Consider the following 72,089-nt stretch of genomic DNA (forward strand, 5'->3'; position numbering starts at 1 on the left):
GAATAGGGAAATTAGCCAGACATCTGGCTGCACTTACGCTTTTCAGGCATTTTCCAGTTTGAAAGTTGTGGATGAAAAGTTAAGAACATGAGCAGAAAACAATGGCTGAGAGCCTGAGAAGCTGAGCAGAACTTTCAGAAGTTTCATGGAACTTAGAGGAGGAAAATGGAGTTCAAGGCCCATGAAGGACAAAGAGCCCTGCTAAAGATCACAGAATTTCAGCTGGGGCATCCCCACAACCCCCTAAGGGCTATACCATAAAATACAAGGAAACAGGAAATCAGTCACCTCTCATAAAGACTGAAGTCCAGGTTCAATCTCTACTCAGATTAAGGTGATCTGTCTCTACTTTGGAGCCCCGGTGGCACAGTGGTTAAGAGTTCAGATGCTGACCAAAAGGTAGGCAGTTGGAATTCATCAGCAGCTCCTTGGAAACCCTATGGGGCAGTTCTATCCTGTCCCATAGGGTCACTATGAGTCAGAATCAACTTGACAGCGATGGGTTTGGTTTTGGGGGTTTTTTATCCCTACTTTCAGTACCTGACAGAATAAAAATTAAATCCTCTCTGCAGAAGACAGCATCACCCAGCACCTTAACTTATCTTTTCAATTTTTATATAGTGCCCAACATTCAATCAATAATGAGCCATGCAAAAAGACACCCATTAACTGAAAATCAAGAGAAAAATAGACAATAGCTACAAATCAACAGAAGATTCAGATAATGAAGTTCTCAGAGATAGATTTTAAAATAATCATAATTAATATATTCATGAAATTAAATGACATAAAGGAGAATTTCAGCAATGGAATATTGGCTACATACAGGAGGACTGATCAGATAAGTAAATATTTTAAGGAAATCTGGAGCCAGGTTTCTCACTGTTAGTCCACTGACGGGGCCTGAAGTAGTAAAATCCTAGTAACAATAAGGATACCTAGTGCCCAAATTTTGGTTTCTAAACACCATTCACTACTAAAAGGAACTAGAGCTCCTTAGAGAAAAGGCTAATACCAGGGCTGGGGCAGGGAAACTACCTGGAACTACTTTTTGTGCCTAAAAGTAAAGAAGTGCTCAAAGAATGATGGGAAAATGTCAGAAAGACACAAAAGTCAGGTTAAAGGGGCTCCCACTTACTAAATTTGAGTATCACAATAAATAGTGATAGTAACAGATTAAAACCCACTGAATAAAATAAGAAGCCATGAGTCCATACTGATATAAATAAATGAATGAATAAAGCAGAAGTTTGATGAGGAACTGGATGCATGTATATATAGTTTGAAAGTATCTTCCCACAAAATACTTAGGTATTAATTGCAAAGGGAAAAAGAGTAACTTTTACAGAGAAGAAGCCTGGTAGACACTATCTTAATCAAATGTTCGAAGAGAACATCTTCAGTAGTACAACACATTGAAATCACGTGCCCCCAGAGAGAATGCAATGAAAGAAAAAAAGCATCACTTCTGTGGTATTCCTGCCAAAAATTCATAACCTGAACATAATCATGAGAAAACATTAAATAAACCCAAAGTAATTGGACAGTAATCTTCAAGTGTCAAGGTCATGGAAGTCAAGGAAAGACAGAGGAACTGCTGCAGATTGAAGAAGACTAAATAGACACCATAATCAAATGCAATGCAATGGTTCAGAATTGGATTCGTTGGCTATAAAGGACATTATTGGGAAAACTGGCAAAATTTGAACAGGATCTGAGGATTGGGTAGGAATGATGCATCAATAAGGAGCCCTAGTGGTGCAGTGGTTAAGTGCTCAGCTGCTAACTGAAACGTTGGCAGTTGGAACCTACCCAGCAGCTCCACTGGAGAAAAGGCCTGGTGATCTGTTTTCATAAAGATTAAAAAGAGTACAGCCTAGAAAACCCTATGGGTAGTTCTACTCTTTCATGTTGGGTTGCTGTGAGTCAAAAATCAACTTGATGGCACTTCATAACAACAACAATGCATAAATGTTCATTTTCTGATGTTGGTGGTTATACTGTAGTTTTGTAAGGGAATGTTCTTGTTTTTTAGGAAATGCACATGGAAGAATTTGGAAATGATAGGGCACCATGTCAGCAACTTACTCATAAACGGTTCAGAGGGAAAAAGTACTTTGTAGTTACAGCTTTTTTGAAGGTTTGAGATTGTTTTGAGATAAAATGTCTTGTGGAGTTTAACATACATAATGAATTCATGACAACGACAGTTCAATTTACAGGGGAATAAACTGAGTTAAACTGTTGAAAGGTCTTTACACTCAGCAGTGTTAAAAGTACTAATTTAAGGTAGGCTTCAACGAGCCCTGGTGACACAAACGGTTAAGTGCTTGGCTGCTCACTGACAGGTTGATGTTTCAAACCCACCCAGCGGCTCTGCAGGAGAAAGACCTGGTGATCTGCTTCCATAAAAATTACACCCAAGAAAGCCCTGTGGGGTGGTTCTGCTCCATCACATGGGATTGGAATGAGTCTAAATCAACTAAATGACGCCTAATAACAAGAAGGTAAGTTTTAGTCAGTCAAGAATGCATGTCGTAATTTTTAGATTAACAACTAAAAGAATAAAACATATTGCTAATAAATTAAAAGAAGGAAAATAAGATAATAAAAAAACACTTAGCTAGTGACTCACAAAGGGAAAAATAGTAACTTTACAGTGAGGAAACCTGGAAGACACCACCTTAATCAAGGTTAATATGACTAGTGATAAATCATGTGAATAGCACGTACCCAATGATTCCTGTGTATTCCATCCAGCGAGGTCCATGTGTATAGTCGCTGTTTAGGTTGTTGAAAAAAGGTATTTGCAATGAAGAAGTCCTTGGTCTTGTAATATTCTACTGTGTGATCTCCAGCATCATTTATATCACCAAGGCCATATTTTCCACCTACCGATCCTTCTTCTTTGTTTCCAACTTTTGCATTCCAATTATCAGTAATTATCAATGCATCCTGATTGCATGTTTCATCAATTTCAGCCTGCAGAAGTTAGTAAAAATATTCAATTTCTTCATCTTTGGTCTTTGTGGTCAGTCAGTGCATAAATTTGAATAATAGTGATATTAACCGATCTTCCCTGTAGGTGTATGGATATTATTCTATCACTGACAATGTTGTACTTCTGGATAGATCCTGAAATGTTCTTTTTGATGAAGAATGCAATGCCACTTGTCTTGGTCATCTAGTGCTGCTATAACAGAAATATCACAAGTGGATGGCTTTAACAATACCAAAAAAAGCCAAACCCAGTGCCGTTGAGTCGATTCCGACTCGTAGTGACCCTATAGGACAGAGTAGAACTGCCCCATAGAGTTTCCAATGAGCGCCTGGCAGATTTGAACTGCCAACCCTTTGGTTAGCAGCTATAGCACTTAACCACTATGCCACCGGGGTTTCCAGCTTTAACAAAGAGAAGTTTATTCTCTCACAGTCCAGTAGGCTAGAAATCCGAATTCAGGGGGCCAACTCCAAGGGCAGGCTTTCTCTCTCTGTTGGCTCTAGAGGCAGTTCTTTGTCATCAGTCTTCCCTTGGTCTGGGAGCATCTCAGCACAGGAACCTCAGATCCAAAGGATGCGCTCTGCTCCTTGACACTGCTTTCTTGGTGGTATGAGGTTCCCACATCTCTCTACACGCTCCTCTCTTTTACGTCTCAAAAGAGATTGGCTTAAGAGACTACCTAATCTTGTAGACCTCATCAATATACCAGCCACTAATCCATCTTATTACATCCTAGTGATAGGATTTACAACATACAAGGAAATCACATCAGAAAATAAAATGGTAGACAATCATGCAAGGGAATCATGACCTAGCCAAGTTGAGAGATATTTTGGGGGGACACAATTCAATCCATGACACCATTCCTCGTCAATTTGTCATTCCTGGCCTAGTAGACCATACAATTGTCCGATTCAAAAATGGCCAATAACAGTCCATTTGTTGTTGCTGTTGTTGTTGTTAGGTGCCGTTGAGTTGGTTCCGACTCATAGCAACTCTATGCACAACAGAACGAAACACTGCCTGGTCCTGAGCCATCCTTACAATTGTTACGCTTGAGCTCATTGTTGCAGCCACTGTCAATCCACCTCGCTGAGGGTCTTCCTCTTTTCCGCTGACCCTGCACCCTGCCAAGCATGATGTCCTTCTCCAAGGACTGATCCCTCCTGAAAACATGTCCAATGTATGTAAGACGCAGTCTCGCCATCCTTGCTTCTAAGGAGCGTTCTGCTTGTACTTCTTCCAAGACAGATTTGTTCGTCCTTTTGGCAGTCCATGGGATATCCAATATTCTTGCCCAACACCACAATTCAAAGGCGTCAATTCTTCTTCGGTCTTCCTTATTCATTGTCCAGCTTTCACATGCGTATGATGCAATTGAAAATACCATAGCTCGGGTCAGGCACACCTTAGTCTTCAAGGCGACATCTTTGCTCTTCAACACTTTAAAGAGGTCCTTTGCAGCAGCAGATTTACCCAATGCAATGCATCTTTTGATTTCTTGATTGCTGCTTCCATGGCTGTTGATTGTAGATCCAAGTAAAATGAAATCCTTGACAACTTCAATCTTTCCTCCCTTTATCATGATGTTGCTCATTGGTCCAGTTCTGAGGATTTTTGTTTTCTTTGAGTTGAGGTGCAATCCGTACTGAAGGCTGTGGTCTTTGATCTTCATTAGTAAGTGCTTCAAGTCCTCTTCACTTTCAGCAAGCAAGGTTGTGTCATCTGCATAACAAAGCTTGTTAATGAGTCTTCCTCCAATCCTGATGCCCCATTCTTCTTCATATAGTCCAGTGTACAGACTGAATAGGTATGCTGAAAGAATACAACCCTGACGCACACCTTTCTTGACTTTAAACCACTCAGCATCCCCTTGTTCTGTCCAAACAACTGCCTCTTGATCTACGTAAAGGTTCCTCATGAGCACAATTAAGTGTTCTGGAATTCCCATCCTTCGCAATGTTATCCATAATTTATTATGATCCACACAGTTGAATGCCTTCGCATAGTCGATAAAACACAGGTAAGCATCCTTCTGGTATTCTCTGTTTTCAGCCAGGATCCATCTGACAGCAATGATATCCCTGGTTCCAAGTCTTCTTCTGAAACCGGCCTGAATTTCTGGCAGTTTCCTGTCAATATACTGCTGCAGCCGTTTTTGAATGATCTTCAGCAAAATTTTGCTTGAGTGTGATATTAAGGATATTGTTCTATAATTTCCACATTCGGTTGGATCACCTTTCTTGGGAATAGGCATAAACATAGATCTCTTCCAGTCAGTTGGCCAGGAAGCTGTCTTCCATATTTCTTGGCATAGATGAGTGAGCACCTCCAGTGCTGCATCTGTTTGTTGAAACATCTCAATTGATAGTCCATCAATTCCTGGAGACTTGTTTTTCGCCAATGCCTTCAGGGCAGCTTGGGCTTCTTCCTTCAGTACCATCAGTTCCTGATCATATGCCACCTCTTGAAATGGTTGAACATCGACTAATTCTTTTTGGTATAATGACTCTGTGTACTCTTTCCGTCTTCTTTTGACGCTTCCTGCGTCGTTTAATATTTTCCCCATAGAATCCTTCACTCTTGCAACTCGAGGCTTGAATTTTTTCTTCAGTTCTTTCAGCTTGAGAAACGCCGAGTGTGCTCTTCCCTTTTGGTTTTCCATCTCCAGCTCTTTGCACATGTCATTATAATACTTTACTTTGTCTTCTCGAGATGCCCTTTGAAATCTTCTGTTCAGTTCTTTTACTTCATCAATTCTTTCTTTTGCTTTAGCTGCTCGACGCTCAAGACCAAGTTTCAGAGTCTCCTCTGATATCCATCTTGGTCTTTTCTTTCCTGTCTTTTCAATGACCTCTTGCTTTCTTCATGTATGATGTCCTTGATGTCATTCCACAACTCATCTGGTCTTCGGTCACTAGTGTTCAATGCATCAAATCTATTCTTCAGATGGTCTCTAAATTCAGGTGGGATGTACTCAAGGTCATATTTTGGCTCTCGTGGACTTGCTCTGATTTTCTTCAGTTTCAGCTTGAACTTGCATATGAGCAATTGATGGTCTGTTCCACAGTCAGCCCCAGCCTTGTTCTGACTGATGATATCGAGCTTTTCCATTGTCTCTTTCCACAGATGTAGTCAATTTGATTTCTGTGTGCTCCATCTGGCGAGGTCCATGTATATAGTCACGGTTTATGTTGGTGAAAGAAGGTATTTGCAATGAAGAAGTCATTGGTCTTGCAAAATTGTATCATTCGATCTCCGGTATTGTTTCTATCACCAAGGCCATATTTTCCAACTACTGATCCTTCTTCTTTGTTTCCATCTTTCACATTCCAATCACCAGTAATTATCAATGCATCTTGATTGCATGTTCGATCAATTTTATACTGCAGCAGCTGATAAAAATCTTCTATTTCTTCATCTTTGGCCCTAATGGTTGGTGTGTAAATTTGAATAATAGTCGTATTAACTGGTCTTCCTTGTAGGCATATGGATATTATCCTATCGCTGACAGCGTTGTACTTCAGGATAGATCTTGAAACATTCTTTTTGATGATGAAAGCAACACCATTCCTCTTCAAGCTGTCATTCCCAGCATAGTAGACTATATGATTGTCCGATTCGAAATGGCCAATACCAGTCCATTTCGGCTCACTAATTTCTAGGATGTCGATGTTTATGCATATGACATAGCAACAGAACACTGTCTGATATAGTGCTGGAAGGACAGCCCCCCAGGTTGGAAGGCACTCAAAAGATGACTGGGGAAGAGCTGCCTCCTCAAAGTAGAGTTGACCTTAATGACATGAATGGAATAAAGCTTTCAGGACCTTCATTCGCTGATGTGGCATGACTCAAAACGAGAAGAAACAGCTGAAAACACCCATTAATAACCAGAACCTGGAATGTACAAAGTATGAATCTAGGAGAATTGGAAATCATCAAAAATGAAATGGAACAGTCCATTACAGCTCACTAATGCCTAGGATATTGATCTTTACACAACTTCCAATTTTCTCAGTGTTCCGCCACGATTCATAACGTTCTCACTCACTAATTGGTTTTAGAAGAAGACTGCTGGGTCCTTCTTCCTAGTCTGGAAGCTCAGCTGAAACTTGTCCACCATGGGTGACCCTGCTGGTATTTGAATACTGGTGGCATAGCTTCCAGCATCACAGCAAAACACAAGCCCCTACAGTATGACAAACTGACAGATGTGTGGGGGAAATCTATCCAATCTGTCTTGGAAGAAGTACAACCAGAATGTTTCTTGGAAGCAAGGATGGCGAGACTGCATCTCACATACTTTGGACATGTTGTCAGGAGGGATCAGCGCCTGCAGAAGGACATCATGCTTGGTTAAGTAGAGGATCAGCAAAAAACAGGAAGACCCTCAATGAGATGGACTGCCACAGCGGCTGCAACAATGGGCTCAAGCATAGCAACAATTGTGAGGATGGCAGCGTTTCACTCTGTTGTGCATGGGGTTGCTATGAGTTGGAACCAACTTGATGGCACCTAACAACAACAATTTTCCTAGACTCATACTGCATACGTTCCACTTTCCAATTATTAATGGATGTTTGTAGCTGTTTCTTCTCATTTTGAGTCATACCATGCCAGCAAATGAAGGTCCTCAAAGCTTGACTCCATCCACATCATTCAGGTTGACTCTGAGGAGGCAGCTCTGCCCCAGATGCATTTTGAGTGCCTTCCAACCTAAAGGGTTCATCTTCTGGCACTATATCAGACAATGTTCTGCTGCTATTCATAAGGTATTCACCGGCTAATTTTTTTCAGAAGTAGACCGTCAGGTCCTTCTTCCTAATCTTAGCCTGGAAGTTCATCTGACTACATCTATGGCAAGAGATGATGAAAAAGCTCAATGTCATTAGTCAGAACAAGGCCAGGGGCTGAGTGCAGAACAGACCATCAATTGCTCATTACGAGTTCAAGTTGAAGCTGAAGAAATTAGAACAAATCCACAAGAGCAAAAGTAGTACCTTGAGTATACCCCACCTGAATTTAGAGACCATCTTAAGAACAGACTTGACACATTGAACACTAATGACAGAAGATCAGACAAGTTGTGGAATGACATCAAGGACATTCTACTTGAAGAAAGAAAACTGTCATTAAAAAACAGGAAAGAGGAGGTGGGGCCAAGAATGCAGAGTAGTCAGACACTTCCTGTGTTCTCTCTTACAACAAACAAATGAAAAAACAAGTGAATTGATTATATATGACAATCTAGGAACCCTGAACATAAAAGACAAAGTTCAGGAGTCAGACTGAGTGGCAGGGGGAGGGACAGACGGGTCAGAAGCAGTGAGGCGCTACAAGACCTGACCTGACCAGCACCAGCACCCTGCAGGCTGGATCGGCTGGCATGCACGGTGAGGCAAGCAGTGGCACTCAGGACACCTTTTCCACATCAGAAGAGACCATGCGGCGGAAAGTCTGGTCAAGCCTCCAGAACCAGCAAGAAATGGCACTCAATCAGTAAAATGTAAGTACAAGTGTCTAACTTACCACACGGATCCAAAAAAAAAACCTTTTGGGAAGTGTCTCTGTCCCATTTACTTGCCCCCTCTCCCTCTGCTCTGAGTCCCGGTCTGGCTTCAGTGATTGCTGCGCTCCCTGGGCCGGAAGTAGGACCCGTCACATGCCCTGAGCCATTCTCCCTGCTTTGAAGAGGGAACAAATTAACAAACAAAAGTAATCTGCCAGTTACCCTGAGCTGGGAACTCAGGACAGGCACAATCCCTTTCCCTAAGCACAGGCATAAGGGGTCCATGGACTTTGAATGCCTTTCACCTCTGCATAGAGCTGTGTGGGCCCATTTCAACAGCATAGGCCCTCATTAGCACAGTATAACAGAGTACATACCTGAAGTCTATTTTCATCTGTATCCGCTATAAGGGGGAGTGGCAAATTCGTGTCATTTGATACCACCCTGCTCATTAAGCAGGGTCCTCACCTACCCACATCGGGGGCCTGAGTACTGGTGGCTCCACCCAGTCCACTGAGCCACCTGCGACAGGGGTCCAAGAATAAGTGGTGACTCTTAGTCCTTCCAGCCAACAGTACTGGGTGCCCATAGTCTGGCTGCAAAACCCACCTACATATGTGCTCTAGGAAATAGGGACATGCCTTCCGTCCAGACACTCAGGGGCAGCAGTCAGCCCACTGCCTTCATCAGCACATGACCCTCTACTGCAGCCAGATACCTGTGCCTACTCTAATGATCCCTGCTTGTCTAGGGCTGTAGGGGAGAGCCTGCACCATACACTCAGTGACTGATAACCTGAACACCTGAGCAGAAATCACACAAGGAAAGTAAATAAACTCCTGGGCTCACATACCTAGCAACAGCTCTAGCTACCTGGAGACAGGACGTGAGACATTCAAAGATGCCAACAATCAAACTAGCTGGCACAACTAGCCTATTTGGTCATATCAAAACAAAACAAAACAAGAAGCTATGACACAGTAAGAAAACACAAAATAAACAAATATAATAACTTATTGATGGCTCGGAGACAACAGTCGATATCAAATTACGTAAAGAGGCAGACCATGATGGCTTCAGCGAGCCACCAAAACAAAGAATCAAGAAGCATCCCGGAGGAAGATAACTTCTTGGAATTACCAAAGGTAGACTTCAAAAGACTAATATACAGAACTCTTCAAGAGATCAGGAAGGATATCAGGCAAAATCCAGAACAAGCCAAGGAATACACAGACGAAGCAAGAGAAGAATTTAAGATGTTTATACAAGAGCATAAGGACAAATTCAACAGGCTACAAGAATCCATAGAGAGACAGCAAACAGAAATCCAAAAGATTAACAGTAAAATTTCAGAATTAGACAACTCAATAGAAAGTCATAGGAGCAGAATTGAGGTAATGAAAGTCAGAATTAGTGAGACTAAAGACAAAGCACTTGACACCAATTTATTTGAGGAAAAATCAGGTAAAAGAATTTACAAAAATGAAGAAACCTTAAGAATTATGTGGGACTCTAACAAGAGGAATAACCTAGGAGTGGTTGGAGTACCAGAACAGGGGGGTTAACAGAGAATACCGAGAGAATTGTTAAAGATTTGTTTGCAGAAAACATCCCTGATATCATGAAAGATGAGAAGATATCTATCCAAGAAGCTCATCAAACTCCACACAAGGTAGATCCCAAAAGAAAGTCCCCAAGACATATTATAATCAAACTTGCCAAAACCAAAGATAAGGAGAGAATTTTAAGAGCAGCTAGGGATAAAAGAAAAATCACCTACAAAGAAGAGTCTATAACACTAATCTCTGACTACTCAGCAGAAACCCTGCAGGCAAGAAGGCAATGGGATGACATATATAAGGCCTTGAAGGAAAAAAACTGCCAGTCAAAAATTATATATTCAGCAAAACTGCATCTCAAATATGATGGTGGAATTAGGGTATTTCAGATAAACAGAAGTTTAGCAAATTTGTAAAAACCAAACCACAATTACAATAAATACTAAAGGGAGTCCTCTGGTTAGAAAGTCTATAATATCAGGTAATAACCCGAGACCAGAACACAGGACAGAGCAACAAGATATCAACCCAGATAGGGAAGTCACAAAAATAAATCAAAGCTAAAACACTGAAAATAGGGAAACAGAGATGTAATACACAAAGGACGACAACATTAAAACAAAAAAGAGGGACTAAAAAATGTAGCCATAGATCTTTCATACGGAGAGGAAGTTAAGACGATATAAGGAAATAAAAGATTGGTTTAAACTTAGAAAAACAGGGGTAAAGATTAAGGTAACCACAAAGGAAACTAACAATCCTACACATCAAAATAAAGACACAAGAAAAACATAAAGACTCAGCAAATACAAAATCAACAACAATGAAAAAGATGAAAAGAAAATACCTAAAGAAAAATGATTCAGCACAGAAAATTAAGTGGAACAAAGAAACTGTCAACAAGACACACAAAAAAATGACAGCATTAAACTCACACCTATCAATAATTACACTGAATATAAATGGAATAAATGCACCGATAAAGAGACAGAGAGTGGCAGAATGGATTAAAAAAAAACATGATCCGTCTATATGCTGCATACAAGAGACACACCTTAGACTTAGAGACACAAATGAACTAAAACTCAAAGGATGGAAAATAATATATCAAGCAAGCAACATCAAAAAGAGCAGGAGTGGCAATATTAATCTCTGACAAAATAGACTTTAAAGCAAAATCCACCACAAAGGATAATGAAGAACACTACATAATGATTAAAGGGTCAATACACCAGGAGGACATAACTATAATAAATATTTGCACAACCAACAACTGAGCTCCCAAATACATAAAACAAACTCAAATAGCATTGAAAAGAGAAATAGCTCCACAATAATAGTAGGAGACTTCAATACACCACTTTTTGTGAAGGACAGAACATCCAGAAAGAAGCTCAGTAAAGACACAGAAGACCTAAATGCCACAATCAGTCAACTTGATCTCACAGACATATACAGAATACTCCATCCACCAGCAGCCAAGTATACTTTCTTTTCCGACACACAGAATAGACCACATATCAGACCACAAAACAAGTCTTAACAGAATCCAAAACACCGAAATATTACAAAGCATCTTTTCTGACCATAAGGCCATAAAAGTAGAAATCAGTAACAGAAAAACCAGGGAAAAGAAATCAAACACTTGGAAACTGAGCAATGCTCTGTTCAAAAACAACTGGGTTATAGAAGAAATTAAGGAGAGAATAAAGAAATTCACAGAATCAAACGTGAATGAAAACACATCCTACCAGAACCTCTGGGACACAGCAAAAGCAGTGGTCAGAGGTCAATTTATAACAATAAATACACACATTCAAAAAGAAGAAAGGACCAAAATCAAAGTATTATCCCTACAACTCGAACAAGTAGAAAGAGAGCAACAAAAGAAACCCTCAGGCCCCAGAAGAAAGCAAATAATAAAAATTAGAGCAGAATTAATGAAATAGAAAACAGAAAAACAATTGAAAGAGTTAACAAGACCAAATGCTGGTTCTCTGAAAAGATCAACAAAATTGAAAACCACTGGCCAAAATGACTAAAGAAAAACTCCAGAGGAAGCAAATAACCCATATAAGACATGAGATGGTCAATATCAGAACAGACCCAACTGAAATTAAAAGAATCATAACAGAATACTATGAAAAATTGTACTCCAGAAAATTTGAAAACCTAGAGGAAATGGACAAATTTCTAGAAACACACTACCTACCTAAACTAACACAAACATAGGTAGAACAACTAAATAAAACCATAACAATAGAAGAGATTGAAAAGATAATTTAAAAACTCCCAACAACAACAAAAAAGCCCTGACGGCTTCACTGGAGAATTTTACCAAAAAACTTTCAGAGAAGAGTTAACACCACTACTACTAAAGGTATTTCAGAGCATAGAAAAGGATGGAATACTCCCAAACTCATTCTATGAAGCCAACATAACCCTGATTCCAAAACCAGGTAAAGGCATCACAAAAAAAAAAAAAATACAGACCAATATCCCTCATGAACATAGATGCAAAAATCCTCAACAAAATTAATTCACCGCGACCAAGTGGGATTCATAACAGGTATGCAGGGATTAGCAAAATAATCAACGTAATCCATCACATACATAAAACAAAATACAAGAACCACATGAGCTTATCAATTGATGCAGGAAAGGCATTTAACAAAGTCCAACACCCATTCGTGATAAAAACTCTTAGCAAAATAGGAATAGAAGGAAAATTCCTCAACAAAATAAAGGGCATTTACAAAAAGCCAATGGCCAACATTATCCTAAATGGAGAGAGTCTGAAGCCAACACATAGACCAATGGAACAGAATTGAGAATCCAGACATAAATCCACCCACATATGAGCAGCTGATATTTGACAAAGGCCCAAAGTCAGATAAATGTGGAAAAGATAGTAAGTTTAACAAATGTTGCTGGCATAACTGGATATCCATCTGCAAAAAAATGAAACAAGACCCATACCTCACACCATACACAAAAACTAACTCAAAATGGATCAAAGACCTAAATATAAAATCTAAAATGGTAAAGATCATGGAAGAAAAAATAGGGGCAACGCTAGGAGCCCTAATACATGGCATAAACAGAGTACAAAACATAATAACAATGCACAAACACCAGAAGAGAAACTAGGTAACTGGGAGCTCCTAAAAATCAAACACTATGCTCATCAAAAGACTTCACGAAAAGAGTAAAAAGACAACCTACAGACTGGCAAAAAAATTTTAGCTACAACATATCCAATCAGGGTCTAATCTCTAACATCTACATGATACTCCAAAATGTCAACAACAAAAAGACAAATAACCCAATTAAAAAAGGGCAAAGGATATGAACAGGCACTTCACCAAAGAAGACATTCAGGTGGCTAATACATGAGGAAATGCTCACAATCGTTAGCCATTAGAGAAATTCAAATCAAACCTACAATGAGATACCATCTCACCCCAGCAAGGTTAGCATTAAACGAAAACACACAAAATAATAAATGTTAGAGAGGTTGTGGAGAGACCGTAACACTTACACACTGCTGGTGGGAATGTAAAATGGTACAACCACTTTGGGAATCGATTTAGCGCTTCCTTAAAAAGCTAGAAATAGAACTACCATACCATCTAGCAATATCACTCCTTGGAATATATCCTAGAGAAATAAAAGCCATCACACGAATAGATATATGCACACCCATGTTCATTGCAGCACTGTTCACAGTAGCAAGAAGACGGAAACGACCTAGGTGATCATCAACGGACGATTGGGTAAACAAATTATGGTGTATTCACATGACGGAATTCTACACAATGATAAAGAGCAATGATGAATCCTCGAAACATCTCATAATGTGGATGAATCTGGAAGGCTTTATGATGAGTGAAATTAGTCAGTCACAAAAGGACAAATATTGTATGAGACCACTATTATAAGAACTCAAGAAAAGGTTTAAACACAGAAGAAAACATTCCTTAATGGCTATGAGGGTGGGGTGGGAGGGAGAGGGGAATTCACTAACTAGATAGTAGACAAGAATTATCTTAGGTTAAGGGAAGGACAACACACAATATAGGAGAAATTAGCACCACTGAACTAAACCAAAAGCTAAGAAGTTTCCTGAAGACAACCAAACACTTTGACGAACAGTGTGGCAGGGGCAGAGGTCTGGAGGCCATGGTTTCAGAGGACATCTAGGTCAACTGGCATAACAAAGTTTATTAAGAAACTGTTCTGCATCCCACTTTGATGAGTGTTGTCTGGGGTCTTAAAAGCTAGCAAATGGCCCTCTAAGATGCATCAGTTGGTCCCAACCCACCTGGACCAAAGGAGAATGAAGAACTCCAAAGACACAAGGAATATATTAGCCCGAGACACAAAAGGGGCCACATAAACCAGAGACTCCATCAGCCTGAGACCAGAAGAACTAGATGGTGCCCAGCTACCATCAATGATGCCCTGACAGGGAACACAACAGAGAGTCCCTGACAGAGCAGGAGAAAAGTGGGGTGCAGAACTCAAATTCATGTAAAAAGACCAGACTTAACGGTCTGACTGAGACTGGAGGAACCCAAGAAGATATGGCCCCTGGACTCTCTGTTAACCCAGAACTAAAACTACTCCCTAAGCCACCCCTTCAGACAAAGAATAGACTGGACTATAAGACATAAAATGATACTCGTGAAGAGTGTGCTTCTTAGTTCAAGTAGATAAAAAAAAAAAATAGATACATGAGACTAAATGGGCAGCTCCTGTCCAGAGGCAAGATGAGTAGGCAGAAAGAGACAGGAGCTGGTCGAATAGACACGGGAAATCTGGGGTAGAAAGGAGGGATGTGCGGTCACATTATAGGGATAGCAACTAGGGTCACATAAGAATGTGTGTATAAAATTTTGTAGGAGAAAATAACTTGAGCTGTAAACTTTCACCTAAAGCACACACAAAAAAAAAGAGCAGGAAAGAAAGAAAAGACCAAAATGGATGTTAGAAGAGACTCTGAAATTTGCTTTTGAACACTGAGTAGCTAAAGCAAACGGAAGAGATGATGAAGTAAAAGAGATGAGCTGAAGGTTTCAAAGGGCGCTCGAGAAGACAAAGTAAACTATTATAATGACATGTGCAAAGACTTGGAGTTAGAAAACCAAAAGGGAAGAACACGCTCAGCATTTCTCAAGCTGAAAGAACTGAAGAAAAAATTCAAGCCTCGAGTTGCAAGAGTGAAGGATTCTATGGGCAAAATATTAAACGACGTAGGAAGCATCAAAAGAAGATGGAAGGAATACACAGAGTCACTGTACCAAAAAGAATTGGTCAATGTTCAATCATTTCAGGAGGTAGCATATGCTCAAGAACCAATGATACTGAAGAAAAAAGTCCAAGCTGCACTGAAAACATTGTCAAAAAACAAGGCTCTAGGAATTGATGGAATACCAATTGAGATGTTTCAACAAACAGATGCAGCGCTGTAAGTGCTCGCTCATCTATGCCAAGAAATTTGGAAGACAGCTATCTGGCCAACTGACTGGAAGAGATCTATATTTGTGCCTATTCCAAAGAAAGGTGATCCAAGAGAATGCAAAAATTATCGAACGATATCATTAATATCAAACACAAGTAAAATTTTGCTGAAGATCATTCAAAAGTGATTGCAGTACATCAGCAGGCAAATGCCAGAAATTCAAGCCAGATTCAGAAGAGGACATGGAACCAGGGATATCATTGCTGATGTCAGATGGATCATGGCTGAAAGCAGAGAACAGCAGATGTTTACCTGTTTTGACTACGCAAAGGTATTTGACTGTGTGGATCATAACAAACCATGGATAACATTTCAAAGAATGGGCATTCCAGAGCACTTAACTGTGCTCATGAGGAACCTACACATAGATCAGGATGCAGTAGTTCAAACACAACAAGGGGATACTGAGTGGTTTAATGTCAGGAAAGGAGTGGGTCAGGGTTGTAGTCTTTCATCATACTTATTCAATCTGTATGCTAAGCAAATAATCCAAGAAACTGGACTATATGAAGAAGAACAGGGCATCAGGATTGGAGGAAGACTCATTAACAACCTGCACTGGGCAGATGATACAACCTTGCTTGCTGAAAGTGAAGAGGACTTGAAGCATTTACTGATGAAGATCAAAGACTACAGCCTTCAGTATGGATTACACCTCGACATAAAGAAAACAAAATCCTCACAACTGGACCGATAAGCAACATCATGATAAACGCAGAAAAGGATTTCATTTTACTTGGATCCACAATCAACTCTCATGGAAACAGCAGTCAAGAAATCAAACGATGCATAGCATTCTGCAAATCTGCTGCAAAAGATCTCTTTAAAGTGTTCAAAAGCAAAGATGTCACTTTAAGGACTAAGGTGCTACTGGCCAAAGCCATGGTGTTTCCAATGGCCTCATATGCATGTCAAAGCTGGACAATGAATAAGGAGGACCCAAGAAGAGCTGACGCCTTTGAATTATGGTGTTAGGGAAGAATATTGAATATACCCTAAACTGCCAGAAGAACGAACAAATCTGTCTTGGAAGAAGTACAGCTAGAATGCTCCTTACAAGCAAGGATAGAGAGATTTTGTCTCACAAACTTTGGACATGTTATCGAGAGGGATCAGTCCCTGGAGAAGGACATCATGTAGAGGGTCAGCGAAAAGGATGGACTGACACAGTGGCTGCAACAATGGGCCCAAGCATAACAATTGTGAGGACAGCCCAGGGCTAGGCAGTGTTTGGTTCTGTTGTACGTAGGGTCGCTATGAGTCGGAACCTACTTGACAGCACCTAACAACACCACCACCCCATGATACGATGTGAAGAAAAAGGCACTTCATCTCTGTGGTATTCTTTCCCAAAATCCATAACACCAGTCTATTCATGAGAACGACATAAGGCAAACCCAAACTGAGGGAAATTGTACAAAACACTTGATGAGTTCTGCTCCAAACTTTTAAGGTCATGAAAAACAAAGACTGAGAATCCATCACAAATCACAGGAGAACTAAGGAGATGTGGCAACTAAATGCAAGGTGGTATCCTGGATTGGATCCTGGAACAGATAAAGGACAATAATGGAAAAACTGGTGAGATTTGAATAACATCTAGAATTTAGTTAACAGTGGTGTGTCAGTGTTGGTGTCTTAATTTTGACAAATGTACCACAGTAATGTAAGATGATAGCATGAGGGAAAATTGAAGCTTGGTGAGGAGTATACAGGAACTTTCTGTATTATCTACTAAATTTCCAAAATTAAAATTTTATTTTAAAGAACTTCATAAATACAAAAGTAGACAAGAAAAGGGAAAAAAGGAAACAAAGAACAGATAGGACAAATAGAAAGATTGTAGATATAAACTTAAATGTGTCAATAATTACATTAAATGTAATTTGGATTAACAACACTATCAACCAATTTGACCAAACTGATATTCATAGAATGCTATATTGAACAACTACAGAATACATACTCTTTTCTAGAACACATGGAACGTTAACCAAGATAGGCTATATTCTAGGACATACAACATCTCAATAAACTTAAAACACTTAAAATCTTACAGAGTATATTCTCTAACACAACAAAATTAAATTAGAAACCAATAATAACAAAATATCTAGCAAATCCTTCAAATGATTGTTTCTGCTTCTAGACAAGACAGAGTAATAGGTACTGAATTTACTCTCCTGCCTAAAACAACCTAAGAACCGAACCCAGATGATGTATATGAAATGATTTTTAAGCACTGGACATCAGATAAAGGAGCCCTGCTGGCACAATAGTTAAAGCAGTCGACTGCTAACTGAAAGGTCTGCAGTTCAAAACCATCAGGGGCTCTGCGGGAGAAAGACGTGGCAGCCTGCTTCCATAAAGATTCACAGCCTTGGAAACCCTATGGTGTTGCTATGAGTCAGAATTGACTCAACAGCAGTGGGTTTTTTTTTTGTTTGTTTGGACATCAGTTAATGAAGGAAGTGATCCTTGAGATATGGGAAACAAATGAGGTGAGCCCTAAAATTATCCCAGCTTACTCTCCTGGAGGAACCCAGGTTGATCCTAGCAGACTCCCTAAGTTCCGATGTAGGTGGAAGTCTAAGGAGAATGTGGTGATTAAAATTCTCAGAATAGAGTACCAGAACTGCATAGATCTTTACAGCGTCTCCCTCAAGGCTACATATGAGTACTGACGAGAACATGTGTCTGAGGAAACTATACAAGATTAGGGAAAGAGCCACTCCAAAGGATTAGAGGTAACAGTGGCCAGCACTCTCACAAGACTGGGAACATTGCCTGTTCTCACCAGCTAGATAGAAAAGCCCAGAATTGACAAGGTATTGGGTAGAGCACACAAAGGTCTTGTCTCAGTCCCATTGCTGTCGAGTCAATTCCAACTATACGACAGAGTACACCTGCCCCATAGGGTTTCCTAGGCTGTAATCTTTATGGAAGCAGACAGCCACATCTTTCTCCTGCAGAGTGGCTGGTGGGTTCAAACCACATGACCTTACAGTTAGCAGCTGAATGCTTAACCACTGCACCACCAAGGCTACTTAAATGAGCCTGTTCCCACGAAGTTTCAAACTGGGGACCTTCTGCGTGTAAGGGAATGTGCTAACCACTACACTAAGGAAACCAGGCCTTGCCTCAGTAGAAAAAAAAAATGAAACCAAACCTGTTGCCATCAAGTCGATTCCGACTCATAGCTACCCTGTAGGACAGAGTAGAACTGCCCAATAGGGTTTCCAAGGAGGGCCTGGTGGATTCAAACTGCTAACCACTACATCACTATACCACCAGGGTTTCCCTTGCCTCAGTAAACTCAAAAAAACCAAATTCATTGCCATCGAATAGATTCTGACTCATAGCGACCCTATAGGACAGAGTAGAACTGTCCCGTAGAGTTTCCAAGGAGCACCTGGTAGATTTGAACTGCTGACCTTTTGGTTAGCAGCCATAGCACTTAATCACTATGCCACCAGAGTTTCCAAACCATTGCCGTTGAGTCGATTCCGACCCATAGGTGGAGAATAATTAGGCCTAGACTGAGCACTGCTCTGGTCTCACATAACAAATTTTAAAAGCAAGGCCCAAAAGAATCAAACTGTTTCCAAGTAACGTAACTGCATTCCAGAACAACATTCAAGAATATTTATAAGAATACAAAAATAGATAACATCGAACAAGGTAAAATTCACAATGTCTGGCATCCAATCAAAAATGACTAGGCATGTTCTAAAATTAGATTATGTGAATGTTACACAGCCCTGTGAATATTCTTAAAAAAAACCTGATTTTACACTTTAAACGAGTGAACTATATGGTATATGAATTACACCTCCGAAAGCTGTTTAAAAAATGACTAGGCACAGCAGGACTTTCAAAATTGTCCAGTGAGGACCTTGGCACATCCTCTCCCCAAAAGAGAATAATAAAACTGGACAAAATTGTCAAAATCAACCACTTCAGAACTCCGGAAATTAACCAAAAGCATACACCACTTCGAAAAGTCTTTATACAGGAAAGACTACTTACTGGACCTCAATAAAAAGAGCAGTGTCTGTGGTGTTTAACTTAGGTCTGCTCCCCTCCCCCCAGCTCCCTGATGCAGTAGCCTTGAGGACTGGCAGCCTTGCTGCAGTTGAAGGGGACTGATCTAATTTGAAGCTCCACAGAAAAGCCTCATGCCCGATAGTTATCTCAGTAGCAAATAATCAGGGGAGGCCAACATCACAGCTGCCTAAGGCTGAAACACTGGTTGGGACAAGCAACAGACCAGTCAAAATTCCAAAAAGGGAATCTGGGAAATGAGACAGGCATAAAGGCTTTGATAAGCTCCCACATTTTCCAGGGGATCTGGAAGGCTGTGGCACAGTCCTCCAAGCCAGGCAGCTTCCCCTCCCTTTTTCATTTAGGAACAAGAAGTTAAATCTCATCTGCAGGATGAATTTGAACAATCAAGAAATTGAACTTTGAGTGTATTCTGTTCATATTAGTTATTGAAATTGTTGATATATATTGTACTATACTACCAAAGAAATACTGGTTTTAGTAGGAGATGGCGACTCTCTGGCACCGAGACTTCCTCAGACACACCGATTCCCCTCCCTTGACTTCCAAGAGTCTGCTGTTTTTCCAGCAAGAAGGCACAGCCATTTGAAGATGCTTCCTTCTGGGGGCTTGTGTTTGGAGTCACGGGAACTAATGCATGCTTTTTATTTTGTGAAAGGGCCATGTACTCAGACCTTCATTATGTCCCGGATTTTTAATTCCTCTTGCAGTACTGACCAACAGAGAGAGGAGGGGCTATTTCAAGCCTCCAACATGTGTTTGTAAATGAAATTCTCCATTCAAACATTTTAAAGGGCTTTAAACGATATCTGTTTATAAAAGTGGTGCCCTTCCCTTGCATTACTAACCACCCATTGCCATACTAACCACATCAACCATAATAATAACGATCATAGGTTTTTTTGAAACAACACACACACACACTTTGTTTCTAAACTTGAGTTTCTTCAGTGATTTCAAAATGAGGTATAAGGATATCAGATCCATTTCTCAAAATCCTGGGACCTGTTTCTCTAAACATTGTACTAACATCCAACTTGTTTTTACATTATTCATCAAGGATTTAGAAAATTATTCTGGACATACATGTAAATTATTTTTTATAATGTAAATATTTTTGATATATTACAAAAAAGGATATAATTAACATATCTTGATTGTAATTGTCATATATTTTCATATGTAAATAGATTTTGAAGTATTTTTATTTGTGAACTTTATTTAAAGCATTTGTAATGGCACGTTCAACTGTTTTATGTATGTAGCCTTTGAAATCCAATAAATAAAATAAATAGGAATGTTAGGCTAAAAAAATTTGTATTCAATTTAACTAATGCTCTTTGCTTTTAAAGGGCTCATCTGGTTGGGTCAGGCTCAACCAGATAAAGTAAAAAGATTTTTAAAAAATGAATTATTATGCTAACACCAACCAAAAGAAAGCCCTAGGGGCTATATTAATAACAAAGTAGGTTTCAGAGGACAGAATTCTACCAGGAACAAAGATTGAGATTTCATAATGATAAAGTTTTCAATTCATCAAGAAGACAACAATCTTAAATATTTATGCATCTGTATTAGTTTTCTATTGCTGCATAAGAAATTACCACAAACTTCGTGACTTAAAACAACATATATTCCCATACTTCACACCATGTATTAAAATTAACTCAAAATGAATCAACAACCTAAATGCAAGCACTAAAACCATAAAACTCTTAGAACGAAACATAGGGGTAATGCTCTGGGACCTAGTTTTTGACAATGGATTCTTAGATATAATACCAAAAGCATGATCAACAAAAGACAAAATAGATAAATTGGACTTCATCAAAATAAAATTAAAAAAAAAACTTTTGTGCATCAAAGGACTTTATCAACAAAGTGAAGAGACAACCTACAGAATAGGAGAGATGGACAGTGGTATGGTTGCACAACATGATTAACTGTAACTAATTTTTTTTTTAATGTCACTGAATTGTACATGTAAAAAATGTTGAAATTGCAAATGTTTTGTGTTATATATATATATAAATGTGTACATATACAAATGCATATACATACATATATATATACACATGTATGTATATACATGCACATAAGCGCTCAGGCTGCTAACCAAAATGTCAGCAGTTCAAATCCACCAGCTGCCCCTGGGTAACTTTATGGGGCAGTTCTACTCTGTCCTATAGGGTCACTATGAATCGGAATCGACTCGGCAGCAAACAACATATATATATATTTACCACAGTAAAAAAAAAAAACACATATTATCTCTCAGTTTCCATGGATCAGGAGTCTGGGCACAGCTTTGTGAAGTCCTCTGCTCAAAGTCTAAACAGGCTACAATCGAGGTATCAGCTGAGCTGTGTTTGCCTGTGGACACTCAACTAGGAAAGAATCCATTTCCAGCCTCATTCAGATTGTTGGCTGAATTCATTTCCTTGCAGCTGTGTGGCTGAAGGCCACACAAACTTGACCTATCAACCAACTTAACCCATTGACATTTATAGAACATTCTACCCAACAACAGCAGAATACACGTATTTTTTAAATGCACACGGAACATTTACCAGTATATGCTACATTTTGAGACATAAAACAAGTCTCAATATACTGCAAAATATTAAAATCATAAAAAGTATGTTCTCTAAACACAATTGAATTAAATTAAAAGTCAATAACAGGAAGATCTCTGGAAAACCCTCAAACATTTGGAAACTAAATAAAACATTTCTAAATAATTGATGGGCCAAAGAAGGAACCAAATGGAAAATTAGAAAAAAAAATTAATCTTAAAGAAAGTTAAAACATGGTACATGAAAATTTGTGGGATGCTGTATCAACAGTGCTTGTGGGACGGTGGAAGGACTCACAGCACCAAATGTCTATATTAGAAAAGAAGAAAAATCTCCGATCAATGACAGCTTCAACTTTAAGAAAGTAGAAAAAGAGCAAAGTAAACCCAAAGTAAGCAAAAGTAAGGAAATAAATTACTAAATCAATAAAATTGATAAACCTCTAGCCAGTCTGATTAGGAAAAAAAGAGAGAAGACATAAATAACTATTACCAATGAGAGAGATGACACCACTACAGATTCTACAGATATTAAAAAATAATAAGGATATTTTATGAATAACTTTATGCCAATAAATTTGGAAGATTTAGGTGAAATGAACAAATTCCTTACAAGACACAAACTACCAAAGCTCATTCAAGAAAAAAATAAACTGAATAGTCCTGTTGTTGTTGTTGTTATAAGGTGCCGTCCACTGACTTCCAACTCACAGCCACCGACTGTATGCACAACAGAATAAAACACCGCCTGGTCCTGCACTATCCTCACAATCATAGTTATGCTTGAGCCCATTGTTGCAATCACTGTGTCAGTTCATCTTGCTGAGGGTCTTCCTCTTTTTCGCTGACCCTCACTTTACCAAGCATGGTGTCCTCCTCCATGATAACATGTCCAAAGTATGTGAGATATGGTCTCACCATCCTTGCTTCTAAGGAGCATTCTGGCTGTACTTCTTCCAAGACAGATTTGCTCATTCTTTTGGCAGTCCATGGTATATTCAATATTCTTTCTCCAACACCGTAATTCAAGGGCATTGATTCTTCTTCAGTCTTCCTTATTCGTTGTCCGGCTTTCGCATACTTATGAGGTGATTGAAAGCACTATGGTTTGGGTCAGGCACACCTCAGTCCTTAAAGTGACGTCTTTGCTTTTCAACACTTTAAAGAGATCTTTTGCAGCAGATTTGCACAATGCAATGCATCTTTCAATTTCTTGACTGCTGCTTCCATGGGCATTAATTGTGGATCCAAGTAAAATGAAATCCTTGACAACTTTGATCTTTTCTCAGTTTATCATGATGTTGCTTGTTGGTCCAGTTGTGAGGATATTTGTTTTCTTTATGTTGAGGTGTAATCTATACTGAAGGCTGTAGTCTTTGATCTTCATCAGTAAGTGCTTAAAGTCTTCTTCACTTTCAGCAAACAAGGCTGTGTCATCTGCATAACACAGGTTGTTAATGAGTCTTCCTCCAATCCTGATGCCCATTCTTCATACAGTCCAGCTTTTCAGATTATTTACTTAGCACAGAGATTGAATAAGTATATACCAGTGAGCTGAAATGGACTGGTATTGGCCATTTTGAATTGGACAATCATATGGTCTACTATGTCAGGAGAGACAACTTGAAGAGGAATGGCATTAAATAGCCCTGTATCTATTAAATAAATTCAATCTGTAATTTTAAAGCATCCCGCTAACAGAACTCGCATTACTTCACTGGTAAATTCTATGAAACACTTACTGAAGAAATAATTCCAATTCTACGCAATCTCTTCCAGAAAAACTGAAGAGGAAGGAGTATTTCCCAACTCATTCTATAGGGTAAGCAGCACCCTGATACCAAAACCAGACAAATTAATTACAATAAAAGAAAATCACAGACCAATATCCCTCGTGATTAAATGCAAAATTTCTAAACAATCAATAGATGGTACTGGGACAAATGGATATCCACAAGCAAAAGAATGTATTTGGACCCCTAACTCACACCATATGCAAAATTTAACTAAAAATGGATCATAGAACTAAATGCAAGAAATAAACTATAAAACTCTTTGAAAGAAACAGAGGAGTAAATCTTTGTGGCCTTGGGCTAGGGAACAGTTTCTCAAATACAACACAAAAAACACAAATGACAAAAGAATAAATAGATAAATTGCATTACATCAAAATTTAAAACTTTTGTGCTGCAAACAATACCATCAAGAAAATGAAAAGATAACCCAAAAAATGCGGGAAAATACTTGAGAAGCATGTATCTGATAAGGGATCTGCATACAGAATATATAAAAAAAATTTTACAACTCAGTAATAACAAGATAAATAGCCCAATTAAAAAATGGGCAAAGCATGTGAATAGACTTTTCTCCAAAGAAGACATGTTGTTGTTGTTGTTAGGTACCGTTAAGTCGGTTCTGACTCATAGTGACCCTATGTACAATAGAATGAAACATTGCCAGATCCTCCACCATCCTCATAAACCTTGCTTTGCTTGAGCCCATTGTTGCAGCCACTGTGTCAATCCATCTACTGGAGGGTCTTCCTCTTTTTTGCTGATCCTTTACTCTACTCAGAATCTACTAGACAGCAACAGGTTTTTGGCTACTCTACCAAGCGTGATGTCGCTCTCCCAGGACTGGTCCCTCCTGACAACATGTCCAAAGTATGTGAGATGTACTTTCACCATGCTTCCAAGGAGCATTCTGGTTGTACTTCTTCCAAGACAGATTTGTTCGTTCTTCTGGCAGTCCATGGTATATTCAATACTCTTTCTCGAACACCATAGTTCAAAGGCATCGATTCTCCTTCTGTCTTCCTTATTCACTGTCCAGCTTTCACATGCATATGAGGCAATTGAAAACACCATGGCTTGGGTCAGACACACCTTAGTCTTCAAGATGACATCTTAGCTTTTTAACACTTTAAAGAGATCTTTTGCAGCAGATTTGCCCAAAGCAATGTGTCCTTTGATTTCTCAACTGCTGCTTGCGTGGGTGTTGATTGTGGATCCAAGTAAAATGAAATCCTTGACAACTTCAATATTTTCTCCATTTATCATGATGTTGCTTATAGGTCCAGTTGTGAGGATGTTTGTTTTCTTTCTGTTGAGGTGTAATCCATACTGAAGGCTGTGGTCTTTGATCTTCATCAGTAAGTGCTTCAAGTCCTCTTCACTTTCAGCAAGCAAGGTTGTGTCATCTGCATAACGCAGGTTGTTAATAAGTCTTCCTCCAGTCCTGATGCCCTGCTCCTCTTCATATAGTCCAGCTTCTCAGATTACTTGCTCAACATACAGATTGAATAATTATGGTGAAAAGATACAACCCTGACGCACACCTTTCCTAATTTTAAACCACACAGTATCCCCTTGTTCTGTTCCAACGACTGCCTCTTGATCTAAGTACAGGTTTCTCATCAGCACAATTAAGTGTTCTAGAATTCCCATTCTTCCCAATGTCATCCATAATTTGTTATGATCCACACAGTCCAATAAATACCTTTGCATAGTCAATAAAACACAGGTAAACATCTTTCTGGTATTCTCTGCTTTCAGCCATGATCCATCCAACATCAGCAATGATATCCAAGGTTCCCTGTCCTCTTCTGAATCTGACTTGAATTTCTGGCAGTTCCCTGCTCAGCAAAATTTTATTTGTGTGTGATATTAACAATATTGTTTGGTAATTGCCGCATTCTGTTGGATCACCTTTCTTTGGATTGGGTACAAATACAGATCTCTTCCAGTCAGTTGGCCAGGTAGCTATCTTCCAAATTTCTTGGCATAGATGATTGAGTGCTTCCAGCACTGCATCTATTTGTTGAAACATCTCAATTGGTATTCTGTCAATTCCTGAAGCTTTTTTTTTTTTTTGGCCAATGCCTTCAGTGTAGTTTGGACCTCTTCCTTCAGTACCAGTTCTTGATCATATGCTACCTCCTGAAATGGTTAAATGTCGACCAAGATATACAAATGAACAATAAGCACATGGAAAGCTGCTCAAAATTACTAGTCATTTAAAAAAAAACCAAACCCGTTGCTGTCGAGTAGATTCCAACCACAATGAAATACCACTTCACATCCACCAGAATACCTATAATCAAGGACAGACAATAACAAGTGTTGAGGATGTAGAGAAATTGGAACCCTCACATATTGCTGGTGGGAATGTAAAATGTTGCAGGCACTTCAGAAAATAAGTTGGCAGTTCATTATGACCCAGCAATTCTACTCTTAGGTATATACCCAAGAGCAATGAAAACATATGAGTAAATTAGTTTCCTAGTCACTAACTTATACACAAAGTGTTTCGATCCCTGTAATGTGTCAGCACTCTCCTCATTACCACCCTGAATTCCCCGTTTCCATTCCTTTGATTTTCCTGCCCCTTCCTGCCTTCTTATCTTTGCTTTTGGGCAAATGTTGCCATTTGGGTCTTGTAGAGTTGAATGTTCTAAGGAGCACTTTCCTCACTGTGTTATTGTTTATTTTATAGGCCTGTCTATTATTTGGCTGAAAGGTGATCTCTGGGAGCACTTCAGATCCAAGTTAGCAGGGTGACTAAGGGCCATAGTCTCCGGGGTTCCTCCAATCTCTATCAGACCAGTAAGTCTAGTCTTTTTTTATGAATATGGGTTTTGTTCTACATTTTTCCCCTGCTCTGTCCAGGACCCTCTATTTTGATTCTGGTCAGAGCAGTGGGTAGTGGTAGCAGGGCACCATCTAGTTCTTCTGGTCTCAGGCTAGTGGAAGCTGTGATTTGGGTGAGCCATTAGTCCTTTGGACTAATTGCTTCCTTGAGTCTTTGGTTTTCTTCACTCTCCTTTGCTCCAGAGGTGAAGAGACCAATAGTTGTATCTTAAATGGCCCCTTGCAAGCTTTTAAGATTCCAGACACTACTCACCAAAGTAGGATGTAGAACATTGACTTTATGAGCTATGTTATGCCCATTGACTAGACGTCTCCTGAGACTATGGTCCCCAGCCCTCAAGCCCAGTTTGGTTATGTCTAAGTTTCCCTGGCTGTGCTCCCTGTGTGTTCCACTTTATATATGACTATACATGCAGCACATACGAATATGTACGTAGAAGTATCCACAACCAAGTATATATGCACGTGGGTAGACTCCCATATGCCCTCCCATACCTATTCAGCATATATATCTGCCTATATTTTTTTTATATATATCCACTCGTAAGTTATTGTTTGTTATTACTGTTGTTGCAGGGTTGTATATGTTGTAGCGTTTAGCGTAGTTGCCTTTTATTCTTCTGTACCCCCTCAGTGTCTTTCTTTGTCTTGGTCATGCATGTTGTGCTGACTTCCCCCGTATTGTGCACTGCCTTTCCCTTCACCAAAATTAACATATGTCTACTATTTATCCGTTATGCATTGCCATGGAGTTGATTCCAACTCATAGCAACCCTGTAGGACAGAATAGAACTGCCCCATAGGGTTTCCAAAAAGTAGCTGGTGGATTCTAACTGCCGACCTTTTCATTAGCAGCCAAGCTCTTAATCATTGTGAGACCAGGGCTCCTTCTACTATCTAGTTGGTGGTTTTCCCTCCCTCTGCCTCCCATCCCTGGTAACCATCAAACAATATTACTTTCTGTGTGTAACCCTTTTTAAAAAAACTTTTATACAATATTTGTCCTGTTGTGGTTGACTTATGTCACTCAGCATAATGTCCTCCAGATTCATCCATGTTGTGAGATGATTGGTGGATTCATCATTATTCTTTATCATTGTGTAGTATTCCTTTGTGTGTATGTACCACAGTTTTTTTTTTAATCCATTCGTCCATTGATGGGCGTTTACGTTGTTTCCATCGTTTTACTATTGTTAATAATGCTGCAGTGAACACGGGTGTGCCTATGTCTACTCTTGTCATGGCTCTTATTTCCTTAGGATATATACCTTTTTTATATACCTAGGAACGGGATTGCTGGATCATACAGTGTTCTTATTTCTAGCTTTTTAAGGACGCACCATATCGTTTTCCATAGTGGTTGTACCATTTTGTATTTCTACCAGCAGTGTATAAAAGTTCCAATTTCCACACAACCTCGCCAGCATTTGCTGCTTTCTGATTTTGGATCAGTGCCATTCTCGTTGGGTTGGGATGATATCTCATTGTAGTTTTGATCTGCATCTCTCTAATGGCTAGTGGCTATGAAAACCCTATGGGGCAGTTCTACTCTACTCTGTCCTGTAGGGTCGCTATGAGTCGGAATCAACTCAACAGCAACAGGTTTGGTTTGGAAACCCTGGTGGCACAGTGGTTAAGTGCTACAGCTGCTAACCAAAAAAGTCGGTAGCTCGAATCCACCAGGCGCTCCTTGAAAACTCTGTGGGGCAGTACTACTCTATCCTGTAGTGTCGCTATGAGTCAGAATCAACTCGACGGCAATAGGTTTTTTTTTTTTAATGGCTATGAGTCAAAATCCACAGCAACAGGTTTAAAGGCTAATGATCGCAAGCATTTCTTCATGTGTTTGTTAGTCACCTGAATGTTTTCTTTGGTGAAGTGTCTGTTCATGCCCTGTCCCCGTTTTTTAAGTGAACTGTTTGTCTTTTTGTTGTTGAGATGTTGAAGCTTTTATAAATTTTAAAGATTAGACACTTGTCGGATATGTTGTAGTCAAAAATTTTTTCCCAGTCTGTAGTTTCTCTTTTTACTCTTTTGGAGAAGTCTTTTGATGACCGTAAGTATTTAACTTTTAGGAGGTCCCAGTTATCTAGCTTATCTTCTGCTATTTGTGCATTTTTAGTTATGGCTCGTGTTCTACTTATGTTGTATATGAGGGCCCCTAGTGTTGTCCCTATTTTTTCATCCAATATCTTTATAGTTTTAGGTTTTACATTTAGGTCTTCGATCCATTTTGAGTTAGTTTTTGCATGTGGTGTGAGGTATGGATCTTGTTTCGTTTATCTGCAGATGGACATCAGTTTTTCACAGCACCATTTGTTAAAAACAGTATCTCTTCCCCATTTAATGGGCTTCAACATTTTGTCGAAGTTCAGCTGTCCACAGTTGGTTGGATTTACTTCTGGGTCCTCAATTCTGTTCCAATGGTCTATGTGTCTGTCATTGTACCAGTACCAGGCTGTTCTGACTACCATAGCTGCATAAAAGGTTCTGAGATCACAAAGTGTGAGGTCTCCTACTTTGTTCTTCTTCAAAAATGCTTTAGCTATCCAGGGCCTTTTTCCTTTCCATATAAAGTTGGTGATTAGATTTTCTGTCTCATTAAAGAATGTCGCTGGAATTTGGATCAGGGTTGCATTGCATTATAAAGACATTTTCAGATAAATAAAAGCTAAGAGAATTTATCACCAGCAGAATTGCTAAAGAAAGTTCTTGAGGCCAAAAGGAAATGATACCAGAAGGAAAGTCAAACTTTTAGGAAAGAGTGAAGGGCATAAAAAGGACTATTTACCTCTTAATTTATTTAAAATACATTGAATAATTTAAATCCAAAATTATACCATTGCCTTGTTGGGTTAAAACTGTATATCGATGTAACACATATAGCAACATAGCAGAAAGACTGGGTGAGAGAAGATACTTTTAAATTTGCTGTTGCTATTTTTTATTACAATCTGGGCATATGCAAATATTTTTCTCCCCGAGTTTAGAAGTTAAAATGACAAAGCTGAAAGGAATGTATATAAGTGAGTTCTTAGACTGGAAATGCTTATATGTCAAAATCTTTTATACCTAGGTGAGAATTTATGTTAATAAAATATTTCTTCACTGTACCCTGTTGTTGACTCACAGTGAGCAGTCACAGTTTCAATTTTATAACTTAGTTCAAATTAATGAAACTATGTGTCTACAGTGTCTAGCTCATCCCCAAAAGCCCTCCTAATGAGTATTTGATCAACACATTGACTTACTGTATTTCTAAATACTGTTGTATGTTACCTATTATTAGCTTACTTTGCTCTCAGTGAGCATAGGATATACGTGTTTAGCCAAATTTATATGAATTACATAGTTAACTACCATTTCATAGCTCAAATAACCCTCAGAATCATTTATTCTAAGCAGTTCTAGCAAATGTTTAACAACAGACTGGGGATGGGTGGGTGCTGACTTGCAGCATGCTGATTTCCATGGTGTAAATACTCCTACCATGACTATTACCGACAATGATATCAACCAGCTCACGAAATTCCTGAAATTTTGACAATCGGCTCTGGGGAGCTTATGAGTCAGCTCCAGTACATCATTCACTCCAAGTCCTTTATTTTACATCTTTTCAAGGTTTTGAGCGGCAGATATACGTGTAAAAAGAAACAAAGGCCATTCAGATTACACTTAGCCTGAATCAGCTGTCATGTAGGAGGAAGCACACTGAACTCAGAATCAGAAGTTAAGAGTTGAAGCTTTGCCTCTACCACTTACCAGCTATGTGACCTCGGACAAATCCCCTGCCCCCTCCGAGCCTCAGTTTCCCTGTCTGTAAAATAAAAATAATGATTTTTGCCAAGTTCACTTTACAATAAGAAAATCTGTCCACACAAAAACTTGTACACAAATGTTCACAGCAGCAGTACTCAAAATAGCCAAAAAATGGAAACAACGTGAATGTCCATCAACTAACGAATGAATAAATAAAATCTGGTATATCCATACAATGAATTTGGCAATAAAAAGAAATGAAGTTTAGAGAAACGCAAATCAAAACTACGATGAGATTTCATCTCGTTCCAACAAGGCTGGCATTAACCCAAAAAACACAAAATAATAAATGTTGGAGAGGCTGTGGAGAGACTGGAACACTTATACACCGCTCTTGGGAATGTAAAATGGTACAACCACTTTGGAAATCGATTTGGTGCTTCCTTAAAATACCATACGAACCAGCAATCCAACTTCTTGGAACATATCCTAGAGAAATAAGAGCCTTTACACAAACAGATAAATGCACACCCATGTTCATTGCAGCACTGTTTACAATAGCAAAAAGATGGAAGCAACCAAGGTGCCCATCAATGGATGAATGCATAAATAAATTATGGTATACTCACACAATGGAATACTACGCATCGATAAAGAACAGTGAGGAATCTGTGAAACATTTCATAACATGGAAGAATCTGGAAGGCATTGTGCTGAGTGAAATTAGTCAATTGCAAAAGGACAAATATTGTATAAGACCACTATTTTAAGATCTTGAGAAATAGTTTTAAACAGAGAAGAAAATATTTTTTGATGGTTATGAGAGGGGGGAGGGGAGGAGGGTGGGAGTTGGGTACTCACTAATTAGATAGTAGATAAGAATTACTTTAGGTGACGGGAAAGAACACACAATACAGGCAAGGTAAGCACAACTGGACTAAACCAAAAGCAAGGAAGTTTCTGGAATAAACTGAATGCTTTGAAGGCCAGCGTAGCAGGGGCAGGGGTTTGGGGACCATGGTTTCAGGGGACATCTAAGTCAATTGGCATAACAAAATCTATTAAAAAAACATTCTGCATCCCACTTTGAAGAGTGGCGTCTGGGGTCTTAAACGCTAGCAAGCGGCCACCTAAGATGCATCAGTTGGTCTCAACCCACCTGGATCAAAGGAGAATGAAGAACGCCAAGGACACAAGGTAATTACGAGCCCAGGAGACAGAAAGGGCCACATGAACCAGAGACTACATCAGCCTGAGACCAGAACTAGATGGTGGCCGGCTACAACCAATGACACCCCTGACAGGGAATGCAACAGAGAACCCCTGAGGGAGCAGGAGAGCAGTGGGATGCAGACTCCAAATTCTCGTAAGAAGACCAGACTTGATGGTCTGACTGAGACTAGAAGGACCCCAGTGGTCATGGCTCCCAGGCCTTCTGTTGTCCCAGGACAGGAACCATTCCTGAAGCCAACTCTTCAGACATGGATTGGACTGGACAATGGGTTGGAGAGGGATGCTGGTGAGGAGTGAGCTTCTTGGATCAGGTGGACACTTGAGACTATGCTGGCATCTTCTGCCTGGAGGGGAGATGAGAGGGTGGAGGGAGTTAGAAGCTGGCGAAATGGACACGAAAAGAGAGAGTTGGCGGGGGGGGGGGAGCAGGCTGTCTCATTAGGGGGAGAGCAATTGGGAGTATGTAGCAAGGTGTATATGTTTTTGTGTCAGAGACTGACTTGATTTGTAAACTTTCACTTAAAAAAAAAGCACAATAAAAATTAAAGAAAAAAAAAGGAAATGAAGTACTGATACATTTTATAACATGGATGAACCAGGCACAAAATACCACATATTCTATGATTCCATTTTATGAAATGTTCAGAATAGAGAAATCTATAGAGACAGAAAGTAGATTAGTGGTTACCTAGTGTTGAGGGTATGGGGGATTAGGGGAGTGATCGCTAAAGGGTATGAGGTTTCTTTTTGCAGTGATGAAAACATTCCAAAATTTTTTGTGGTGATAGCTGCACAACTGTGTATGTATACTAAAAACCACGAAATTGTACACTTAAAAAAAACTAAATAAGGAATAAACTACTCATATATGCAATTTACCTGAATGAATCTCTAAGAGAATTATGTAGTGTGGGGAAAAAAAAAAGCCAAACCCAAAAAGTTACATCCTATATGATTCTATCTATATAACATTCTAGAAATGACAAAATTACAGATTTGGAGAACAGATCAGTGGATGCCAGGGGTTAAGGAGGAAGTGGCAGTGGGGGGAACTGCGTGTAGACAAATTGTGGTAATAGAAATTTTCTGTACCTTGACTGTATCAATGCCAATATCTTGGTTGTAATACTGTATTAGAGTTTTGCAAGGTGTAACTATTGGGGGAAACTAGGTAAAAGATACACAGGATCTCTGTATTATTACTTACAATTACATGTTATTATGAATTGAATTATGTCCCCCAAAAATGTGTGTCAACTGGGCTAGGCCATGATTTCCACTACTGTGTGATTGTCCAACATTTTGTCACCTGATGTGATTTTCCTATGTATTGTAAATCCTATCTCTATGATGTTAATGAGAAAGGATTAGAGGCAGTTATATTAACAAGGCAGGGCTCAACATACGAGATTAGGCTGCATCTTGAGTCAACCTCTTTTGAGATATAAAAGAGAGAAGCAGCAGAAAGACAGGGGGACTTCCTACTACCAAGAAAGCAGAGGTAGTAGCAGAGCCCGTCCTTTGGACCTGGGGTCCCTGCGCTGAGAAGCTCCTAGACAAGGGAACTGTTGATGACAAGGACCTTCCACCAGAGCCAACAGGGAGAGAAAGCCTTCCATTGGAGCTGGGACCCTGAATTCAGACTGCTAGCCTACTAGACTGGGAGAGAATAAACTGTTAAAGCCATCCACTGGTGTTATTTCTGTTATAGTAGCACTAAACAACTAAGACACGTGAATCTACAATTATCTCAAAATAAAAAAGACTTACGTGACATAATGGACGTAAAAGCACTTTGTAAGTTACAAAATTATGTACAAATAATTATTCTGCATCCTTGGTGAGAGAAATAGTATAGAACTATTATGACTCTATTCACTCATAAATTCAAAAAACACTTATTGACCCACTACTGTGTTCAAAGACTAGGCTAGATGCTGCAAGGCATACAAAGTCATGAACTTATGGTAAAATTACAATTGATGCCATCTTGTAAGTTTTGGCTGAGCCTGGGTCCTTCCTACCATGAAGAAAGCAGAGTTAGGAGCAGAGCCCATTCTTTGGACCTGGAGCGTTGAGAAGCTCCTAGACCAGGGAACTATTGATGATCGTTCTGTAGATCAATAAAAATATCAATGTTTTCTTAAAATGTCTTTATTCACACTTTATATAAGTCGCTATAAGTCAGAATCAACTCGACAGCAACAGGTTTTTGTTTTGTTTTTTATCTAAAATTAAGAAAACCTCATCTTCCATTAAAAAAAAGAATTCAAAGTGACTTGAGGGACGTAGCAAGCAATTCTCTGAGGTTGAAGAGGTAGACAAAGACTAACGAGTTTTTATTTTATCTTGAAGGAAAAGAAGGGACTATTTGCATCTTTTAAGCAGGGGCACAATATTGTATGAAGAGAGACTACTAAAGACTGAAAGGCTAGTAGAAAATAATAATTATTGTAGCTAATATAGATAGACTACTTTCAGTGCTGGAAGTGATCACTCGTCTATGCCAAGAAATATGGAAGACAGCTTCCTGGCCAACTGACTGGAAGAGATCCATATTTATGGCTATTCCCAAGAAAGGTGATCCAACCAAATGTGGAAATTATGGAACAATATCATTAATATCACACGCAAGCAAAACTTTGCTGAAGATCATTCAAAAACGGCTGCAGCGGTATATCCAGAGGGAACTGCCAGAAATTCAGACCGGTTTCAGAAGAGGACGTGGAACCAGGGATATCATTGTTGATTTCAGATGGATCCTGGCTGAAAGCAGAGAATACCAGAAGGATGTTTACCTGTGTTTTATTGACTATGCAAACGAATTTGACTGTGTGGATCATAACAAATTATGGATAACGTTGCGGAGAATGGGAATTCCAGAACACTTAATTGTGCTCATGAAGAACCTTTACATAGATCAAGAGGCAGTTGTTTGGACAGAACAAGGGGATACTGATTGGTTTAAAGTCAGGAAAGGTATGTGTCAGGGTTGTATTCTTTCACCATACCTATTTAATCTGTATGCTGAACAAATAATACGAGAAGCTGGACTATATGAAGAATGGGGCATCAGGATTGGAGGAAGACTCATTAACAACCTGAAAAGTTTTTTTTTTGTTATGCAGATAACACAACCTTGCTTGCTGACAGTGAAGAGAACTTGAAGCACTTACTGATGAAGATCAAAGATTATGGCCTTCAGTATGGATTGCACCTCAACATAAACAAAACAAATATCCTCACAAATGGACCAATGAGCAACATCATGATAAAGGGAGAAAAGATTGAAGTTGTCAAGGATTTCATTTTACTTGGATCCACAATCAACAGCCATGGAAGCAGCAGTCGAGAAATCAAAAGACGCATTGCATTGGGTAAATCTGCTGCAAAAGACCTCTTTAAAGTGTTGAGAGGCAAAGATGTCACCTTGAGGACTAAGGTGGGCCTGACCCAAGCCATGGTGTTTTCAATTGCCTCATATGCATGTGAAAGCTGGACAATGAAGAATGGATGCCTTTGAATTGTGGTGTTGGTGAAGAATATTGAATATACCATAGACTGCCAAAAGAACCAACAAATCTGTCTTGGAAGAAGTACAACCAGAATGCTTCTTAGAAACAGGGATGGTGAGACTACATCTCACATACTTTGGACATGCTGTCAGGAAGGATCAGTCCCTGGAGAAGGACATCATGCTTGGTAAAGTAGAGGGCCAGCTAAAAGGGAGAAGACCCTCAACAAGAAGGATTGACACAATGGCTGCAACAATGGGTTCAAGCATAGCAATAAATGTTTCATTCTGTTGTGCATAGGGTTGCTATGAGTTGGAGCCAACTTGATGGCACCTAACAACAACAACAAAGTGTGACAGGTGCTATTCTAAGAGATTTTTTTATTCTAGTATTTTATGTAAATTCATTTAATCCTCACAACTACCCAATATATTATTATCATCCCCGTTTTAAAGATGAGGAAACAAAGGCACAGAGAGGTGAACTGATCTACTCAAGAATTATGAATCTAGTAAGTGGCAGAGCTTCAAAACTCATGCTTGTATCAGTATGCTATAATGCCCCCCTTTACTCCAATAGGTTACTGGACTGTAATCCAACAGGTTTAAGAGTTCAAGGGTCTGAACTAATACAGTGGCAATAATGACAGAAAGGGGGAGAGATATGAGAGATTCAGAAGTAAAATTGATAATGTGGGGAACAACTGGAAAGCATAAGGGAGGGAGGAATCTAAGATGGCTCTCAGACTTCTGACTTGACTAACTGGGTAGCTGATGGTGCCAGTCATAGAGATGAGGAATACAGAAGAACTCTAGCAGAAAAGATAGACATTATTTGACATTTTATATTTGATGTGCCTGTAGGAGCCCTGGTGGCACAGTAGTTAAGAGCTACGGCTGCTAACCACAAGGCTGGCAGTTTGAATCCACCAGCTACTTCTCAGAAACCCTATGGGGCACATCTACTTTATTCTATATGGTCACTATGAATCCAAATCGACTTGATGGCAATGGGTTTTTTAAATAGGTGGGACAAAAAGGTGGTCACCCAGAAGGCAATCAGAGATACTAGTCTGGAGCTCAAGAAAGGAATCTGTAGATGTAGATTTTAGAGTTTTCATACAGGTGTTAAAGGAGGAACATGTGGAATAAGCAAATAGAGCTGAGAACAGAATCCTGGGGAACATCAACATTTAGGGATAAAGTACAGAAAGAATCAAAGAAGACTAAGGAAGACGGTCATGAAGATAAAACACCATGAGAAAGTGGTGTCATGGAAACTCAAGATGGAATAGTTTCGACAATGAGAACATTGTCTTTAATTCCACTAGAAAGTAAGCTCTATGAAGGCGTGGCACATGTCTGTTTTGTTCACCAATGTATCCCCAGTGCCCAGAGGCCTGGCAATAGTAGATTGTCCAAAACATTTCCTGAACGAAATGAAAACAAGAAAACAACAGTATCAAATGTCGTACCTAGATCTGGTAAGACAAAGACTGAGAAGTATCCATTTTATTTAGCAACTTTGGGTGTCATCTATGATCTTGTCCAGAGCAGTATCAGTGCAATGGCGGACAAAGGCAAAATGGGGATGACTTTAAAGAATAAATGGCAAGAAAGTTTTCGTGCACTACTTTTCGACATTCTTTTAATTAAAAACAAAAGCTGATGGAAGTGAGGATGTGTAGCCCCTGACACGGCTCATTCTTGGATAAAATTCCGTTGCATAGGAAAAAAAGAAACAGTTGCAATTGCAAGTTGCAATCACAGGTTCAAAATGGATTTTTCCTTAACATGGGAGGAAACCTGCTTTGTTCACCTTTGAATCGCGGGAGCCTAGCACAATGCTTGGCACTTCACAGGCGTTCAATAAAACCTCGAGCTGGCCAGCGGCTGACTTGCAGGACGCTGTCCCACACGGACAGTCCCTGGGATCTTCCTTTTTGTGTAAACCAAAGGATCGGCCCGCTCCTGACAACACAACCACCTTGGGCCGCTCAAAAACCAAGGGCCGGCAAGACGGAAACGTGCACTCCAGAGAGCCCAGGGGTGGGCGGGGACAGCAAAGCCCCGCCCGCTGGCAGACCATTAATCTCCAGCCTGTCGTTTCCCGCAGGCCTCCGGAAGCGCCTCTAGTTTCTCGGCCCACGCTGCAGCGCAAAGCGGAAGTGCAGTGATCTTGTCGCGCGCGATTGGTGAAAGCAGAAATTGCTTTGCGGCGGCACGGAAATTACTTCCCTGTCGACTTCCGCTCTGGGCCCATGTGTAAGAACGAGGCTGAGAAGATGAATGCGACCTCAGCAGAGAGGTGAGGGCTGGAGGGAGACTGGGTCCCATTGGGGATCAAGTTCTCCGGTTTTGGGGAAGTGGGAGCTGCCTTTTAACAAATGATTGGGGTTTCCCTACTAAGGCCTCGCCAGTCATTACTATTTCTGGGATCAGTCTTTTAAAACTTCTAATTTAATTAATTTAGTTTAATTCGCACCCTTTGCTGCTTAGCTTTTTAGCCGCAACCCTGTGGGCCCTGATGCGACCTCTCCCTCTCCAGCTAAGTTACTATGTTTCCCTTTACTCGCCACGTGACTCCTCGTCTGCAGGCTTTAACCCTCCGTACAGGCAATACATTGTTCGCTCCGCTCTTCTTGGAAACCTTTGCTAATTGGAGTCATTCTCGATGATTTCTCTCCTCTGTTTCATGTCCCCCTCATGGAAGAACAAAGTATAATCCATTTAGTAATGGTTGGTTTGCAAATGTTGGTATATACTTTTAGGTGATAGGAGACTCTGTGTTTCTGGGTACGAAATTTTTTCAGTTAAGCATCTACTTTGCCTAGCAAGCACCAGGGAAAACGGCTTACACACTCAACTGCTTTTATCCATTTCCCTGTTTCCCCATTCCTGGGAACAAGTGATCCGGTGTCACTTACGAGTAGGCTGCACCTATATGGGTATCTTCATTGTGGATGATGCTTAGAAATACAATTGTGAAACTGCTTTGCCTCAAGGGCCAGCAAGAGCGTTTTCTGCCACCTTACCTAGCGTCTGACATTTTTTAAGCTTCCCAGAGGTCAGTGGGAAATGTAGTGCCAATCACTAAAGAGTGTTAAAGCTTCTTCATACAGTTCTGTACAGGCATCACCAACCACTGAGCGCCTCTTAGAGGGGATGCCTGACTTTTGAGGTCTACATGTCTCGACAAATTTCCAGAGGCATTTATACTGTTTGGTTTGTACCTCTTCCAGGGGGTAGGGTTATTCCACATTGAGAACTGTAGTTAGTTTTAAAGATTGTTTTAAAAGAAGAGAAGTTATTTCCACTGATAATATTTTTCCGTTGCTTCCTTTAATAGCCTCCTGGCTTTGCGCCAACAAGAACTAGTAGATTTGCCAAAAGACTACCTCTTGAGCACCAGTGACGATGAAGTAGGTGACAACTGCTAACTGCCCTCTCCACTTTGCTTCCTGCCTCACAATTCAGCTAGACAACACATTCCTGGAAGAGAAAGGGGTGGCAACATTGTATATGTTTGTTCAAGTCTCTCAAAGAAATTACAAACAGTTATTTAGTGTTTTATGTACATGACATTGTATTAAGTGTTAAGGGGATCTGAAGAATATGTAAGATACAGGCAAGGTCCTCAAGTTCCTTAAGTGTAGTTGAGAATATAAGACCAAAATACATGGTCCTTATTATATGATTTCCCAAGTTTGGATTTCTGTTGGGAGTTACTTAATTATCTACTGAAATACACACTTACAGATAATATTTTAAGCTGGATCCCCAACAGATGCTGTAGGAATTCCAATTCTTTTTTCCCTTGACAAAACTGATTAAACTGGGGGCCATGATGGGGGGGGGCAAAGAGCACCTATTTTAATGACAAGGGGTTTTGTTTGTTTTCTGGTTGTTAGTTTTTTCTCCTAGGAAAAGCCACCGTGGTGTGTGGATACGAGTTACACTATGTGTCAGGGTTTCTGTGAGTGTTAGATCACTCTATATATGTTATAAAAAAAAAAAAAAAAAGAAGCATTATTCTCATAGCATTTTCTTCCCAAAACAAGATAAAGGCATGGCATTATCTCCCAGGTTACTAAGGACATTCTAAGCTCTTAATGAGGGAGTTTGATTTGTGATGCAGTTCTTTCAGTTTTTTGCTGGAATGCCTGCACACTAGACCTCATTTGATTCCCCAGTTCTCCAATGACAGAAAGAACGATTTTGCATGGGCCTCAATTTCCATGGTGTCCTCTCATTATACTGATTTGTTTTTTTCCCTTTCTGTGTCTAGGGGGACAGTGATGGAGAGAGGAAGCATCAAAAGCTTCTGGAAGCAATCAGTTCCCTTGATGGAAAGAATAGGTAACATTTCCACCAGTTTGGGCGGGTTATAATTAGCTGAATTCCATGAGACTTACCTGCAACTAGCGTTTATTGAGTGCCTAAGGTCGCTATGAGTCAGAATCAACTAGAAGGCAACAGGTTTGGTTTTGGTTTATGACAATGAAGACGAGTGTCAGTATAGCATAGTTACTGAGAGCATGCACATACTTTGGAGCAGGGCTTTGAACCAGTTGGGTCCAGTTTGACCCCTGCTGAGAATTTGCATTTCTAAAAAGTTCTCAGGAAGTCATACATAAGAATCACAGATTGTAGGCAAGCTGTTTATCCTCTCTGCAGCTCAATTTCTTCAACTGTGAAAGATTAAAAATAGCATCTACCTGTTGAATTGGCATAATTTTTGTTGTGTGTATTTTCACCACAATATAGAAAAAAATTGTACTACGTAATCGCACTGGGTTGTGAGCAAGGGTTTGAACTGGTTCTTCCAGGTTTAGTCATGGCCAAGGAAGCAATACCGAAATAGACCCAAATTTTTTTAATTTAGGGGAACCGGAATGGGAAAAATTTCAGGTCAAAGCCCTGCTAGAAACCTAATCTCCCTCTTAGAAAACAAGGGCCGCATACACATTGCATAGCAATTTTCTTGCCTATCAGATTTTGCAGAGAGTCAGAAACAGCGGTACCCACTCAAAGATGGTGGTGACCATGCCACTTTGAATGTGTGTCACTCTCCTGAGTCCTGATAATCTAGTCTCATGCATCAGGCTCCTGAAAGGGCTCCCTATGCCTCTTCTGTGTCTCCCATTCCAGGGCTTCGACCTGTAATTTTTCTCATTATGGTTATGGTTCCGGATCGCCCAGATTTTTAAGATTTGGGTCTGTTCTGGTTTCACTTCGTTGGTCGTGACTGAACTGGTTCAGAGCCCTGGTTGTGAGGTTTAAATGAGACAATAAGTGTAAACCTCTTAAACCAGTGCCTGGCATATAGTAAACATTATATAATTGTTAGCTGTTATTATCATTATTGTTATTATTATGTTAGGCACTGGTGCATTTGAATTCTTGCTTAATCCACATTTAGAGTCTTTTGAAGCATTGAGCAGGCATTATCTATCCCCGTTAGAAAAGTTAATTGACTTGCCCCAAGGTTAACCAGCTCATAAGTGGCAGATTCAGGATTCAACTCCAGTTGTGTTTGAATCCCAGCCCAGTTCCTTTTCCACTATGCATTCCTTGTATTGCCTTGTGTTTTTGAGGGGCTGAGTCTACATTAAGAGGAAAGATGAAGGCTAGACTATCTCAACTCATTCTTAATAAGACAAAACATTCAGGGTTGGTAAATACAAAAGTCCATGTTAGGAAATGATTGCCTTGTGATGATGAAACCTGACTCTAGAAGAGAAATACCCAAAACTGAAGCCTTGTTTGAAGAGAGACATGTTTGTTCCCCCAACAAAATGTGTCCATTTCTACTATATTGTGATTTGCCTAATTTCAGGCGGAAATTGGCTGAGAGATCAGAGCCTAGTCTGAAGGTGTCAGAGTTCAATATCAGTTCTGAAGGTAAGTTGAAGGAGGATAGATGTCCGTGCATGGAGCTCGTGGGATTCCAAGAGCATAATGGTCACCTCATCCCCCAGGAACTCTGTTTTTCATGTGATTAATCATACCATAAATGCCTATGAGAGTAGGCAAGGGGTAGTCAGATGTCCTGAGTTTCTTCTGTTTCTTCTAGGCTAGGGTCAAGGCCTCCTACAGGGCTTGATGGGATACTTCTGGGAGAGAGGGATATGAAGATGGCTGCCTCTCACTCGCTTAATCATGCTTGGTATTTGTGTAGCTCTTTAATGTTCACGATTTCATTTTTATTTCAGTTCTCAGAACAACACTTTGAGTTAACTGGTCACAACAACACTGAGTTAGCTGGAGATCAAGAGAGACCAAATTACTTACTCAGGGGCCTTCACCTACTACAGTGTTTCTCCAAACCTTTTTTGTTTTTTAATCCTCCTCCAAAGGAATCTTTTTAGACTCCCCGCCCCCCCGTAATTGCCACACACACACACACTCAAGAAATTAAATACTAAGGAATAAGATTGTGTTGGATAGAGTAGAGCTTTGGAGGAACACAAAACTTTGTAATTTTTGAGATTCCACCCCTCCCAATTCAACTTTCACCCCTTTGAGTGGATGGGGGCGCAATACCCCCCCCCAAAAATACATGAATAGTAAGCGGCAGAGCTGAGATTTTAACTTGATACCAAGTCAAGATGCCAAATCTTCTTCACCACATTTGCAGTTTAGCTCGAATGAGCTTGCATTTGTAGTAACTACTAGTGTAACCTCTCAGAGCAAGCAACAGTGTGTTTCAAGGTTATCCACTCAGCAAATATTTATTGACCTTCTACTATATATCAGTATCAGGAACTGTTCTAGATACTAAGAATACAGTAGAGGATAAGACATGAGTTCTTGGGGCTTACATTCTTTCCAGGGAAGACAATAAGAGAATTAAAATAAGACAATGTAATAAAGTAAGTGACCCCTTTAGATTCTTCTTGTACAAAGGCACAAAAGTTGGTGAAGGGAGGGCTCTGAAAAGGCAAAATTTAAGCTGCAATCTGAATCATAAGACTCAACCATGCAAAGGTAGGGGAAAATATTCCAAGTGAAGGACCAGCTAATGCAAAGACTAAGGGAGAAACCCTCTTGGCATGTTGTAAGAATAGGAAGAAGGCCAGTGTGACTGGAGCACAGTGGAAGCTAGAGATGGCATGAGATTGGAGAGGTAAACAGGTACCAGATCCCATAGGGCCATGTCTTTAGATTTATTTTATTCCAGATGTAATAGGAGCCATTGGAGGATTTTCAGCGGTATCATGATATGCTGTGATTGTATTTTCTGTGTACGGAAGTGAATTGCACAAGTGGGGCAAGAGTGGAAGCAGAAAGACCAGGAGTAAACAAATGATGGTGTTTTAAATAAATGGATTTTTCTCCTGTCTTCTAATCACCCACCCCCAACACATTTGGGAATGTAGGAAAGTGATGGTGTCACTGTGGCTAGGAATAGGGAATGGAAGTCAGAATTCTTCCCACTTCCCTCCACATTTGCCTGTCCACCAGCATTTTTGGCTGAGGCATCTCCCTACATGATACTGAGATTGTGCCTCACTTCTCAGTCTGACCAGAAAGTTTGGCCCTTTGTACAGGAACAAGAGAAAAGCTGGTCCTTTCAGATCTGCTTCAGCCCACTAAAACTTCATCCTCCTTGGCCACTGTGAAAAAGCAACTGAGTAGAGTCAAATCAAAGAAGACTGTGGAGTTGCCCCTTAACAAAGAAGAAGTTGCACGGGTAAGTTACAGAGACAGTGGTCCATTAAGGGCAAGAAATTGAATTGACAAGGAAAAACAGGCATATAAAAGAGGAGGAGAAGTTGTGACTTCCCCACCATGGAAAAGATTAAAAAATCATCCAGGGGAAATTGCAGTCCGGAGAAATAAACAAGCGCTAATCACCAGCATCCTAATTCTTTCTTGGGCTAAGAAACATTGCCTCCTAATTTCCTGTTAGACCTTTGAGTTTGATACTTAATCTTGTGGCTCTCACCTTTTATGTACCTTGCTTGCTTCAGATCCACAGAGAAGTGGCATTCAGTAAAACTTCCCAAGTGCTCTCCAAATGGGATCCCATAGTTCTAAAGAACCGGAAAGCGGAACAGCTGGTTTTCCCCCTGGAGAAGGAGCAGGCAGCCTTTGCTCCCATTGAACACGTGTTAAGTGGCTGGAAGGTGAGTACAAGAAAATGAAACCAGACCTCAAAAGGGGAGGATGCAGATCCTGGAGATCTCAGAGCCTGCACTTGGTTCGACTGGACGTGTTAAGCCTAAATTCCAGCTTATGTCAGAAAGGGGGTGGCATAGTTTCGTTGTCAGTTAGGCAATAGCCAAAGTAGTCACCATTAGTTTGCAGTATACGGTACATGGTTATTTCATGTTTTTCTATTAGAACATTAGATTGCCAGGATAGAGGAAACATAACTGTGCTTTCTTTTTTATACCCCAGTTTTTAAAGGCAAGGAGGCCTGGTGGCACAGTGGTTAAGGTGCTCAGCTGCTAGCCAAAAGGTTGGCAGTTTGGACCCACCAGCCGCTCCGCAGGAGAGAGATGTGGCAGTCCACTCCCATAAAGATTTACAGCCTTGAAATCCCTATGGGGAAGTTCTGTTCTGTCCTACAGGGTTGCTAGGACTGGGAGTCGCCTCAACTGAAGTGGGTTTGGTTTTAAAAGGCATTTAAAGCTACACGTTGAACCTAGAAAAATAGCATTAATGGTGGCTTAGTACGGTTATATTAGCAATGGAACCCAAAGTCTGTAAAGGAATACCACTTTAAAATATAATGTATTACTGATAATGATCAGAATTTTAGCAAGTAAAAAAAAAAAACAAACCTGATGCCACTGAGTCAATTCCAACTCATAGCGACCCGGTAGAACTGCCCCATAGGGTTTCCAAGGCTGTAATCTTTACAGAGGCAGACTGCCACATCTTTCTCTCACAGAGCGGCTGGTGGGCTCGAACTGTTGACCTTTTGGCCAGGAGCCCAGCACTTAACTACTGCAACACCAGGACTCCTCGTTATGATTCTGAGCTGCAGTGGGGTAGGGGGAAGGTATTTAAGAGCAGGGTTTCTTGAACACTGATCTCTGACAAAGTTTTCATCTGATGCAAAAGGGGAAAAAAGCTGTGAGTATGCACGTTTGGTGGGTGCAAGGCTGCCAGCTTTGTTGTGAGGTTTATTCTTCCACTTTAATGGTGTTATCTTTTCTCCTAGGAAGTTATGGTGTATTAAATATTAAGATTGGGGGCAGAATGGTAGTTATGCCCTTACTTGGCAAAATTAAAAGTTGGCAATCCTATGCTGGTTCCTGAAGTCTCAAAAGTTTTCATCTGAAACCCAAAAGTCTATGAACAAGTGCTTTAGAACAGCCAGCTCTTCTTTGTATGGAGTCTGCAATGGGATGTTCTGTCTTAAATAGAAAAATAATCAAAACAGCACTGCCCAAACCATGAATACACGATCTCTTTGTGCTTCTCCTCTGTACTTTCTAAAATTCCGGGAATAATAGTGTCCTGTGTTTAGGGAAATTGAGATAAGTAAAGCTAATCAAAATAAACATTGTTTGCTACAATAGCTAGAAATTGAGCGATTAGTTTCTTACTACAGGGACGAGCTCTGTTTCTGATGATGTTGTAGAAGTTACTACCATTCTCGTTCTAGGGTGCTTCCTTTCCACATGAAAAAGAGATCAGGTTTAAAGTGTGGCTGCAGGATGGAAGGGGGACTTTAGGAAAAAAATTTAAGAGGTAATACAATTTGCAGGATTGAAAAATAAAAAGTACAGAAGATATATAGTGAAAGTCTGACCCTACCCCGTCCCCCAGCTGCTCATTTTTACCCCGTTACTCACCCAGAGGAGACCTGTTGGCGTAGTGGTTAAGTGACAGGGCTGCTAACCAAAAGGCTGGCAGTTCAGATCTACCAGGCGCTCCTTGGAAACCCTATGGGGCAGTTCTACCCTGTCCTACAGGGTCGCTATGAGTCAAAATTGACTCAAAGCAACAGGTTCGGTTTTTGTTTTTGTTTTTTATTACCCAGAAGTAACCGTTTTTATTAGAGTCTTTTCTTAAACTTCAAGTTTCACTTACGTATTCATGCTTCTCTCCTTTTTTATTGAAAGGGTAACATATTACTGGTATCTGGCATATTTACTGATTTTTTTTTTCTTGGCTTATTAGAGCCAAAAGAAATAGTCAACAAATACCTATACTGAGTTGGTTATTAAAGATGGTCAGATGGTGGTGGAAGAGGTCACACTGAGCATGGCAACTCTCTTCACTCCGAACTAAGCTTCACATTTTCCTTCCCCAGACTCCCAAAACCTGCATTCTCTAACTCCGTTAACAGCATTACTCCCCGCCCTAGTCACTTAGGTTGGAAACCTTGGTCTTCGAATTCCTCCTTCTGCCCCTAACTGCCACCCCTCCTCAGACAGTGGTCCAGTGCTGTACATTCTGTCTCTGATACCTCTTAGGTCCCTGTTTCCTCTGCGTTTTTCACTGCCCTCGTTACCTTTCCTTTGAGATATTACATGCATCACCAGGATTTGCTTTCTAAAACACCAAACTGTTTGTCACTCCCCTGCCTAGAATCCTTCAAGGGTGCCCCACTTACAGAATAAAATGCAAACACCTAGCGTTTAGTTACGCTGGATAACACAGTTCCCTTGCGCACCACTCATTCCATGTATTTTTGCTTTTGCTCATCTCTGTTTGGAGTATTTTACCTTTTCTTCCTGACAGAGCCATACCTATGCTTCAAGGCCTAACTGAAAAAGTCACTTCCTTCCCCACGCCTTCTAACCAATCTCCCAATCAGAATTAATTTTTCCTTCCTCTGAGTACCCCATAGAGTAGCATCTAAACTGTTAACGTTGTTAACGGTGTGTGCGTGTCCCTTTCCTCTGAATGGCTGTGAGCTCTATGAGGACAGGAACTATCTTAATCAATTGTGTATTCCTAGCACCCAGCACAAGTGCCTGGAACGTAGCTGCAATCAATACATGTTTGTAAATTCAATTGAATTGAAGGGAGATTACAACGTTGTGATATAAATCACTCTGTAGCCTGTGATTGATTACTACTGCAAATACTAAAATGGAAGAACATGCACCTTTACTATTCAGTAGAATAGGTTTATGGTTAAATCAATAGCCTCATGTAACATGTGATGATACATGTTTATGTATTTGCCCAGATATTTGTTGAGTTTAATACTGACCACAATATATATGGCTGTAGAAGAAAACCACATATAATATGTGTGTGAGGGTTGGAAGTGGATCTGTTGCCTGGGGGCTGTCTTTGTGATCCCCTCGGCCTGATTGCTTTAGCCATCCTCACAACATCAGTCAGCACGAAGTGGGGTATTTTGTTGACATACCAAGTAATACAATGATAGTTCACACTACCTAGCATGCAAAATAACTGGAAACCAGGGAATTGGTGCCAAAGTTAGAAAATGACCAGAGTTATATTTGAACTGTCAGGAAGCAGACTAATTACATGAAGGTCATCTTTTTTAAGACAATGTCTCCCCGCCCCCCCTTTTTTTTAATTGTGCCTTAGGTGAAAGCTTACAGAGCACATTAGCTTCCCATTCAAAACTTTATACACATTGTTTTGTGACACAGGTTGCAAGGGCTGTGTCCTTTTGTCCTCAGGAACTTAAAACACATACCCCACCATAAACTGTGTGTGTAGAATATGCCTTAAAATGTCATGTTTAAAAAAAAAAAGTTGAAGTTCCCCTATGAGCTATTATGCAGATCTATCTCCCAGTTGTACCATCAGTGGTAAATAATGCTTGTTTTAAGCTCTAATCTTCCTTCCCCTCCCTCTAGAAATAGTTCTGAAAGGAGGCTTATGACAGGAATCTGAGATTCCTAACTCTAAGGTAATAGCTGTGTACTTCAAATATACATAACAATACAGGGGCAATTTGGTCTTGAGACTATCGAAACTGTGACAGTCTAGTACTATTGTTACTTTCTCCTGCCAGCACTTACCTGATGGGCATCCTGCTTAGTTTCTTAAGAGAATGTTTTACATATATTGGTAATCTGAATACAGAGTAATCCCCCTAGTAATATTAGAGAGGAGCCTCAGTCCCCTTGCTTTTGTCTTAAATCACAATAAAGCTTTATTTACACAGCTGCACAGTGAGACTCCAAGTGTTTCGTTGCACCACCTTCTCTTGCTGTGTCAACCAATCCTGTCCAGTTAGCATTTCCAGTTATAGTGTCATAAAACAGGTGGTCATAGGAATGCAAAGAGGGAGTTGTTATAAGAATATGGGTTAAGACTTAGAATGTTCTGTTATACCTCCTTAAGGCAAGAACTCCCCTGGAGCAGGAAATTTTTGACGTCCTTCACAAGAACAAGCAGCCAGTGACAGACCCTTTACTGACTCCAGTGGAAAAGGCCTCTCTTAAAGCCATGAGCCTGGAAGAGGTACGTGGAATAGGCCCTCAAACACACCTAGACATGCTATATTTCTCCTAGCAGTTTCCCTCAAGCCCAAGAGTCACTGTAAATATCATTCGTTATAGGCCAAGATGCGCCGAGCCGAGCTTCAGAGGGCCCGGGCCCTGCAGTCCTACTATGAGGCCAAGGCTCGAAGAGAGAAGAAAATCAAAAGCAAAAAGTAAGGTGGCCCCTGTGAACTAGCCTTGGTTTTGACAGAAAAAAGTGATGGGGCTAACTCATGAATCCTTAGGAAAGAATCTTTGACACGGTAACTGGGGTCATGTTGAAGAGATCCCAAATAGGGGTGGCTAGCCTTTTTCCCCCTAGCCCAACCTCATAGTTTTGCCTACTTCAGTAATGCCATGTTGTCCTCTGACTTTGGCTTTCATTATTGATTTTGCTAAAAAGAGGACTGTTGAATGACTGTCTCTTCCAGGGCATCAGAGCATGCTTCTGCAGAATGATCTCTGTATTCCACAGCTGTTGAGGCCAGTTGGGCTTCCTCCCTGCCTTTTTTTTCTCTTTGGAACTTATTCTGCTCCTCCCTTGGGCTGTAGAAACACAGGGGACTCTTTACTCTTCAGAGATTTGCTCCTGGGAGCTGCAGGGACTAAGCCCTACCAGTCTTCCCAGGCCCCAAACTGGCTTCCTACAGTCAGTGGTCTCTGAGGAACAGGATGTCCATTCCAGCCCCTGCATGGGGAAGCCCCTTGGGTAGCATGGCCACTTTTGTGTGTGGTGTCAGCGCTTTAGCTAAATCTAATTTCTTCACCCATATCCCTCTTACCCTATAGATATCACAAAGTTGTGAAGAAAGGAAAGGCCAAGAAAGCCGTAAAAGATTTTGAGACTCTGCAGAAGGTGGATCCTAGTGCAGCATTAGAAGAACTGGAAAAAATTGAAAAGGCCAGAATGATGGTGAGACATCCTCTGGCCTCCACTCCTTTAAACCAGCTTTCCCTGGAAGTGGATAAGGATCTCACTCTGTCTTTTCTTTCCAGGAGCGAATGAGCCTTAAGCACCAGAACAGTGGGAAATGGGCCAAGTCAAAGGCAATTATGGCCAAATATGACCTAGAGGTAAGAGACCATCAGGGTGAGAGCACAGATGGAATTAAAGGAAGGAAAGGAAAATTGGTCTATAAAGGATACTAGCAGAAGCAGAATTGGGGAAGAGCCATGAGGATAAATGGAAAACCAGGACTCTAAAAAGGCATCAGGAAATCCCTAAGGCAGAGAGGAAAATGACCAGGGCCAGGGTGGAAAAGAGGAGATGGAAGGGTAACAGCATTGAAGGCAAGTCTAGTAAAGGTGGGCAGAAATGAGCTTTTTCTCTTGCTTCACATGTCAGTTCCTCAAGGACAAAAAGTTTGTCTTCTGAGTTACCCCATAGCTATTAGTACAGTGGTGTGTATGAAGTTTAAACGATAGGTACTGTAAGAGATACTTATCCAATTGAGAGAAGACGGTTTTAAGAAATGGACCAGGAGAGGTGGTGCCGTGGTCACTAATGACAAAGCTCTCTCCTGTGCCTCCTTCGTCCAGGCTCGCCAAGCCATTCAGGAACAATTGGCCAAGAACAAAGAGCTGACACAGAAACTCCAGGCAGCATCTGAGAGTGAAGAAGAGGAGGGAGATGTAGAAGAGAATGGACTCCTTGTCCCTGATGTTGTGCACAAAGTCCACATGAACGCAAATGAGCTGAATCCCTGGATGCAAAGAAGTTGCACCAGTGATGCTAAAGAGGCAGAAATCCAGAAGGACCCTGAACAACTTCCCGAGCCCGTGGCCCACCAGGATTCAGAAAGTGAGGGGGAAGAAAGTCCAGTAGAAGAAGAAGAAACTTTGTTGAAAGAATTTGAGGAAAGGCGATCCCTTAGGAAAAGGCCAGAGCTCAACCAAGATGCTGAGCCTGCGGGCCACCAAGAAGCACAAGGTGAGTTACGGTGACACGGAAGGGTAAATACCACAGCGTTACAGACGGTGCAAGGAAAAAGTAAGTGTCCACCCACACCCACGCACAGCCATTGGGCTCTGGGGACTTTGAAGAGTGCGTGCACTGGGTCCCTGAAGAGAAATTAGTTCGTAATAACCATTTTTCTTAAAAGGCATTTAGTAAGCCATCATCTGCCTGGCTGTCTGGTGTGGGCTCTGACACATTTTCTGCTCTTGGGGCTCTCGGGCGTAGACAGCCCTTCAGAAAGGCATAACTCAGTCATCCTTGAAGGAATGGCACTGAAGTGCATTACAGTCCCCTACGCTCCAGAGAGAAGCACGTTGGTAAGATAGCAAACCTGGGGAAGTCCACTTACACCTATAGACACGCGTGCGTGGATGGATTTTGAGGCACTAGGAAACTTCTTCAGAACATTGCTGCAGTTTTTGGGTTTGTTCTGTACCTTGAAGAGATTTTTTTTTTTGCAGTAGTACACAGCTGTTTATTTTTAGTCTGTTTTGTCCTAACCAGAAAAAAAAAATCCCCATTAATTAAAAAAAAAATCGCTAAAATACATTTTTTTTCAAAGCGTGGGTATAACTCCCTGTACTTCCTTCAATTAATAGGACCAACCATGAAAATTAGGTGGTTATAAACATCTGTGCCATACTAGAAATATGCTTATTCTTTTCATCTTTTTTTAATTGTGGTAAGTACACCCAGAAAACAAAACATTTGCCATCTCAATGTTTCATCTTCTTTAGATAGATGCTCATCCCTTTTTTATTGTGGCAAAAATATCTGCAACAAAACATTTTTCATTGTAACCATTTTTAAGGGTTCAATTCAGTGAGATTAATTACATTCACCATGTTGGAGAACAGTCACCACTATTCATTTTATCGTGAAGGGCTTTTGTATTTATTAACACTGTTAGCGCTCTTGAGACAGGTCAAAGAGCCCCCACTCTTGGGGCAAACCAGAATATTATAAAGCCTGCCTAGGAAACTGTCTACATTCCGAAATCACCTGGCTCTCTGGATGAATTCTCAGATCTGACTGTATTTCATTCGAGGAATAATGCGTTTGGATGACAGCACGAATCTGTCTTTACATGGAACCAATTTATTTTAAAAGAGCTGTCATTTAGAATGTTGAAACTTAGGGTTTTCAACTGGAGATTTCTGGAATTGATAGTTACAGGCAGTCACTTCTGGGGTGGGTTTTAGAAAACAGCAGTGCAGTGTCCTCCTGAGCCCCCTTTAAAAGCTGAGCCCCCTTAGCCGCTGTATGGCTAGCTAAATGTGTAGAGCAAGTAGCTGTGGTGTGGAAGTATGAAATTTGGATTTCCTGGAATAATGAAAAGCATTTTCCTGAAAGAGTGGGAAGTAGTGGACCCCCAAACAGAATGAACGCTAGAACTTGATTCTTGAGAAATAAGCATCCATGTGTCCAAAGGCCAGAACTCAGAAGCTTCTTGCAGTGGCTTCAAGCCAAAGTTAGACAGCAGGATTAACTTGGGGATGGAGGCATTTGTAGTCAGTGCGAAGGACAGTTTAAAAGTATGTCACTGCTACGTTGCCCTCAGGGTGCTTAGAGACTGGTGGCATTTGCTCAGATGTTGCTAATGACTGGAAAGTGTGAGCTACATCCAATGCAGAAAGCAGCTACTTCCATCTCTTCTTGAGTTAGCCACAGCAGCTTATGAAATAAACTGTCTTAAGATAGGGAACAGAGATTCTAGAATCAAGAGAAATCTTGGGTAAGGTTTTTACAAATAGTAAAGCATAAATTAAGGAGCCTTAGTGGCACAGTGGTTAAGCACTCGGTTGGCGGTTCGAACCCACCCAGTGGCTCCGCAGGAGAAAGAGTACAGCCTAGAAAACTGTGGGGCAGTTCTGCCCTGTAACATGGAGTCACTATGAGTCAAAATTGATTCAAGGGCAAACAGCATAAACTACAATGAAATTGTATTCAGAGGTCACCTGTTAAAATGGTTCCCTTTTTATATTTGGAACTTTGGGTGATCTGTACAAGGAAATTAAGCTACAGTCCCAGTTTTACAGTGAGTCATTGGCAAAGCTGGGAATAGGACCCAGGATGTCTGCCGCTTTCCAACATGATGCTTTTAACTACCAAAGGGCACTGCCCACCACTTGACAGGTAATGCTTAGTGAACTTTCCAGAAGATCTTATATATGGAATCTTCTCTTCCCCATCTGTCCTTGGAATGTCTTCATTGGTGTATCTGGCACCCAGTGGATGCTTAACCGATGCTCGTTGTTGAGTGCGCTCAATAAATGCTTGTTGATAAGGCACCTTCCAACCTCTTTTTCTCACAGCTCTAATTTTTCTCCCAGATGCTAGCAGCCAGGAGGTGCTATCTGAGTTGAGGGCACTATCTTGGAAGCTCAACCAGGAAAACCATCAGTCCAGGAAGCAAAAAGGGAATTCCACAAGGGCTGTTCTCCCAGTCCAGAGAGAGGAACCAGCCCAGGAAGAGGAGGAGCCCCTGTTGCTGCAGAGGCCAGAGAGGGTACAGACTCTAGAAGAACTGGAAGAGCTGGGCAAAGAAGGCTGTTTGCAAAATACAGAGCTTCCCAGACCTGTGTTACAAGGGCAGGAGACAGAGAGGAACCCAGACGATCAACCTGGTGCCCCCAAGAAGAGGAAAAGGAAGGAGCAAATGATTGATCTGCAGAAGCTCCTAACCACAAAATCTCCTTCAGTGAAGTCTTTGGCAGCTCCCACGACAATGGAGATGGTGAGCAGAGCCAGGGCTGTGGGCTGTTGTGGGGAGCAGAGCCAGTGCAAAAAGTGTCCTTCGGGCACAAGGATTAGAATCAGCAAAGCTTTGTTGTGCTGGGGTACATTTCAGTAGTTGAGAGCTCCAGAATAGTATGGGGTCAGTTTAGTAAATGCAGGTGTATGAGTGCTGCTGAGACCCCCACATCCTAAATCCTGACCCACCAAAGCCTCCCTGGGGTGACTCTCAGACTGTCCTCAGAGGAAGGAGGGAGTCACTCAAAGCTCTGACCAACTCCCAGGAATGATAACTCTCGGGTGAATCGTTGTGTTGTTGCCAGGGTTTTGCTTTATTCAGTGGGGTCCCAGATGGTTCGAGGCTCCTGCTTCAGTGACTTGGAGCTGAGAAGTGAGGAACCGTAGCACTTGTCTCTCGGAGACACGGGCCAGAGGAAGCCCACATTCTGGCCAAGCCAGTTGAAGCGCTTACTTCTGTCACAAGCCATTCCTTCCTCCACCCTGCAGCTTCCTTGCTGAAAGTTTAAAATTGCATCATATGCTAATGAGCTAGGAATATTTACCCCAGAGAGTTGAAGACTCCAGCATGCTTGATTTGTATTACAAGACCATCGTTGTTCAACACTCCCCCCCCTAGGGGGCGCTAAAATGTCATGACCCAAACTTCAGGTGTTCTTGTGATGAACCACTGCTCATAAGGCAGGCTGTAGCTCTCACTCTTGTTTCTGCCCAGGAAGATGAAGAAGAGAGAGACCAAAAGCAGATGATAAAGGAAGCTTTTGCCGGGGATGATGTCATCAGAGACTTCTTGAAAGAGAAGAGGGAAGCTGTGGAGGCGAGTAAGCCAAAGGACGTGGACCTGACGCTGCCTGGCTGGGGCGAGTGGGGTGGTGTGGGCCTGCAGCCCAGTGCCAAAAAAAGACGCCGGTAAGAACGAGGAAGAACACCTGTCAGGAGGGTCCCGAGTTCTCCCACTTTGCCCCGAAGTGTCCTCCCTGCCCTTTTGACTAAGTCCTTAATTTAATGTTCCTTGTCGGGCATCCTGCTGTTTTGCTTTTCAGGTTTCTCATTAAAGCCCCTGAGGGTCCTCCAAGAAAAGACAAGAATTTGCCGAATGTGATTATCAACGAGAAGCGCAACATCCACGCCGCAGCTCATCAGGTGAGGGCTTCGAGGGCTCTTGTGCCACCTGCTTCTCTCTTGCTCGGGAGTAGCAGCCTCGTGAACTGTGTGGTCAGGAGGGATGTCTGATCTTGACCACAGAATCAAGTCTATGCTTGTTTCACTGGCTGGCTCTGAAAGTAATCATTCCAGATAGACTATTGCTGTTTCTATCACTGAACGTGAAGAAGGTTTAGACTAAAAGGATATATTCTGTGCAGCAATGGTGAGGCCCCAAAACCTGCACGTTCAACAGGTGCCTTAGATAATTCTCACGGAAATGAGGCTCACCAAACTAAGAAATACTACTCTATAGGCTTGTGTTTATGGTCAAGGTAATGTTTTAAAAGGAGCCCTGGTGGTGCAAATGGTTACCCGCTCAGCTGTTAACCAAAAGGTTGGCAGTTCAAACCCACCCAGCAGCACCATGAGAGAAAGACCTGGTGATCTCTTTCCGTAAAGAGTACAGCCTAGGAAACTCTATGGGTCAGTTCTACTCTATCATATGGGATTACTACGAGTCAGAAACAACTTGATAGCACCCAACAATAATGACAACAGTTTGTTTGTTTGGTTTTGTTTTTTAAACAGTTGCCCTTGAGTAAGTTCCTACTCATGACAGCCCCATGTGTCAGAGGAGTATAACTGTGCTCCATAGAGTTCTCAGTGACTGGTTTTTCGAAAGCAGGTCCCCAGGCCTTTCTTCCAAGGTACCTCTGGGTGGACTCAAACCTTCAACCTTTCGGTTACAGCCAAACACATGAACTGTTTACACCACCCAGGGACTATAAGATTTGAGCTATCCCTTGAGAAAAATGATGACAAACTGGCTCTTGTTCAAGACATTGAAAAGATTTAAAACTGCATTATATGCTAATGAACTAGGGATATTTACCTCAGAGAAATGGAGCAAAGTATATTGAAGCCTGTCATGTGGTATCCTGTAGGGCAGAAGTTGGAGGAGAAGCAGAATTCAATTCGAGGAAAAACTTTCCAGTAGTCCAGAGAGAAAATGGACTGCTCTGGGGTAGGAGCATGTGTAGAGGGAACTCAGGAATGAGGCTAGACTAAATGGCTTTGATGTCCTATTCAGTCTAAAAGTCCGTGACCCTGAGGTCTGTCCCCAGCCAGTATGATACTGAAACGAGTTGGTTTTTTCCTCTGAAAAAGGGGGGAGAGAACTGTTTAATAAGTATGGCAGAGAGGTGAGAAAACGTAGTGGAATAATACTCTATTTGATCTTATTTTGTGAATCAGAAATTCAAATTATAACTACCGCAGTCTCAGTTAAGGATATACAACCAGGAGATAGGCAGTGAACAGGCAGTTATGGGTAAGAAAGGAGAAAAAAAATGGGAGCTTTAACAGGCCAGGGTTCTAGGGGAAGGGTAGAATGTGAACCTCAGTATAGACCACCCTTCCTTTCCAGGGGTCTTGTCTATTTGTTTTTTAATACAGCCACAGGAAACTGACAAATTGTTTTCCAAGAATCTCCCTTGATTTTCCTCGTCTTTTTAATAAGCTGTAGACTGCAGGAGACTAAAGTGTGCTTCAAGCTGAAAGCAAGAACTCCTGAGACTCAGGATTTTGGCCAGGTGGTTTTTTGTTTTTTTTTTTTCCTACCCCTTGCCCTGGGTGGCATGCACAGATTCGTCGACCCAAATAAGAGATTCCTGTGACCCAGAGAGAATCTTTGCTTCGCTACCCTCAGGTAGTACTCAGCTTTTCTTAAGTGTATATCCCCCAAAGACTGCTGACTGACTTCCCCATTTTTCTGCTTGCTTTTCCCCCTCTCTGGCCATTGTGGAAGTACTTGAAGGTAGCATTTTGGTAAAGGGAGAAGTGTGCTGAGCAAGGAAATAGGAGCCCTGGCTTCTGCTCTCCCATGCTGCTCTGAATTTACTTGGGTAAATCATTTCCCCTCTTAGCTGAATCTTGGGGCTGAGGGAGGCAACCGTTGCCATGCCCTCCCCCGGTGCATTTCTCTCTAGAATGTGACTTGGGGTTGGACTAGATAGACAGTCTCTCCAGGCCTTCGAGCTCTGACACTCTGTGATGCCAAAAGAGGATGAAGCTAAGCTTAACAGCCTGGTGGGGTTCAGGATTCAGAGGTAAATCTTTGGGCCCCTTAAACCACAAATTCTACATATCAAGGAGAGAAAGGAAGGGAGCAAGAGCATGAAGAGGAGAGGAGAGTCATAAACTCCATGGGGATGCACAAATACCCAGGTACTTCTTGCGTTCACAGTGTTAGAGAAAACCACTCTGGCGCAGCAGCCCTGGAGCTACTGTAACTACACCAGGGCAGCATCAGGGTGGTTTTTCAGTCCCCGAATGGTTGGATAGACTTAGAGAACTTATAATCCAAATTAATCCAAGTTAGGACTTTCTACTCCCAAATGTCCTTAAGCTAGGTGCATTGGAATGCCTTGAGTTCTCATAGCTTCACTCACTGTGGACATCATGTAGAACTGTGGCCTGGGTGCCAAAACCGTGCCTGAGCAGTTCCCGCTGGACTGAGTATACAACTGCACCCCAGGCCTGGCTTGATGCCCAAGTCACTCTTCCTTCCTTTCCAGGTACACGTGCTTCCATACCCATTCACCCACCATCACCAGTTTGAAAGGACCATCCAGACCCCTATAGGATCTACGTGGAACACCCAGAGGGCCTTCCAAAAGCTGACTACTCCCAAGGTGGTCACCAAGCCAGGCCATATCATTAAGCCTATAAAAGCTGAGGATGTGGGCTACCGGTCTTCCTCAAGGTCCGACCTCTCTATGGTACAAAGGAACCCAAAACAACTCTCCGTCCGTCACAAAAAACAGCTGAAGAGAAACCCTGTAGATTGAGGTACTGGACTTGAAGAGACATCCTGAGCCCTGACTACTTCCACCTCACTGGGCTCGGTGTTACCCTCAGCTGCAGAATCACTTCTAAAACTGGCCTATCCCACTGTGCGTATAGTTAAACCGCACTTAAGCAATAAAGGCTTTTTTAATCTATTTAACTAGAGTGTATTCCGTGTTGTCTCACAGTTTAATCCTTTTCTTTGAGTCAGACCCCTTTGACACTCCCCATTGCATTTCCCCAGCGGTACTTTTCAGGGGAACCTCATTTTCTCTGGAAGCTCCACTGAAACTTGTTCAGCATCACAGCAACACGTAAGCCTCCACTGACAGATGGGTGGCGGCTCTGCTTGAGGTGCTCTGGCCAGGGTTCAGGTCTCCCAAAAGGAAGACGAGAATTCTACTGCTGAGTTACCACTGCCCCCAAGGATTATGTAGTTGGATCTAAATCAGAGTTTAGAGAATTTGCCCTAGTCTATGATCTTAAAGGAGCCCTGGTGACACACTGGTTAAGAGCTCAGCTGCTAACCAAAAGGTTGGCAGTTCGAATTTACCAGCTGCTCCTTGGAAATCTTATGGGACAGTTCTCTGTCCTGTAGGGTCGCTATGAGTCAGAATCGATGGCAACAGGGTTACAATCTTAACTACATCACAGCAGATATGATCCCCCATAAATAACTACGAACGAAATGATTTGAAGATTCAGGGATAGTGACAAAAACATTGTATGTTCTTAACCTCTGAACTTAGAAACAGGATGCACAAACTGCAATTGGACTCTGCTCTGGACCCATCTTAAGACCAGGATGGTGCAAAACTGGCTTCTAGCCCTATAAGTCTAGCTCCTTTTTTTAAATTAATTTTTTGGTAAGCCTCCCAGCTTGCAGAGGTTGCTGTTTAGAGTAGCTAGCACTTGTTTTCTTATTCTCGTAACAAGACCCAAACCAAACCAAACCCACTGCCGTCGAGTTGATTTCCACTCATGGCTATCCGTAGGACAGAACAGAATTGTCCCATAGGGCTTCCAGGGAGCGGCTGGTGGATTCGAACTTCCGACCTTTTTGGTCAGCAGCTGAGCTCTTAACCACTGCACCATCAGGGCTCTATGATAACAAGACAGTAAGGTTTTATTTTTACCTTACAGATGAGGTAGATGAGCTTCCCAGAAGTAAAGCTCTGTTCCCTTTCCTTCCTAACTCAGGGCCAGCTCCTCACCATTGATTCAAAATCTAGTTTATTCAAGCATTACTTTGCTGCATGACAACTCCCATGGGCTTCTCAGTGATGAGGAACTTGCCTTTCTTTGAATGACAAGATACATGGAAAGAGCCCCTGCTGCCAAGATTCCTAACAAGGAATTTAGAAAACTTCCCCTCCCTCTGAGTCCAAAGGACAGGCTGTAAAAACCCATATTGTCAGGGGCACTACTACCCTTTGCCTTCTCAAGGAACATGGAGGTTCATCCCCCAGCCCTTTTAGACCAAAACAGGATAACTCATGTGCTCACATGTCACAAACCCCTCTGAGAATCTGATGAAGTTATGGACCCTCCCCAGCAAAATGCACCAACATGTACATCATTTTACATAGAGTTTCGGGAGTTTTATAGACAATCCCTGGACGGAAAGCTCTCTGCCAGTCCCAATTTTCTTTTGCAGTCCCTCCAATCAATACCGCTCTCTTTTCAAGCATACCACCACTCTCCAAGTCAGGTCAAAAATTTTTAGTCCTCAAAAGTAACTTAAAAAAAAAAAAACTAAACCAAACCCATTGCCGTCGAGTCGATTCCACCTCACTGCAACCCTATAGAACAGAGTAGAACTGCCCCCAAAGGATTTCCAAGGAGCGCCTGGTGGATTCAAACTGCCCACCTTTTGGTTAGCGGCTGCACCTGTTAACCACTACGCCACCAAGGTTTCCCAAAGGTAGCTAAAAAAAAAAACCTTTATTTTATAGGTGAAAAGACTCCATAGTAGAGTGACGCATCTAGATGAATAACTAGGGACCAGGGCCCTAAACTAACTTCGAAGCCATCAAGTGCTACAAAGTTCCCAGTGGTAGATGTGGGCCCCTACCATTGCTCATCCTCTCTGGAACCAACCTGGGGCCAGAAAGGGCAATGAATACCCTAAGCGATGTTCAGAGCCCAAAGGGCATTTTTAAGTCATCCGTTCGCTTGAGATTATCCACGACCCACTTGCTGGTTGACACGTAAGACAGTAGCCGGCGGTGGGGAATGAGGGACCCCTACCCACTCCTGCCTCCGTTTGAGAGACCACATCCTCTTTCACTCTTTCGAGCACAAAGCTGCCACTTCTGTTCCACCCACCCCCAAATCGAGGCGCCCAATCAAGTGCCCCCAGTGAACGGCCAATCCCTGTCTACTTTCCCGGGACCCTCCTCAGCCCCGGGGGCGCCCCACCGCCCAGAAGCGGCCCCATCCTTCCAAAGAGAGGGCAGGCGCCGAAACGTGCTATAAGGGATGCCCACTCCCAGCCTTCCAAGCCCCCAAACGGATTCGATTGTTGTTTCGTGGGGCTTTTTTTTTTTCTTCCTCCGAACCTCCGAAGTGTTCTCCCTTCCCATTGGTCGAAGCTGCCCCTTGACGCCACCCTGGTCTTGCTCGTTGATTGGCCCACTCTGGATGTGCCCAAGCCTTTTTCCCAGGGTGTGGCCCCCCCGCCCCCAACAGGGTTCTGACCCCTGGCTCCTCCCTCCCCCTCAAGCCCCCCTCTCTGTTCCGAATGGTACTGCCCTGGCTCGGCTCCCCCAAGGCCCAGGCCGCTGGCTTTAGGGCCCCCCGGACGGGGCGGGGCACGCTGGGGACGGGCAGAGGGCGGTGGTGGCGCCTTCCTGCCGAGCCCGAGGCCACCCCCGCCACCCTCCTCTAGCCCTGTAGGTCCCACTTTACCCGAGGCAGTTTCGGTCCTGCCTCGGTAGCCCGTCCCGTCTGTGTGGCCCCCACCGTGGTCTTTGGGTCGTCCCGGTCTGCAGCGTGCAGTCCCTGCCCTCGGCAGTGCACACACGCCCATCCGCCTCCGCCCGCAGGTCCTTGCCGCGCTCCGATGTCGGCTCACCCTTCCCCGCCCGGCCCGCGGTAACCCCGGCCCTCTGCCTTGCGGACTGACCATCCCCAGGACCACCCTCCCGGTGTGTGGCCGTTCCTCCCGCGGCCTCCATCCCCTCCGTGGCCAGCGTGGTGGGGCCCTTCCACCTCTCCCCCCCAATACTCCCTCCTTGTGTTGTCCCTTCACGTCCCTCTCCAAGCCCCTCCCACCCAGCCCCCCTGCACACACCCCTCCCCCCGAGGCCTCCCGCGCCCCTCCCCTAGCCCGCGGTCGAGGCCCCGCCCCCCGGCCCGTCCTTTTGTCTCCTCTTTGGTCTCTCGGTCCCCCGCCCCTCCCTCGCTCCCGCCCTCGCGCCCCGGTGCACGCTCTTATCTTCCCCGGCCGGCGCCCCGCCCCGGCCGCGCCCGCCGGCCCCCTCGCTCCCACCGCCTCTCTCCGCCCGCGGCGCTCCGCCCCCCCTCCACGGCTCGGCCCGCCAACGCCGACCTCCCCCGTGCCTGCTCTCTCCTCCCGCCGCCGACCCACCCTACCCGGCCGGCGGCCGCGCTCCTTCCGCCCCTGCGGCCGCCTGGCCCGGCGCGGCGAACAGCCCGCCCTGGGGCCCGGCCGCCCCGCCCAGCCCGGCCCGGCCCTCGGAAGCCGCCCGGCCGCAGGCGTCCGTCGGAAGTGTTTGGGGGACGGGCCCGCGCGGCCCTCCGCAGCCCTAGCCCGGCCGGCGCGCCCCGGGGAACACCGCGACGCGCAGCCGCCTCCCAGCGCCCACCCCAAACCTGTGTCCCCAACGCGCGGCGCGCGCCTGGGACTCGCGACTAGCGGGGCGAGGGTGGGGGACTGTCCCGAAAATGCTTGAGCCCTGAGAGACCTTAGCTGGAGACCGTGAGGCCCGGGGAGACGAGGGTCGGTGACGCGCCCCGGCCACCTGGGCAGAGGGCCAGCCTGCGCCCAGCGCCGCGGCCCCCGCCCCCTGGCCGGGCTTCTCCCCACCACACCGCGCACAGCGACGCTGCCTCGGGTCCTTTGTATCAGCCCCGGGGGTGGAGGACTGGGATTCAACCCTCCTGCACTCCTGGGTCGAGTGCGCAGCGCAAGCCGACACAAGGCAACTCAGCCACATATCGATAAGCACTCTCAAAAATTCCAGCCTCTTCGGAGATGTCCACGTTGACTGCTTCCTCGCCTGAACCGCTTTTCCTAAGCCCTCGCTCAGTCTTACCTATTTACCCACCTGACTGGAAGCTCTTTGAAGGGGGCCCTGTTTGTCGCTGTGCCTCGCTCAATGGGTTCCTTGTGACTGGCAGACAAGTGGATGTATTTAACTGCCCGCCTTTGGGATCTGTGTCATTATTGTGTGACTTAAGGTTGTATACTAGTGAGGGCCAGGACCGAGTGGGGATTACTAGCTCGTGCCAGGCACAGCATGATGCCCAAAGGGATGGGCCGTCAATGCTTTTGAAGGCTGATTCAGCTCATTATGCACGAGGCAGATGCCTACGTTCTCCTGGTCCCCAGAACTGCCAGTGCCAGGGCTGGACATCCTAAGTGAGGAAGAAACTAAGAAGCTGCCTTGGCTCACCCCATATCCGGAGCACCCTTGCTGGGACCCAGATACGGCTGCACTCGCTATCAGAACGCACTTGGTGATGTGACTCCAGTTCTGGGAATGGGTTTGCAGGGAACCACCAAAAAAAAAAAACAAAAAACAGTGCTATCGACTAGACCTTAACTCCCATCAGTTTGCAACGGAAGCTGGTAGGAAGAAATCAGCCCGTTTTTTTTTTTTCACTGCAGCAAACTGTCCCATATAAAGATCAACCTGTAGCTCTTCATTTACCCCAAGGTCGGCCTGAACCCCAATCTGTCAGAGGAAGGAGGCTACAAACGAACTGCAGTTGATCAACAATTCCCCCTGAGGAGGGGAGACGGTGGAAGCTCTCCTTTCTCACATTTATGGATGCATGGTTTACTCTGTAGTTTGCAGAGGCTCCTCTGTAACCTGGTCACTTTAGAGTTAGTCCAGCTCCCTGCCCACCTCACACCCCCGCCCCCAGCTGGATAGGTCCTCTCTGTCCTTCCTCAGCCCTCTGCTGTCTTCACGCAATCCAGCCTGCTCTAAATGGACAGGGTTAGTGATCCAAGCAGAAACTGAAACACTAACAATTGGACAGTGTCAAGAGACTTGGGCAGAGATGCCTCTGAGTGCACAGCCTCCTCCTCTGTCTTGGCACAGATGTTCTTATTGTTCTAGAAATACCAAATTCCCTCCCTAGGCATGGAGGGGGGATGCTCCAGGGCTTAGCCCCCAAGGACAGAGTCACTTGTCCGGGCCAGCCCCTCAGCCCCCTAATTATTCAGACTGAGACTGTCACCATTGCTCTTCCCCATCCTAGCCAAGATTGGCCCCCTGCGCCATTTGTCCCCCTTACCAAGGAGACGAAGGGAAGTTGGGCAGGAGCTGCACAAGACGATTACTAAACTTCTCTGCAGTTTCCTTTAGGGATTGTTAGCACATCCAAATACATATTTGGAAAATGCTCACAATTAACACGGGGAGAAAAACGGTAAACACGGTGCCACTTTGCCAGGCTCAACAGTTTTCCTTTTGTTTAAATTCTAATGGCCTCAAATGGGGAGCGGCATCCATCAGTTAAATAAACAAGCCATTAGACTGAGACTAGAGGTGTTAACACATGACTAATCTACTAATTGGGAGAAGAGATGGCACTGGGTCTGGGTATGGTGCCGTGAGGAGCAAGGGGCCATAGCATGCTGGAGGCACAGCATGTCGGGTTGGGAGCCAACAGGACCAGAGTTTGAATCCTTCCTCTGCCAGTTGCTATCTGTGTGACCTTCAGTGAGTTATTTCATTTCTCTGAGCCTCAGTTTCCCGTTCTGTAAAATGGGGACAATAATAGTACTGACATCACTGGGTTGTTGTGGAAATGAAATAATACGAGCTCTTGGAACTGAGCCTACTGTAGTGTGCGTTGTGTAACGGAATAACAACAAAGTACCTAGCACACAGTGGAAACTCAATAAATGGCAGCAACGAAGATGAAAAAGAATTAACTTACGGTTGCTAGATGTTGTTGGGTGCTGTCCAGTTGATTCCGACTCATAGTGACCCCATGTGACAGAGTAGAACTGGCCCATAGTGTTTTCTTTATGGAAGCAGTTGACCAGGTCTTTCTCCCAAGGAGCTGCGGAGTGGGTCTGAATTGCCAACCTTTTAGTTAGCAGCCAAGCACTTAACACTGAGCCACCAGAGATCCTTACAGTTATTAGACAGTAGCCATAAAAGGTGAACACGGACTCCTCTTGCCCCTCAGACCCCAGCATAGAACTGACAAAGGGATACTTTGGGCTGATTAAGTCCAACTTCTTAAGATCTTCCCTTTAACCTGGAATGAGCTCCAGCCATTAAGGATCACCTGTCCTGTCTCAGAATTGCTGGACTCTGGGGCCTTCTCTCCTGGCATCTGCCCAAGAAGCTTGAGTTAAGCTGGCCCTCCCTCCCAGGGGGGAGCCAGCCTGACAGCCTTCTAGGCCTCCTTCCCCAGCTAGCCAGGCCCATCCTGGAGAGAGCATCGTAGGCTGTTCTTGGTTGCCTCCCTCCCATCATGTGTGAAGATAGGAACACAGTATTGAGAGGGCCCCAAGTGTAGGGGAAGGGGAGGACCCCCAGGAGAAATGGCTGTGACCTAGACAAATTTGTTGGTCTTTGCTTCCTTGCCCCACCCTCACCTTTTGACGCCCACTGCTCTGTTACCTACCAACAAGGTCTGCCCTCCACCACATGGAGGCTCCCTCTTCACTTGACAGCGTGTTCTCCTTCATGGACACTCCCTTCCGCCCTCTTCTCTCCCCACTTCCTGTTCCAGGAGGGTCTTGCTATCTGTCTGAAAGGTTGGCAAGTACCAGTTTAAAGAATTCCCTCTGCACAGGTAAGGAAGGAGTGAAGCTGAGAGTGGCTTAAATTACCACCCCTTCCCCAGGTCTTGTAGCTGCATAGGAGCCTCCTCTACTTGAAAAAATCCTCAAGATGCCTAGAAAGGAATGAAAGCAGATACAAAGGATTCCTAGGCCCTCGCTAGGCTGAAGTGACAAGGGCAGGAGAAAACTTTTACCCTGCAGCTCCAATGGTGCTCCATTTTGCCTCCTTGTAAGTTCTGCCTTGAACTCAGGGCCCTAAGAAGACCCACTGGGCCCCACCAGGCACCCTCCTCTCCAGTTCTACCTCTGGAGAGCTGCCCTCCCCAAGAACCAGGTTGGTTCTCAAACTTTCCCCTTCATCCGCATCTCCCAGCTGAGCCCAAAAATAGGCCCTATCCTGGCTCTTGCACCTAAATGGTGCAAACAATTAACGCCCTCGGCTGCTAACCAAAAGGTTATTTGTTGAGATACTGTGCCCAGCCCTGAACTAAGTGGTGTAAGGAACAAAACAGAAGATGACAGTATGATCCCCGCCCCCAAGGAGCTGAAAACCAGGCAGGGGAGGCAAGGCTTACTGGTGAAACAATGAAAGGAAATTAAAAAGCAAGGCAGCAAGGACAGATTATGTGGTTCAGACAAGGTGCTCTGGGTAAGCAGAGAAAGAAGGCAGTGGGAACCAGAGGGCCGTAGAATGTTGCAGAAGGCAGAGGGCTTCGATGAGACTTTAATGCTCTGGGGGATCTGGATAAGTGAGATGCATTAGTTATCTGGAGTTCCTGGGTTAATCACTTGGCTACTAACTGAAAGGCTGGCGGTTCAAGTCCAGCCAGAGGCACTCTGGAAGAAAGGCCTGGTGATCGACTTTGAGCAACTGAAAACCCTATGGAGCACTGTTCTACTATGACACACATGGGGTCGCCATGGGTCTGAATCGACTCCATAGCCAACTGGTTGGGTTTGTGGCTCTGCACTTAACTAGCAAATAGCAGGTCGACTTAATTAATTAAGCCCTCTCCCCAAGCGGTTAAGGAGTACTAAAGGGGTTAATGTGTCCTCCCTCCTGCCACATCCAGCTGGACTGCCCTTCTTAAAGCACACCAGGCACATTCTGTTCCGGAGCCTGTGCTGTTGCTGCCTTTCTCTGAGCCTGGACCCCGTAACCAGGCCCCTCACCCTGTTCTCTGCAAATCAAATTCTCCTTCTCAAAGGGTCAGTTCCACTGCCTCTGCCTCCAGGAAGCTGCAGGCAGCCCCCCCTCCCCCCCCACCAGTTGAAGTCTCCTTCCCAACCCCTCGGGGCTCAGAGCTCACCTCTTTGAGGACCTCCTTGCACGTTCAGCCTGGCACAGCAATTCACTGCTGGTCTGTTCCTCTCCTGTGGGGTAGGTGTGAGTTTCTTTTTGGACAGTAAATGCTTCTGCATCCTTCTGTGGTTTGTCTCCAACTCAAACCTGCACGAATAAATAAACAGTACAGTGAACCCCCATCACCTGGATGCCACAAGGACCCAGATCTGGCTACATTTGTTTCTGCTTCATAATTGTATACTGCTTCCCACACAAACAGTGCCTAGCCCCCTGGAACACCATTTGCAACCAGAGTAACTAATGATGGGAATTCAGGCTTGCAGAGCAGGTTCCTGGGGGTAACCAATAGGAAGTTATCCTTGTTTGAAAACCTATTATGAGCCAGGAGCTTTACATTTTATCTCATTTCAGCCTTATCACAACCTTTTGAGGTAGATAGTGCTGTTAGCCCCTTTTACAGACCAGGAAATGAGAGGCTTGGAGGGATTTACCCTGGGTCACTCCGATGAGTAATGGCCGAGGTGGGATTTGAATCCAAGTCCTGTGCCCTTCTCACTGTGCCGGGTAGCCTGCTTCAAAAGAGTGCCAAACAGACTGCTACCAGCTCTGCTTCGGTCTGACACGAGTATAGGACATGCCTTGTATGTGCCTTTGTGGAGCAGTTAAAAAAAAATTTTTTTTATGCACACGCACACACACATGCATGCCAACACAGCAACCCGTATGGTCACAGTCCAATTGTCAAACAATCATGCTAATTTTTGTCTGTGGGATTAGTCCCTTCATCTTAGATACCTGGTTGCTGTGGAGTCGATTCTGACTCATGGCGGCCCTATGTGTTACAGAGTAGAACTGTTCCATAGGGTTTTCAAGCTTTTCTTCTATGGTGCCACTGGATGGGTTTGAACTGTCAACCTTTTGATTAGCAGCCAGGAGCAGACCATTTGTGCCCTTATTCCTGCAAGTGGGGGGGGGGAGGTGTTTCCCAGGAGGCAGAGGGGTGAGCCTGTGAATGGTGGGCCAAGCCCAGGAGTTGAAGGAGTAAGAGCCTCCCCCATGGTCTTCATTTAGCCACATAGTTCTCAAAACGGAAACAAAGTCTCTTTCCTTGCTCCCATCAGCACAGTACATGCCCTTCAGTTCTCTACAATGACCTTGTAACACGCCCCCTCCTCTTCAGCCATGCTGGCTGCCTCAAGAAATATTGCCCTTTGCTGCCTTTGTCTTTTTGCACCCACCCCCCATATGGGCTCATGATGTTCCTCTAGCCTGGGATGCCCTCCGCACCACTTCACATACCTAAATCCTCCAGGGCCAGGTTTAAGGCTCACCTCCTCCTAGAAGCCTTCGTTGATTCTGACCTCCTCTCAACTTTTTGATTTTTCTTTTTTCCCAAACTGGAATCACCCTGTTTTGATGCTCTGCTCTGTCACCTTATTCTCTAATTGTCGTTTCCGTGCTGTTTTCTTGACCACACTGTAAACCCCTTGAAAAGACATAGCCCCTCTGTGCTGAGTGCAGTTTCAGCCACAGCTAAAGAAAGGAAAGTCTTTCAGGAAAGACATGTGGTCAGCTTCCTTCTTCCCAAAGGCCTCTTGCTTCCTCTGCCTCGTCCCTTGGGCTTCTATCTTTGCTGCCCCTGGCATCTTTTCTACAAAGACCATGAGGTAAAAAGGAGAGTCACATGTTTACCTTGGTCTCCTTTTCATTTGTTATTCTTGTTGTTCATTTGCCCAGGTGGGCACATGGCTAACTGGGGTCTGAAAAGCCTTAAACCACAGAAAAGTCACCCTGAAGCTACTCTCAGGTTTTGCAGGTTTTTTTTTTTCTCTCTCTTAAGCATTTGTGGGAGAGGAAACAAAATCTATTGGGCTGGTTAATGTCTGCCTTTTCCCTCCCTTCAACTGTTTTATCCCCCCCCACACACACACATACAAAATTACAGCTAGAGACAGCCCATTTGCCAGATTTCAGGAACTCTGTGCAGATAAAGCGTTGCGTGCCAGTGCCCAACAGACCCAGAGATAGGGCCATCTGATGCCACCAAAGGAATTTTTTCTACTTGGAAAAATGCTGAGCGCTGAGAAGCCCCTTAATCTTTCTGTAGTGACGGTAGGGATAGGCCTCCGCTACCAAGCTGGGACAGACTGACAGGCAAGGTCCTTAAAAAGGCCTAGGCCAAATGCCCAGCCTGCCAGTGCCTGTCAGTAAAGGCGCCAAAATTGAATTATCACTCTCTTTGTATTACATGTACTTCCTTCCCAGCTAAGGCTGGAACTAAAGAGTCTTCAAGTTCGTTGTGTGACTGCTGTCTCATGCTTTCCCCCACATCTCTCTCCAAGGAGGCAGGACAGGAAAGGCTATTGCTGCCCCAGTATACAGATGGGAAACTGAAGCACTGAGGGAAGACATGACTGGTCCAGTTTTCTCACCAACCTCCATCCCACTGCCGTCCAGTGGATTTGATTCCGACTCATAGCTACCCTACAGGACAGAGTAAAACTGCCCCATAGGGTTTCCGAGGCTGTAAATCTTTACGGAAGCTGACGGCCACAGCTTTCTCCTGCCGAGCACTTTTAGCCACTGTGCCACCAGGGCTCCTTAGTTTTCTCACAGGAAGGGAAATTTCTTCCCAGCTTTGGGAACCTCACGGTCCCTGGGGGAGTCCTAGTCATCCCCACTGGAATTCTCAGCATGAGGAGTTCTGACACAGCCTCCGGGAAAGGAGGTAAGGAGGGAATGGTCCATTCCTTTCTGTCACTCCAACTCCTTTAACCAGGCATCACAGGTTGGGTCGCATCTTCCCTTCCCTCTATCTCTTCCTCGCAGGTTCAGCACCTCTCTCAACACACCTGCCCCCCGTGCCCCGCCTCTGCCTTACAGGAACCGCCTGCTCTGTGCTGGGCCTCCTTTCCCTCAGCTGCTTGTGTCCTCTCAGCCTGGCCCTTCTGATCCAGCAGTCTGAGGGCCCAAAATATCCACATAGACTAGTGAGAGAAGCTAGATTCTCCCCAATTCAGAACTCTAGCTTTGGGGTATCCTCCATTGGAGTCCTGGACTTGCCCCTGCCCTTCTAGTTAAAAGGTGCCTGCCTGCCTTTAAGATAATGCCACCGTGGGAAAGGGGTTACATTTAGTCACCCACATTCTGCCCCTGTGCCTGTTCAACCAAAGACACGGATTTGTAGGATGGGTGGGGGAAGAAGAAGGAACTCACTGTGCAACAGAGATCAGGGTTTAGACTCAGCCGGGGTTAAAGGGAGTTGATCTGTGTATGGAATTGAGGGGTCCTTTTATGTTTTTTTTTTTTTTTTATGATTAGGATTAGTTGGGTGAGGACTCAGTTGTGGCCAGGATTAGAATTCAGGTGAGTTGTCCTGTCTTTGGGGCGTCCTACTCAAAAATGTCTAGACATGGTCCCTGTTAGCAACTGGGTTTAACTGGGATACCTTGTTATAAGAGGCAGTGAAAGGTATCTGGGAGGGGGTCTGGCTACTAGTCCTAGCTCTAGACCAATTTTCTGTGTGACCTTAAGCAAGTCACTTCCCCTCTCTGATCCTCAGTTTCCACGACTAAACAATGGGGGAGTCAATCTCTAAAGGATCCATCTAGCTCTGAAAATACACAACTTTGGATCTGTGGGAATATAATAAAGCTGTTCTATTGATCTTGTGGGGTTAAAAAATAAGACATTATAAGAGAAAATCAGCACTTGGTAAAATACAAAGTACCAAATGAAAGACTATTTTTCCTCCATTAAAATATTATAAAAGCATCAACGCTCATTGGAGAAATTTGGAAAATACAGAAAACTACAAAAATCATTAAAAAAATAAATTGCTTGTAATCCTACCACATGGAGTTTACCATCATTAACATTTTATTTATATTTATTATATATTTTAAACAAAAAAGGAATCATGCTCTATATAACTGTTTTACAGCCTGGTTGTATTTTTTTTCTCATATAAATTGTGTATTGTGTTTTTCAATGTCACTAAATGTTCTTTGAAAACATGCTTTTTAAAGACTCCATAGTGTTCCATTCAATGTCTGTGCCGTAATTTATTTACCCAGTCCTCTACTGTTGGGTATTTAGGTTGTTTACTTTTTTCCCTTTATTATAAATATAATTTCTAATGAATATCTGATTTTAGGAATGACAATCAAGAGATACAGTGTAGTGCATAATAAAAATTTATGATGGAAATTTTCAAACATAAACAAAAGTAAAACAGTATAACAAATCCCCATGTACCCATCTTCCAGTTTCAACTATTATCAACTCATAGCCAATCTTGTCTGACCTACACCCTCACCCATTTTCCCCTGCCAATGGACTATTCTGAAGCAAATCCCGGAGTCGTGTAATTTTGGGGTGTATATTTTTTTGTTAATTTTGATACACACCGCCAAATTGACCTTATTAAAATGTTTTACTAGTTTCCACTCCAGCCGGAATGTTCACAGCAGCTTTATTCACAGTAGCCACAAACTGGAAACAACCCACATGACTATCATGGGTTAATGAATTTCTTTTAAACTCTGGTGTATCATTACAATGGAATACTACTCAGCGATGCAAAGCAATGAACTACTCATACATGCAACAACATGGGTGAACTTCGAAAGCATTATGCTGAGCGAAAGAAGCCAGATACAAAATACTATATAGCCTATAATCCCATTGATATAAAATTCTAGGAAATGCAAACTAAACTGCAGTGACAAAGCAGATCAGTGGTTGCCTGGAACAGAGGTGGAGGAAGAGACAGAGTATAAAGGGGCATAAGGTACGTTGTGGTGGTGAGGGATATGTTCTGTATCTTGACTGTGGCAGTGGTTTCATGGGTGGGTACATATGGCTATGTCAAAACTCACTGAATTGTACAATTTAAATGAATGCAGCTAATTGCACATAAATTGTAGCTCAATAAAGCTGATTTTTAAAGTGTCCTTATTGAAACTCTTATTGGCAAAGGGTAGTATCATTAAAATAAATTATACACACGCGCGTACATAAGGAGCCCTGGTGGCACAACAGTTAATCGCTCAGCTGTTAATTGAAAAGTTGGCGGTTCGAACCTACCCTGCGGCTCCTCAGGAGAAAGACCTGGAAATCTGTTCCCATAAAGATTACAGCCTAGGGAACTCTATGGGGCAGCTCTACTCTGTCATATGAGGTCGCTATGAGTTGGAATTGACTCCACAGCAACAGATTTATAAGATGAAGAGACTGATCACACAGATAACATATAATACGTATATATATATTTGCCAACTCGATGGGTAAAAAATGTATGTCAGTATGTCAACATTCTAATTTGTACATCTTTAGTAATCTTGAATATACTTTCTAGTTTACTGGCCATTAATATTTCTTGTTTTGTGAATTGCCAATTTATATCTTCTGCCTAGTTTTTAAATGAGGTGTTTGGCTCTGTCTTGTGGATTTGTAAGACTTCTTTATATACCAAGGATACTAAAACTTTGTTATTTATTGTTATTTATTAAAAAGTCAGCTTTTTAATTTTGCTTGTGGTGTTTTTACTTATTTATTTTTAATACTATTTTATTGTTTTTTTCAGTGAAAGTTTACACAGCCAAGTAGATTCCCATTTGACAATTTCTACAAATTGTTTTTATTTTTTAAATAGAGAAGTTTTGCAGTTTTACATAGCCAAATCTATTATCATGTCCTTCATTGTTTCATCTTTTACCCTTATGCCTTGAAAAGCTCTCCCTTCTCCCAGGATCAGAGAAATAGTCACCTCTTTTCTTCTAGATTCTTTATAGTTTTACTACTTGCCATTCTTGACCACTCTGGAGCTGAGTGGCTAAGTGCAAGCCACAAAGGCTCTGGAGTCAGACTGAGCTGGCATCAAATCTCAGCTCCACCACTTACCTATGCGACCATGCACATCTTCAGCTTCCTCGTCTATAAAATGGGGTTAATTCTGGTTTCCAACTTATAGGGCTGTTTTAATGATTAAATGAAATAAAATATGTAAAGCAGTTGGCCCAGTACCTGGTACATGTTGTGTGCTGTCGAATCAATTCTGACTCATAGCGACCCCATGTGACAAAGTAGAACTGCCCCATAGGGTTTTCTAGGCTGTAATCTTTAAGGGAGCAGATCTCCAGGCCTTTCTCCTGTAGAGCCGCTGGGTGGGTTTGAACTGCCAACCTTTTGGTTAGCAGCTGAATGCTTAACTGATACACCACGAGGGCTCCTTAGGCACATAGCTAAAGCTCCAGAAACATTAGCTGCTGTCATTGACATTTTTGGTTTTGGTTGCTAAGCATTCAAACACCATGATGATATGAAGCAAATCTGGAGAAACGTGGAAGGCAAATATTCCCTCTCCCTGTCCACCAGCAGGAGGCCTGGTGGTGCAGTGGTTAAGAGCTGTGGCTGCTAACCAAAAGGTCAGCAGTTGGAATCCACCAGCTGCTCCTTGGAAACCCTACAGGACAGTTCTACTCTGTCCTATAGGGTCACTATGAATCAACAGGTTTGGTTGTCCACCGGCAGCCAGGCAGTGGGGATGCTATCTCTCTCTCTGAATTTCGGAACTCAAGTGTTACGGTACTGCAGGGGAGAGTAGCCATTAGTCCTGGAAGGCTCAGAGCCAGGAGTCCAGAAGGCAGGGCAAGTCTCTGGTGGGGACCATGTAATCACAGCATCCTGAGCCAGCCAGTCCTGTGGCACAATCCTGACCGCACCTGCTTCCCTCGGTTCCTCCCCCTTTCCTGAAGCTGGTTCTCCAAGCGTCCAGTCACAGCGAGATCCCCAACAGCCTTCCAACAAACTCCTTCTCTGCTGGAGTTAGAATCAGACTCCACAGTTTGCAACCAAGAACCTCACTGATCAGGCTCCTGTGATTTCACTCTGGTATTTGCTTTGATGGACAGCAGCATCAGAAGAGGCGCTGACTTCCCCTCCACCAGATGATCAGATATCTCCAAACCATCTTTTTCCACTGATTCGAAATGGGTGATATTTCCATTGAAATGAGCTCTTGCCCTTGGGACTGTCCCGTCAACTAGATCCTATGCCTCTGCTCAAACCCCAACGGGTTTTTTATTCTCTTCTCCCCAAGGAAAATTTCATCTTCTAGAGCCCCAGACTGCCTGCTTAATACTGGACCCTCCAGATATCTACAGATTTCCCTAGCTTGAAGTTGGAGGACTGTACTCAGGATCATGTCTGCTGAGCTTTAGGTCTCCCCCCAGCAAGCCAACTGTTTGACAATTC

The 72,089-nt window shown here is 42.8% G+C and overlaps 1 protein-coding gene across 2 annotated transcripts; it reads left to right on the forward strand.

Annotated features, from left to right (window-relative positions):
• Positions 1 to 37,577: 37,577 nt before the first annotated feature.
• UTP14A (UTP14A small subunit processome component) lies at positions 37,578 to 56,702 on the forward strand. Of its 2 annotated transcripts, none has more exons than XM_064277569.1 (15): positions 37,578 to 37,699; positions 38,741 to 38,813; positions 39,680 to 39,750; positions 41,231 to 41,295; positions 42,945 to 43,087; positions 43,368 to 43,523; positions 47,686 to 47,805; positions 47,904 to 47,998; positions 48,615 to 48,738; positions 48,822 to 48,899; positions 49,365 to 49,755; positions 52,098 to 52,519; positions 53,252 to 53,445; positions 53,580 to 53,679; positions 56,259 to 56,702. In XM_064277569.1, the coding sequence occupies exons 1-15, from the start codon at positions 37,653 to 37,655 to the stop codon at positions 56,529 to 56,531; spliced, it is 2,352 nt and encodes a 783-aa protein (XP_064133639.1). In that variant the 5' UTR covers positions 37,578 to 37,652; the 3' UTR covers positions 56,532 to 56,702. The 2 variants fall into 2 exon arrangements, with proteins under 2 accessions (XP_064133639.1, XP_010592951.2); XM_010594649.3 differs by having other exon boundaries at positions 52,116 to 52,519.
• Positions 56,703 to 72,089: the final 15,387 nt, after the last annotated feature.

Source organism: Loxodonta africana, chromosome X, assembly GCF_030014295.1.
Source record: "Loxodonta africana isolate mLoxAfr1 chromosome X, mLoxAfr1.hap2, whole genome shotgun sequence".
Lineage (NCBI taxonomy): Eukaryota > Metazoa > Chordata > Mammalia > Proboscidea > Elephantidae > Loxodonta > Loxodonta africana.

Excerpts from the sequence above, each read along its gene's own strand:
- UTP14A (XM_064277569.1), top strand. The coding sequence starts at position 37,653 with ATGTGTAAGAACGAGGCTGAGAAGATGAATGCGACCTCAGCAGAGAG. Across the intron at positions 43,088-43,367 it reads ACAAAGAAGAAGTTGCACGG|ATCCACAGAGAAGTGGCATT; the intron begins GTAAGTTACAGA and ends TGCTTGCTTCAG. Across the intron at positions 48,900-49,364 it reads TGGCCAAATATGACCTAGAG|GCTCGCCAAGCCATTCAGGA; the intron begins GTAAGAGACCAT and ends TCCTTCGTCCAG.